Source organism: Papaver somniferum, chromosome 1, assembly GCF_003573695.1.
Source record: "Papaver somniferum cultivar HN1 chromosome 1, ASM357369v1, whole genome shotgun sequence".
NCBI lineage: Eukaryota > Viridiplantae > Streptophyta > Magnoliopsida > Ranunculales > Papaveraceae > Papaver > Papaver somniferum.
In genome coordinates, this window is record NC_039358.1 from 218129965 (window position 1) to 218202053 (window position 72089).

Below are 72089 nucleotides of genomic sequence, written 5' to 3' on the forward strand. Positions count from 1 at the left end.
TCCAAGAATTACACTCGCTTCACCCCAACTATAAAGCTAAAACATACTCTTAGTTCCATTAACTACAGGAAAGTTTGAACCAAAAATCAGCAAGTCATTCGCGTACAAACAAATGAAAATACATGTACTATTCTCAAACTTGTAATATATGCATTTGTCACTTTTATCAATTCTGAAACTATTTTCAATTATCAAACTTTTCATGCCATTTCTTAGGAGCTTGTTTCAGGCTCCATTATATTTATTTATTTATTTTCTATAAATGAAATTGACGTTTTCTAACTGTTGAGGATTTTAGGGAAATTAATCACCATAAATAAATTTCATTAATTACAATTGATTTTTTGAGTAATGTGAAAAGGTTATTTTGCTAGAGAGAAAAAAAACACAAATTCTTAACCTTAAGAATTTTGAGCAAGAAGTTGGCGAGTTGTAGTATTCAATCTTTTACAATACATGACTGGTAGGTTTCTAAAAAGACCTACAAACTAATACCGCAAGTGCACGGTGTCGATTGAAGCTAATGTGCAAATACGGGTCGATCCACAGAGACTTGGGGTGTTATGAAATCCTCCTAAGCTAATTCTCTAACAGTAACAGTGGTGCAAAACAGCAAGGTAGCTAAACAGAACAGTGAGTAAAAGAGTAATATAGTGACAAAGACAGTGGTGAGCAAGAGCAACAATAATAACTTAAAAGTAACTGAGACAGAGGCAATAAGTGACATGAAGATGTTGATAATGAGCTAAGGGTTAAAACAGTAAGGCATTAGGTCTTGAATCCATTTTATACCTAGCTAGATAATAGCACTTCAGGCTTAGGTTCTTGTCCCTAATGGAAAAAGGGGGAGGTTCATGCCTTCCTTAGTCCAGGGTATGCATTTGTGGACAGTTAATGAGCTAAGTTACTCAATCACCCCTAGCATTGAGTGTCTGTTTAAGGCACACTCAATCACAGGTGATATTACATACTAAGTTCATCACTTCCCTAGGCAACTGATCACTACAAGAATTCCTTCCTAATATTTTACCACCTAACAGGAATTAAATTTCATCTCAACCTTAGCACCAGTGATTTAGAACATACTTAACATGAAGATACAGATAAACATGGAATTAAACTAAACATGAGATTAAATTGAAACTGAACATGAACTTAACCCAATTAGTGGGTTTCTCGGATGACCCAAGAACACCTTTTAACATTCTACATCGTTTCCTATTTATAGATTTTACAAAACCCTAAATTTCTACAAACCCTAATTTGAAAATCCCCAAATCAGCAGGATTAGGGTTTCGAGAATAAATAAAATTAACTCACCCTCTGATGCAAATAGACTCGACCCATGCTTCTTCTGACCTTCCTGCTCCTCTCTCATGCTTCAATTTCTGTCTCTAACCTCACCTATTTCATCAACTTCTAAACTAGGGTTCTAGGGTTGAGAAGTTGATGTAATAAGTGGCTAGAGAGGTAGGGGGATGTGATGGTGGTGTCTGCGATGGTCGGGGAAGAGGTGATGGTGGCGCAGAAGGTGAGGTGGTGGCAGTTGCAGAGACAGGGTATGCTGATTTAGGTACTAGGATGTTAGGCGGGGACATCAAGTTTTGATGTTTCGCGACGGTGAGCCGTGGGATGTGGAGATGAAGGATTGATCTAACGGTGAGATGGAAGGAAGCGAGGAGCGACCGTTGGATGCGGAAGTACAACGAAACTGACGGCTCAAGATGGAGTTAAGTGTTGTAGTGTTAGACAGGAGCTTCAGACTTTGATGTACTGGCGATGTTGCGACCATTGGATTCAGATGTGATCCAATCTGACGGCTAACGATGGAGACGGGTATGGATATTGGAAATGGGTTTGGGTAAGGGTTTTGGTCCTTGGGTATGCCAAGCCCATATCTTCTTTAAGAACAATTCTTCCTCTTCAAGCCCACTTCTAGTTGATCCGGCTCTTGCAAACATCATTCTTCGCTTCCTCCTAGCGAGAGTCTTTGCCGTTCCTTTGCTCTTTTCGCTCCGTGAGATAACCAGGCTTTATTTAGTACCTAAAAATGCAAAATTAATTAAGAAAAATATTTATTCTTGAAAACAATGAAAATACAGAATATGGGATAAAATGTAGAATTAATGCACAAAAGATGAGTTAAATGCCAAGAAAAATATATAGAAATATGCACTTTTTAGCAATCATCAAATACCCCCAAACCTGAATTTTACTTGTCCTCAAGTAAAACAAAACTAAGGAAATCCTACCTATACCACTGTCGCTGGTCTCTCGAATGCATTTAGCGTATGCACTAAGCCTTTTAAACCACTAAGTGTCCCTAGTGGACGAGTGAAGTCTCGTGAAGGTTTGCTTAGAACGTACCTACAAAGTTCTAGGTCAAAATATAAGCTCAGATTCCATCAAATGTGACATGTGCAAGACAGTAGAAGCTCACAGCAAAATGGAGATGTCAATCTAGCTATCAAAGGCACAATCCTAGCACTGATAACAAATAAAGACATGTGATAAGAGTGTAAAGTGTATCTACACATGTGTAAAGAAAGATCGGATGTTATGACTACTAATCACCAAGAGATAGTTTCTCAGGCTAAGAACCAAGGTCGAAATCTAGCTAGCTGTCCGGACTTTACGAGAATTGTGAATGAGTTGGAGGTATTTCACAATTACTCGCGTTGTACATCAATGGCATACACCTTCCTTTCTTATTACAATGAAACAACAAAATGACTATTTACATGACTCTTATTTACATTGACTACTCTCTTTTTATTTTTGGAACAAAAGATGATGGAATTGATAAATACTTGATTTTTTTTTTTTTTTTTGATAAGGAGACACTTTTGATACATATACTAAAGGAAACAAAAGATTACATGACACTTTGCAAGAGGTAGCCCTTTTTGATGCACCCAGTTAAATTCGATGGTTGTCTTTCTTAATGTAACCTCCACCTTCTATCCCAACCAACCAAAGAACAAGCTAGTCAAGTTTCGTTCAGTATTCTAAAGTGATTGGCAATCTAACTTCCTATCAAACACCTTGAAGATCGAGGCTATACATGTATTGGTAGATCGTGCGCGTGCAAATTTCTTATCACTATGTGAATTGTGCTAGAATCAGGGTGCCTAAATATCTAGACTAAGACTCCTAATAATTACATATTTGCACAAGAGTCAACATTTCAAGGTAAATGAGCTCCATTTTTATGTTTTTTTCAATTTTTCATTTTTTATTTTCATTTTTCATTTTTTTCAAAAAGAAGGAGTTCTTGTTTTCAATTATGGCATATTATCAAAGTATCTACTTTTCACCCCCAAACCTAAACTAAACATTGTCCTCAATGTTTCAAAATATGAACAAAATTATAATACAACATATGAAGAGGATCATGTTGAGTAGAGAAAAAGGAAAGACAATACCCGATTTCGGCGAAAGCAATATTAGAACTCCGTTATTCAAGGCAAGAATCCAACATATGTCAGCCGAGATCATATTGGATTAGCAAAATATATACAAAAGGAACAAAAAGGTTTTTAAGAAATTTTATCTACTGGATTATATACAAAAAATTCACCATACACTAACAATCTAAAGAGTTGAGGATCAACCCAAAAGACAAAGTGTAGAGGTTTCAACAGCTTCACACAAATATAACAGGAAAGAAACGCAAGTGAAACTGTGAAACAAAATGAGCTACCCCCAAACCTGGATTTTTCAACGGATAAAATTTTGGAAACAAAATCTCGCAGTTTTGGGGGTTCATCATGCACAAGGTCTAGCTCGAAATGAACTTTGCTAGGGACGGGCAAACATGCTAATTCCAACTGTGGCTCCTCAAAGATATTATACTTAGAAGCAAAATAGTCCAAGAGGACTTGGGAAGCACACAGTTCCAAACCTAGATTAGGGACTCTCAGAAAAGTCGGTTTGACAATATGGGTACAAACCAAATCTAGGTTGGGTGGAAGGCCATCAGATTGTGACTTATGTAGGACGATAGGCACATCATTACTAATCACATCAACATCTCCTAAGTCTTCTACACGTGTCACAACATGCTCACAATCATCAAACAAATTGGCAAGATCACAATCAGAGTCATCAACATCATCAACAAATTTATTCTCATGCATCGGAAAATCAGGAGAAATATCACAATGTGACCTAGGTAGAGAATCAGACACATCAAATATATTTTCATGCATATTAGCATTAGTGTCTACAGAAGATTCAACTATTCCTATGTCATGCTCATCTTCACAGAATAATTGTACGAATCCCATGTCAATATCAAAATCATATGAATTACAATGAGTATTAGAAAAAACAACATTCATGAAGGTCAAGGGCGAGAAGCCATATGTTATTGAACCAATAGGTTCCACAATATTTTCATGTTCTTCTAACATATCATCATAATCATCATAATCATCATCATGGTAGCATGCATATTGGTCCTCATTAACAGTGGTGGTGTCATTAGTCGATTCATGTTCCTCTAAATTAGGTTCATATTCAACATCATTTACATGAATGGGACTAGACACTTCATTAGGGACAACATACATTTCCTCATGAATTTCCTCCTTTTGTAGGTGAAGCAAAATCTGATCTAAATATGCATGAATTCGTGATGTAGATTTATCAAAGTTTTGCTTACTGAGTCTTAAAGCTTCTGTGGTGGAGTCTAAATTCATGGGAGTACAAAATTCTTCATGTTCAAATTGTGGTGAATGGTACATGTGTGCATGGTCATTAGGGTTTACAAAATATTGATCGCAACCCTCAAAGGATTGATTATGGTCCCAATGACTACCATTCTCACAATTCATGGGCATTTCATACCTTGGATTTTCTCTAGATTGCCTAAAATTATGCAAAATATGACAATTCTCAACAGGGTGGTCTAAACTACCACATGCAGGACATGCATAGATTTTAGGTTGCCTAAGAAAATTAGATGTGACAGATTCCTCATGTGATTGCATTTCTAAAGCTGCGATTCGAGCTTCTAATTGATCGATCAGTGATGATTGTGTGAGTGAGGCACTAGCAAAATGTTCATTTTCACGTTGTGGCGAATGATGCATGTATGAATAGTCATTAGGGTTCATGTATTGCGGCTCGGGACTTTGAAAATGTCCATAATAATTCCTATGACTATTGACATCATGGTCTATGGGAGGTGCATAACGTGAAGTTTGTCCACACGCAAGTTCTCTAAGGGATTTGTTGTATTCCCCAACTGTAGAAAAAGATCTATACATGATTGGGCTCAAAACTAACATGACAACAAATGCAACTAAGGGTGAAAATGCAACTAACAGTTGAAACTGAAATTTAACAGGACAATTAACAGTGCAAGAACAATTGAAATTAGGCTAACCCAAATTGGGTGGAAACTTGGCTAGTCCAAGAACAGTTTTTACATCTCACATCACTTCCCTTTTATAGCTTACAAAATATCCAAATTTTCAGAAACCCTAAATTGGAAACCCTAATTTTTAAATTGGAAATTAAACTCACTCTCTGATGCAAATAGCCTCGACCCATGCTTGTACTTCTCCTCCTCTGCTAATCCTTTACTCGAACGCTGCTCCAATTTCCTTCTTCTCTCCACTGTGAAACCCTAGCTATGTTTGTCTTCTTGGTAGCATCAAAAATTAATGCTAAGAACAAGACAGACACGACTAGGGAAGAGGTAGGTGATGGTGGTGGTGTCCTTGTGGTCGTGGTGGAGATGGAGACGGCGGAGCAGACATGGCAGTGTCTGCCATGGTCGGGGGAAGAGGAGAAATTTGGGGGAAGTGTATTTGGGGAAGAAGAGAGTGGGTGTTTGTTTTGGGTCGATGGGTTTGATGTTTAGGTGTTGGTCAGGTGCAGCGGAGTTTGATGAACAACGAGTGGAAGGCGTTGGATCATCAACTTCAGATTGAATCTAACGGCAAGATAGAAGAAGGCTCTGAGCGACCGTTGGATTAAGTGATACAACGAAGCTGACGGCTCCAGATGGAGTTAGGTACTATGGTGTTTGACCGGAGCTTTGGATTTTGATGCACAATGATGAGGCGACCGTTGGATGACAAGATGGATCCAATCTGACGGCTCTCATGGAAATGGGTATGGATAATGGAAATGGATTTGGGTAAGGGTTTTGGGCCTTGGGTATGCCAAGCCCATATATTCTTTAAGAACAATTCTTCTTCTTCAAGCCCACTTCTAGTTGATCCGGCTCTTGCAAACATCATTCTTCGCTTCCTCCTAGCGAGAGTCTTTGCCGTTTCTTTGCTCTTTTTGCTCCCTGAGTTAACCAGGCTTTATTTAGTACCTAAAAATGCAAAATTAATTAAGAAAAGTATTTATTCTTGAAAACAACGAAAACACAGAATATGGGATAAAATGTAGAATTAATGCACAAAAGATGAGTTAAATGCCAAGAAAAATATATAGAAATATGCACTTTTTAGCACTCATCAAATACCCCCAAACCTGAATTTTACTTGTCCTCAAGTAAAACAAAACTAAGGAAATCCTACCTATACCACTGTCGCTGGTCTCTCGAATGCATTTAGCGTATGCACTAAGCCTTTTAAACCACTAAGTGTCCCTAGTGGACGAGTGAAGTCTCGTGAAGGTTTGCTTAGAACGTACCTACAAAGTTCTAGGTCAAAATATAAGCTCAGATTCCATCAAATGTGACATGTGCAAGTCAGTTTAAGCTCACAGCAAAATGGAGATGTCAATCTAGCTATCAAAGGCACAATCCTAGCACTGATAACAAAAAAAGACATGTGATAAGAGTGTAAAGTGTATCTACACATGTGTCTAGAATGACCTGAAGTTATGACTACTAATCACCAAGAGATATTTTTTAGGCTAAGAACCGAATTCTAAGCCAAGCTAGCTGTCCGGCTTTACGAGAATTGTGAATGTTCACCCAATGAGTTGGTGATATTTCAGTTTACCCGCGTTATACATCGATGGCTGCACCCTCCTTGCTTATTACAAGACTATTTACAACAAAAAGATGACTCTTTACATGACTCTTATTTACATTGATTACTCTCTTTTATTTTTGGAACAAGAGAGAACTATTGTCTTTAACATGACAAAACATGGAATAAATAAATACTTGATTTTTTTTTTTTTTTTTTTTAAGAAATAGCTTTGATCTTTACAACATAGTGACACTTTTGATACATGAACAAAAATAAAAACATAATTACATGACTCTTAGCAAGAGGTGGCCCTTATCGAATGCATCCGGTCAAATTCTATGGTTGCTTTTCTTAACGTATCCTCCAACTTCTATCCCAGCCAACCAAAGAACAAGCTAGTCAAGTCTCATTCAGTATTATAAAGTGATTGGCAATCTAACTTCCTATCAAACACCTTGAAGATCGAGGCTATACATGTATTGGTAGATCGTGCGCGTGCAAATTTCTTATCACTATGTGAATTGTGCTAGAATCAGGGTGCCTAAATATCTAGACTAAGACTCCTAATAATTACATATTTGCACAAGAGTCAACATTTCAAGGTAAATGAGCTCCATTTTTATGTTTTTTTCAATTTTTCATTTTTTATTTTCATTTTTCATTTTTTTCAAAAAGAAGGAGTTCTTGTTTTCAATTATGGCATATTATCAAAGTATCTACTTTTCACCCCCAAACCTAAACTAAACATTGTCCTCAATGTTTCAAAATATGAACAAAATTATAATACAACATATGAAGAGGATAATGTTGAGTAGAGAAAAAGGAAAGAGAATACCCGATTTCGGCGAAAGCAATATTAGAACTCCGTTATTCAAGGCAAGAATCCAACATATGTCAGCCGAGATCATATTGGATTAGCAAAATATATACAAAAGGAACAAAAAGGGTTTTAAGAAATTGTATCTACTGGATTATATACAAAAAATTCACCATACACTAACAATCTAAAGAGTTGAGGATCAACCCAAAAGACAAAGTGTAGCGGTTTCAACAACTTCACACATGAAAGAAAAGCACGTGAAGCTGTGAAATCAAATGAGCTACCCCCAAACCTGGATTTTACAGAAGATATAATTTTGATAACAAAATCGCGCAGCTTTGGGGGTTCATCATGCACAAGATCTAACTCAAAGTGTACTTTGCTATGGACGGGCAAACATGCAATTTCCAACTGTGGTTCCTCAAAGATATTATATTTAAATGCAAAATGGTCCAAGAGGACTTGGGAAGCACACAGTTCCAAACCTAGATTAGGGACTCTCAGAAAAGTTGGTTTGACAATATGGGTACAAACCAAATCTAGGTTGGGTGGAAGGCCAACAGATTGTGACTTATGTAGAAGAATAGGCACATCATTATTAATCACATCAACATCTCCTAAGTCTTCTACAAGTGTCATAACATGCTCACAATCATCAAACAAATTGGCAAGATCACAATCAGAGTCATCAACATCATCAACAAATTTATTCTCATGCATCGGCAAATCAGGAGAAATATCACAATGTGACCTAGGTAGAGAATCAGACACATCAAATATATTTTCATGCATATTAGTGTCTACAGAAGATTCAACTATTCCTATGTCATGCTCATCTTCACAGAATAATTGTACGAATCCCATGTCAATATCAAAATCATATGAATTACAATGAGTATTAGAAAAAACAACATTCATGAAGGTCGAGGGCGAGAAGCCATATGTTATTGAACCAACAGGTTCCACAATATTTTCATGTTCTTCTAACATATCATCATAATCATCATAATCATCATCATGGTAGCATGCATATTGGTCCTCATTAAAAGTGGTGGTGTCATTAGTCGAGGTGGTGGTGGTGGAGAAGGCGAGGTAGTGACAGTTTGCAGAGACAGGGCATGGAGGTGGTGGTGGTTCTGCAACTGATTTTGGGAGAAGGGGAAGAAGCTCGACTGTTTTGGGAGAAAGGAAGTGTTTGTTTGGGTATAGGGTATCGGGTTCTACGGTATGAAGCGGGTGTAGCGAGTTTTGATGAACAGCAAGTAAAGAGCGTTGGATGATCCCATATAGATTGAATCGAACGGCTACGATGGAGAGGTATGTGGAGACCGTTGGATTATGAGATACAACAAAATTGACGACACCAGATGGAGTTAGGTGTTGTAGTGTTAAGCGGAAGTATCGAGGTTTGATGCGCAGGCAAAGAAGCGACCGTAGGATCTAAATGTGATCTAATCCGAAGGCTTGGAATTTAGGTACTATGGTGTTTTGCAGGGACTTCAGATTTTGATGAACGATGAAGAAGCGACCATTGGATGATGAGATGGATCCGATCTAACGGCTGAGAATGGAGGCGGGTATGGATATAGAAAATGGGTTTGGGTAAGGGTTTTGGGCCTTGGGTATGCCAAGCCCATATCTTCTTTAAGAACAATTCTTCTTCTTCAAGCCCACTTCTAGCCTTTTGGTCTTGTGCACAACATTCTTCGCGGCTTCCTTGTGTAATTCCTCCCGGCTTTTCACTACTTTTCTGCTCTTTTCCGCTCTGCTATTCATCCAAACTTTATTTATTACCTAAAAATGCAAAATTAAGTAAGAAAAATATTTATTCTTGAAAACAATGAAAATACAAAATATGGGATAAAATGTAGAATTAATGCACAAAAGATGAGTTAAATGCCAAGAAAAATATATAGAAATATGCACTTTTTAGCACTCATCAAATACCCCCAAACCTGAATTTTACTTGTCCTCAAGTAAAACAAAACTAAGGAAATCCTAACTATACCACTGTCGCTGGTTTCTCGAATGCATTTAGCGTATGCACTAAGCCTTTTAAACCACTAAGTGTCCCTAGTGGACGAGTGAAGTCTCGTGAAGGTTTGCTTAGAACGTACCTACAAAGTTCTAGGTCAAAATATAAGCTCATATTCCATCAAATGTGACATGTGCAAGTCAGTTTAAGCTCACAGCAAAATGGAGATGTCAATCTAGCTATCCAAGGCACAATCCTAGCACTGATAACAAATAAAGACATGTGATAAGAGTGTAAAGTGTATCTACACATGTGTAAAGAAAGATCGGATGTTATGACTACTAATCACCAAGAGATAGTTTCTCAGGCTAAGAACCAAGGTCGAAATCTAGCTAGCTGTCCGGACTTTACGAGAATTGTGAATGAGTAGGAGGTATTTCACAATTACTCGCGTTGTACATCAATGGCATACACCCTTCCTTGCTTATTACAATAAAACACAAAAGATGACTCTTTACATGACTCTTATTTACATTGACTACTCTCTTTTATTTTTGGAACAAGAGAGGATGGAATTGATAAATACTTGATTGATTTTTTCATTTTTTTCATTTTTTTTTTTCTGAATATATACATCATTTTTTTATTTTTTATTTTTTTGATAAAGAAACACTTTTGATACATATACAAAAGGAAACAAAAGATTACATGACACTTTGCAAGAGGTAGCCCTTTTTGATGCACCCAGTTAAATTCGATGGTTGTCTTTCTTAATGTAACCTCCACCTTCTATCCCAACCAACCAAAGAACAAGCTAGTCAAGTTTCGTTCAGTATTCTAAAGTGATTGGCAACTAAAACTTCCGATAGAACACCTTGAAGATCGAGGCTATACATGTATTGGTAGATCGTGCGCGTGCAAATTTCTTATCACTATGTGAATTGTGCTAGAATCAGGGTGCCTAAATATCTAGGCTAAGACTCCTAATAATTACATATTTGCACAAGAGTCAACATTTCAAGGTAAATGAGCTCCATTTTTATGTTTTTTTCAATTTTTCATTTTTTATTTTCATTTTTCATTTTTTTCAAAAAGAAGGAGTTCTTGTTTTCAATTATGGCATATTATCAAAGTATCTACTTTTCACCCCCAAACCTAAACTAAACATTGTCCTCAATGTTTCAAAATATGAAAAAATTATAATACAACATATGAAGAGGATCATGTTGAGTAGAGAAAAAGGAAAGAGAATACCCGATTTCGGCGAAAGCAATATTAGAAATCCGTTATTCAAGGCAAGAATCCAACATATGTCAGCCGAGATTATATTGGATTAGCAAAATATATACAAAAGGAACAAAAAGGTTTTTAAGAAATTTTATCTACTGGATTATATACAAAAATTCACCATACATTAACAATCTAAAGAGTTGAGGATCAACCCAAAAGACAAAGTGTAGAGGTTTCAACAGCTTCACACAAATATAACAGGAAAGAAACGCAAGTGAAACTGTGAAACAAAATGAGCTACCCCCAAACCTGGATTTTTCAACAGATAAAATTTTGGAAACAAAATCTCGCAGTTTTGGGGGTTCATCATGTACAAGGTCTAACTCAAAGTGAACTTTGCTAGGGACGGGCAAACATGCTAATTCCAACTGTGGCTCCTCAAAGATATTATACTTAGATGCAAAATAGTCCAAAAGGACTTGGGAAGCACACAGTTCCAAACCTAGATTAGGGACTCTCAGAAAAGTCGGTTTGACAATATGGGTACAAACCAAATCTAGTTTGGGTGGAAGGCCATCATATTGTGACTTATGTAGGAAGATAGGAACATCATTACTAATCATATCAACATCTCCTAAGTCTTCTACACGTGTCACAACATGCTCACAATCATCAAACAAATTGGCAAGATCACAATCAGAGTCATCAACATCATCAACAAATTTATTCTCATGCATCGGAAAATCAGGAGAAATATCACAATGTGACCTAGGTAGAGAATCAGACACATCAAATATATTTTCATGCATATTAGCATTAGTGTCTACAGAAGATTCAACTATTCCTATTCCATGCTCATCTTCGCAGAATAATTGTACGAATCCCATGTCAATATCAAAATCATATGAATTACAATGAGTATTAGAAAAAACAACATTCATGAAGGTCGAGGGCGAGAAGACATATGTTATTGAACCAACAGGTTCCACAATATTTTCATGTTCTTCTAACATATCATCATAATCATCATCATGGTAGCATGCATATTGGTCCTCATTAACAGTGGTGGTGTCATTAGTCGATTCATGTTCCTCTAAATTAGGTTCATATTCAACATCATTTACATGAATGGGACTAGACACTTCATTAGGGACAACATACATTTCCTCATGAATTTCCTCCTTTTGTAGGTGGTAGGTTTCTAAAAAGACCTACAAACTAATACCTTAAGTGCACGGTGTCGATTGAAGCTAATGTGCAAATACGGGTCGATCCACAGAGAATTGGTGTGTGTTGAGATCCTTCTAAGCTAATTCTCTAACAGTAACAGTGGTGCAAAACAGCAAGGTAGCTAAACAGGACAGTGAGTAAAAGAGTAATATAGTGACAAAGACAGTGGTGAGCAAGAGCAACAATAATAACTTAAAAGTAACTGAGACAGAGGCAATAAGTGACAGTGGCAGTGAGCCAAAGAAGCAAAGGCAATGAATAACAGTGAGCAATGAGCAGTGAAATCTCTAAGTAAAACAGTGACAAAGAAGTAAAACACTAAGGTCTTGAATCCATCTTATACCTAGCTAGATAGTAGCAATTCTAGTTCATATTCTTGTCCCTAATGGAAAAAGGGGGAGGTTCATGCCTTCCTTAGTCCAGGGTATGCATTTGTGGAAAGTTAATGAGCTAAGTTACTCAATCACCCCTAGCATTGAGTGTCTGTTTAAGGCACACTCAATCACAGGTGATATTACATACTAAGTTCATCACTTCCCTAGGCAACTGATCACTACAAGAATTCCTTCCTAATATTTTACCACCTAACAGGAATTAAATTTCATCTCAACCTTAGCACCAGTGATTTAGAACATACTTAACATGAAGATACAGATAAACATGGAATTAAACTAAACATGAGATTAAATTGAAACTGAACATGAACTTAACCCAATTAGGGGGTTTCTCGGATGACCCAAGCCCTTTTAACATTCTACATCGTTTCCTATTTATAGCTTTTACAAAACCCTAAATTTCTACAAACCCTAATTTGAAAATCCCCAAATCAGCAGGATTAGGGTTTCGAGAATAAATAAAATTAACTCACCCTATGATGCAAATAGACTCGACCCATGCTTCTTCTGACCTTCCTGCTCCTCTCTCATGCTTCAATTTCTGTCTCTAACCTCACCTATTCAACTTCTAAACTAGGGATCCAGGGTTGAGAAGTTGATGTAATAAGTGGCTAGAGAGGTAGGGGGATGTGATGGTGGTGTCTGCGATGGTCGGGGAAGAGGTGATGGTGGCGCAGAAGGTGAGGTGGTGGCAGTTGCAGAGACAGGGTATGCTGGTGGTGGTTCTGCAACTGTCGGGGGTAGGGGAGAAAGATGGAGGTCGATGGATTTGAGGAGAGGGAGTGTTTGTTTTGGGTATACTGATTTAGGTACTAGGATGTTAGGCGGGGACATCAAGTTTTGATGTTTCGCGACGGTGAGCCGTGGGATGTGGAGATGAAGGATTGATCTAACGGTGAGATGGAAGGAAGCGAGGAGCGACCGTTGGATGCGGAAGTACAATGAAACTGACGGCTCAAAATGGAGTTAGGTGTTGTAGTGTTAGACAGGAGCTTTAGACTTTGATGTACTGGCGATGTTGCGACCATTGGATTCAGATGTGATCCAATCTGACGGCTAACGATGGAGACGGGTATGGATATTGGAAATGGGTTTGGGTAAGGGTTTTGGTCCTTGGGTATGCCAAGCCCATATCTTCTTTAAGAACAATTCTTCCTCTTCAAGACCACTTCTAGTTGATCCGGCTCTTGCAAACATCATTCTTCGCTTCCTCCTAGCGAGAGTCTTTGTCGTTCCTTTGCTCTTTTCGCTCCGTGAGATAACCAGGCTTTATTTAATACCTAAAAATGCAAAATTAATTAAGAAAAATATTTATTCTTGAAAACAATGAAAATACAGAATATGGGATAAAATGTAGAATTAATGCACAAAAGATGAGTTAAATGCCAAGAAAAATATATAGAAATATGCACTTTTTAGCACTCATCAAATACCCCCAAACCTGAATTTTACTTGTCCTCAAGTAAAACAAAACTAAGGAAATCCTACCTATACCACTGTCGCTGGTCTCTCGAATGCATTTAGCGTATGCACTAAGCCTTTTAAACCACTAAGTGTCCCTAGTGGACGAGTGAAGTCTCGTGAAGGTTTGCTTAGAACGTACCTACAAAGTTCTAGGTCAAAATATAAGCTCATATTCCATCAAATGTGACATGTGCAAGTCAGTTTAAGCTCACAGCAAAATGGAGATGTCAATCTAGCTATCCAAGGCACAATCCTAGCACTGATAACAAATAAAGACATGTGATAAGAGTGTAAAGTGTATCTACACATGTGTAAATAAAGATCGTATGTTATGACTACTAATCACCAAGAGATAGTTTCTCAGGCTAAGAACCAAGGTCGAAATCTAGCTAGCTGTCCGGACTTTACGAGAATTGTGAATGAGTAGGAGGTATTTCACAATTACTCGCGTTGTACATCAATGACATACACCCTTCCTTGCTTATTACAATAAAACACAAAAGATGACTCTTTACATGACTCTTATTTACATTGACTACTCTCTTTTATTTTTGGAACAAGAGAGGATGGAATTGATAAATACTTGATTGATTTTTTCATTTTTTTTTTTTCTGAATATATACATCATTTTTTTATTTATTTATTTTTTGATAAAGAAACACTTTTGATACATATACAAAAGGAAACAAAAGATTACATGACACTTTGCAAGAGGTAGCCCTTTTTGATGCACCCAGTTAAATTCGATGGTTGTCTTTCTTAATGTAACCTCCACCTTCTATCCCAACCAACCAAAGAACAAGCTAGTCAAGTTTCGTTCAGTATTCTAAAGTGATTGGAAACTAAAACTTCCGATAGAACACCTCGAAGATCGAGGCTATACATGTATTGGTAGATCGTGCGCGTGCAAATTTCTTATCACTATGTGAATTGTGCTAGAATCAGGGTGCCTAAATATCTAGACTAAGACTCCTAATAATTACATATTTGCACAAGAGTCAACATTTCAAGGTAAATGAGCTCCATTTTTATGTTTTTTTTCAATTTTTCATTTTTTATTTTCATTTTTCATTTTTTTCAAAAAGAAGGAGTTCTTGTTTTCAATTATGGCATATTATCAAAGTATCTACTTTTCACCCCCAAACCTAAACTAAACATTGTCCTCAATGTTTCAAAATATGAACAAAATTATAATACCACATATGAAGAGGATCATGTTGAGTAGAGAAAAAGGAAAGAGAATACCCGATTTCGGCGAAAGCAATATTAGAACTCCGTTATTCAAGGCAAGAATCCAACATATGTCAGCCGAGATCATATTGGATTAGCAAAATATATACAAAAGGAACAAAAAGGTTTTTAAGAAATTTTATCTACTGGATTATATACAAAAAATTCACCATACACTAACAATCTAAAGAGTTGAGGATCAACCCAAAAGACAAAGTTTAGATGTTTCAACAGCTTCACACAAATATAACAGGAAAGAAACGCAAGTGAAACTGTGAAACAAAATGAGCTACCCCCAAACCTGGATTTTTCAACGGATAAAATTTTGGAAACAAAATCTCGCAGTTTTGGGGGTTCATCATGCACAAGGTCTAGCTCGAAATGAACTTTGCTAGGGACGGGCAAACATGCTAATTTCAACTGTGGATCCTCAAAGATATTATACTTAGAAGCAAAATAGTCCAAGAGGACTTGGGAAGCACACAGTTCCAAACCTAGATTAGGGACTCTCAGAAAAGTCGGTTTGACAATATGGGTACAAACCAAATCTAGGTTGGGTGGAAGGCCATCAGATTGTGACTTATGTAGGACGATAGGCACATCATTACTAATCAGATCAACATATCCTAAGTCTTCTACACGTGTCACAACATGCTCACAATCATCAAACAAATTGGCAAGATCACAATCAGAGTCATCAACATCATCAACAAATTTATTCTCATGCATCGGCAAATCAGGAGAAATATCACAATGTGACCTAGGTAGAGAATCAGACACATCAAATATATTTTCATGCATATTAGCATTAGTGTCTACAGAAGATTCAACTATTCCTATGTCATGCTCATCTTCACAGAATAATTGTACGAATCCCATGTCAATATCAAAATCATATGAATTACAATGAGTATTAGAAAAAACAACATTCATGAAGGTCGAGGGCGAGAAGCCATATGTTATTGAACCAACAGGTTCCACAATATTTTCATGTTCTTCTAACATATCACCATAATCATCATAATCATCATCATGGTAGCATGCATATTGGTCCTCATTAACAGTGGTGGTGTCATTAGTCGATTCATGTTCCTCTAAATTAGGTTCATATTCAACATCATTTACATGAATGGGACTAGACACTTCATTAGGGACAACATACATTTCCTCATGAATTTCCTCATTTTGTAGGTGAAGCAAAATCTGATCTAAATATGCATGAATTCGTGATGTAGATCTATCAAAGTTTTGCTTACAGAGTCTTAAAGCTTATGTGGTGGAGTCTAGGCCTGTCAATATTTGTCCGATATCCGGTATCCGTTTCCGAGTATTCGAGATCCTATAGGATTTTATCCGTTTTATCGGATATCGGATATCGGATCGGATATTTTATCGGATATTTCTTCCTTAACATATCGGAAACGGATTAGACCCCATCCGAAATGTTAATATCCGATATCCGATAGTATAGGAACTTATTTATAATTTATCCTAATTTCGAGTCTAGTATCGGATATTATCGGATATTGTCGGATAAATATTCCATAAATGTCAATTATGAAAATGTTTTACAAGGGTTTTTAAGCTTTTTTATTATAACCGGATACTATCGGATATTTATCGGATATCCGACAGCTTAGCCTATCGGAATCGATATCTGATTTTGATATCCTATAGGATATTATCGGATATCGAATATCCGGTAGTGCTTAACATGTCGGATATCGGATTTCTAAATATCCGACGGATATTCTTCCATTGACAGGCCTAGTGGAGTCTAAATTCATGGGAGTACAAAATTCTTCATGTTCAAATTGTGGTGAATGGTACATGTGTGCATGGTCATTAGGGTTTAAAAAATATTGATCGCAACCCTCAAAGGATTGATTATGGTCCCAATGACTACCATTCTCACAATTTATGGGCATTTCATACCTTGGATTTTCTCTAGTTTGCCTAAAATTATGCAAAATATGACAATTCTCAACAGGGTGGTCTAAACTACCACATGCGGGACATGCATAGATTTCAGGTTGCCTAAGAAAATTAGACGTGACAGATTCCTCATGTGATTGCATTTCTAAAGCTGCGATTCGAGCTTCTAATTGATCGATCAGTGATGATTGTGTGATTGAGGCACTAGCAAAATGTTCATTTTCACGTTGTGGTGAATGATGCATGTGTGAATAGTTATTAGGGTTCATGTATTGAGGCTCGGGACTTTGAAAATGTCCATAATAATTCCTATAACTATTGACATCATGGTCTATGGGAGGTTCATAACGTGGAGTATGTCCATACGCAAGTTCTCTAAGGGATTTGTTGTATTCCCCAACTGTAGACCAAGATCCAGACATGATTTGGCTCAAAAGCTAAGTAACTATGTTACAAAGCCCAAAATTTGGTTTTTTAATGGGTTTGGATTTTTGGGAAAAATTTGGTTTTTATGGGTAACATTTGGTTTTGTCGGGTTTTGGAAAAAGAAATTTGGTTTTTAATGGGTTTTAAAAAATTTGGACCTAATGGGAAAAGAAAACACTTTGGTTTATTGGGTTTTGAAAACTTTGGTTTTAGACTTTGAAGACAAAGCCCATTTGGGAGCTTTTGGTTTTGATGGGAGCAAATTTGGTTTTAAAGAGGTAGAAAGTTTGGTTTTTAATTGGGAGCAAAAATTTTGGTTTTAGTGTTGGGAGAAAGCCCACATTGGTTGGAGAAATTGCTTTGCCAAGGGAAGGTGAACTAAGCCTACAATGTGTATGCAAACTGAAGCCCAATGTAGCTTTTGAAATAGCCCAACTGTTGCTTGTTTGGTCTGAGTCCCAGTTGGGCTTTCAAAAGTTCAGTTTTTCTAATTTAAAACTACAGGCCCAAATCAATCTAACACCACAAGCCCACAAGCAATTAAACAAACAAGCCCACAAGTAATTAAGATTACAAGCCCAACAGAAAAATGGAAAAAATTATTACAAGCCCACAAATTAAAAATGGAAGCCCACGGGTTGGGTTCTCTTAATGGGTTTAGGCTTACTTGCTTAAGCACAGCCCAGCTGTTCAGTTTGGTTGCAAAAGCCCAGTTGGGCTTTGGTTCACCTTCTGCAGCTTACAGCCCAGTTGGGCTTTAATGGCTCAGTTTAGCACCAGGCAGCAGGGGTTGCAGCAGACTTGGACTGGCACCAGCAGGAGCACCACAGCAGCACAAGTTCTAGCAACAATAGTGCAGCACCAGCTCCACAGCAGCAGCACCACAAGTTCAGAGGCACCACAAGGCACAGAGCAGGACTTCAGTTGTACCTGCAGCTCAAAGAAGAAAGTGAGGCACAGCAACAAAATAGTAAGAACAACAAGATGTAATGAATGCAAGTGAGTATGCAAAGACAAGAGATGAATATGCAAGTTATGATGCAATAATGCAAAAAATGTTACACTGAAACAGGGAAGATGCAAATGCAATGGTTATGCAAGTTACACTAAGATGCAGGAATGCAATGCAGATGCAAGATGCTGATGCAGACAGTGATGCAATGATGCAAATGGACTAGAATGAAATGCAAGATGTCTAAGAAATCTTCAAAACAGCACAGCCAAGTCCCCGGCAGCGGCGCCAAAAACTTGGTAGGTTTCTAAAAAGACCTACAAACTAATACCGCAAGTGCACGGTGTCGATTGAAGCTAATGTGCAAATACGGGTCGATCCACAGAGACTTGGTGTGTGTTGAGATCCTCCTAAGCTAATTCTCTAACAGTAGTGCAAAACAGCAAGGTAGCTAAACAGGACAGTGAGTAAAAGAGTAATATAGTGACAAAGACAGTGGTGAGCAAGAGCAACAATAATAACTTAAAAGTAACTGAGACAGAGGCAATAAGTGACAGTGGCAGTGAGCCAAAGAAGCAAAGGCAATGAATAACAGTGAGCAATGAGCAGTGAGTTCTCTAAGTAAAACAGTGACAAAGAAGTAAAACACTAAGGTCTTGAATCCATCTTATACCTAGCTAGATAGTAGCAATTCTAGTTCATATTCTTGTCCCTAATGGAAAAAGGGGGAGGTTCATGCCTTCCTTAGTCCAGGGTATGCATTTGTGGAAAGTTAATGAGCTAAGTTACTCAATCACCCCTAGCATTGAGTGTCTGTTTAAGGCACACTCAATCACAGGTGATATTACATACTAAGTTCATCACTTCCCTAGGAAACTGATCACTACAAGAATTCCTTCCTAATATTTTACCACCTAACAGGAATTAAATTTCATCTCAACCTTAGCACCAGTGATTTAGAACATACTTAACATGAAGATACAGATAAACATGGAATTAAACTAAACATGAGATTAAATTGAAACTGAACATGAACTTAACCCAATTAGGGGGTTTCTCGGATGACCCAAGAACCCTTTTAACATTCTACATCGTTTCCTATTTATAGCTTTTACAAAACCCTAAATTTCTACAAACCCTAATTTGAAAATCCCCAAATCAGCAGGATTAGGGTTTCGAGAATAAATAAAATTAACTCACCCTCTGATGCAAATAGACTCGACCCATGCTTCTTCTGTCCTTCCTGCTCCTCTCTCATGCTTCAATTTCTGTCTCTAACCTCACCTATTTCATCAACTTCTAAACTAGGGTTCTAGGGTTGAGAAGTTGATGTAATAAGTGGCTAGAGAGGTAGGGGATGTGTTGGTGGTGTCTGCGATGGTCGGGGAAGAGGTGATGGTGGCGCAGAAGGTGAGGTGGTGGCAGTTGCAGAGACAGGGTATGCTGGTGGTGGTTCTGCAACTGTCGGGGGTAGGGGAGAAAGATGGAGGTCGATGGGTTTGAGGAGAGGGAGTGTTTGTTTTGGGTATACTTATTTAGGTACTAGGATGTTAGGCGGGGACATCAAGTTTTGATGTTTCGCGACGGTGAGTCGTGGGATGTGGAGATGAAGGATTGATCTAACGGTGAGATGGAAGGAAGCGAGGAGCGACCGTTGGATGCGGAAGTACAACGAAACTGACGGCTCAAGATGGAGTTAGGTGTTGTAGTGTTAGACAGGAGCTTTAGACTTTGATGTACTGGAGATGTTGCGACCATTGGATTCAGATGTGATCCAATCTGACGGCTAACGATGGAGACGGGTATGGATATTGGAAATGGGTTTGGGTAAGGGTTTTGGGCCTTGGGTATGCCAAGCACATATCTTCTTTAAGAACAATTCTTCCTCTTCAAGCCCACTTCTAGTTGATCCGGCTCTTGCAAACATCATTCTTCGCTTCCTCCTAGCGAGAGTCTTTGCCGTTCCTTTGCTCTTTTCGCTCCGTGAGATAACCAGGCTTTATTTAGTACCTAAAAATGCAAAATTAATTAAGAAAAATATTTATTCTTGAAAACAATGAAAATACAGAATATGGGATAAAATGTAGAATTAATGCACAAAAGATGAGTTAAATGCCAAGAAAAATATATAGAAATATGCACTTTTTAGCACTCATCAGTAGGTGAAGCAAAATATGATCTAAATATGCATGAATTCGTGATGTAGATCTATCAAAGTTTTGCTTACTGAGTCTTAAAGCTTCTGTGGTGGAGTCTAAATTCATGGGAGTACAAAATTCTTCATGTTCAAATTGTGGTGAATGGTACATGTGTGCATGGTCATTAGGATTTACAAAATATTGATCGCAACCCTCAAAGAATTGATTATGGTCCCAATGACTACCATTCTCACAATTTATGGGCATTTCATACCTTGAATTTTCTCAAGATTGCCTAAAATTATACAAAATATGACAATTCTCAACAGGGTGGTCTAAACTACCACATGCGGGACATGCATAGATTTCAGGTTGCCTAAGAAAATTAGACGTGACAGATTCCTCATGTGATTGCATTTCTAAAGCTGTGATTCGAGCTTCTAATTGATCGATCAGTGATGATTGTGTGAGTGAGGCACTAGCAAAATGTTCATTTTCACGTTGTGGTGAATGATGCATGTGTGAATAGTTATTAGGGTTCATGTATTGAGGCTCAGGACTTTGAAAATGTCCATAATAATTCCTATAACTATTGACATCATGGTCTATGGAAGGTTCATAACGTGGAGTATGTCCATACGCAAGTTCTCTAAGGGATTTGTTGTATTCCCCAACTGTAGACCAAGATCCAGACATGATTTGGCTCAAAAGCTAAGTAACTATGTTACAAAGCCCAAAATTTGGTTTTTAATGGGTTTGGATTTTTGGGAAAAATTTGGTTTTTATGGGTAACATTTGGTTTTGTCGGGTTTTGGAAAAAGAAATTTGGTTTTTAATGGGTTTTAAAAATTTTGGACCTAATGGGAAAAGAAAACACTTTGGTTTATTGGGTTTTGAAAACTTTGGTTTTAGACTTTGAAGACAAAGCCCATTTGGGAGCTTTTGGTTTTGATGGGAGCAAATTTGGTTTTAAAGAGGTAGAAAGTTTGGTTTTTAATTGGGAGCAAAAATTTTGGTTTTAGTGTTGGGAGCAAGCCCACATTGGTTGGAGAAATTGCTTTGCCAAGGGAAGGTGAACTAAGCCTACAATGTGTATGCAAACTGAACCCCAAGGTAGCTTTTGAAATAGCCCAACTGTTGCTTGTTTGGTCTGAGGCCCAGTTGGGCTTTCAAAAGTTCAGTTTTTCTAATTTAAAACTACAGGCCCAAATCAATCTAACACCACAAGCCCACAAGCAATTAAACAAACAATCCCACAAGAAATTAATTACAAACCCAACAGAAAAATGGAAAAAATTATTACAAGCCCACAAATTAAAAATAGAAGCCCACAGGTTGGGTTCTCTTAATGGGTTTAGGCTTACTTGTTTAAGCACAGCCCAGCTGTTCAGTTTGGTTGCAAAAGCCCAGTTGGGCTTTGGTTCACCTTCTGCAGCTTACAGCCCAATTGGGCTTGGCTTATGAATGGCAGCAGCACCACTTCAGGCCTAGCAGCAGGAGCAGATCAGCAGCAGCAGCAACAGCACAACAGCAGGCTTTGGGTCAGGTCACACAGCAACAGGTGCAGAAGGCAGCAGTAGGCAGCAACATGGAAACTAATAGCCTCAGTTCCACCAGTTCACCAGCAACAGCAGAGGCAGCACAAGCAAGAGCACCACAACAGCTACAGCAGTAGTCTTGGCAGCAGAGGCTGGCAGCAGCAACAGGAAAGAGGAAGAAAGTAGCAGCAAGTGGCAGGCCCAGCTGCAACTCAATCAGCAGCAACAGCAATGGCTCAGCCAAGCAAAACAGAGTCACAACAGCACAGCAACAGGAGCACCTGGAAAGCTCAACAGAAGCTGTCAAGAACAGCAAGAACAGCAAGGGAAAATGATGCAAAGATGAAAAATTATGCAAAGATGAAAATGCAAGTTATGATGCACTAAATGCTTATACTAAGATGCAAAGACTTCACTACACGACACCAAGTCCCCGGCAACGGCGCCAAAAAACTTGGTAGGTTTCTAAAAAGACCTACAAACTAATACCGCAAGTGCACGGTGTCGATTGAAGCTAATGTGCAAATACGGGTCGATCCACAGAGACTTGGGGTGTTATGAAATCCTCCTAAGCTAATTCTCTAACAGTAACAGTGGTGCAAAACAACAAGGTAGCTAAACAGGACAGTGAGTAAAAGAGTAATATAGTGACAAAGACAGTGGTGAGCAAGAGCAACAATAATAACTTAAAAGTAACTGAGACAGAGGCAATAAGTGACATGAAGATGTTGATAATGAGCTAAGGGTTAAAACAGTAAGGCATTAGGTCTTGAATCCATTTTATACCTAGCTAGATAATAGCACTTCAGGCTTAGGTTCTTGTCCCTAATGGAAAAAGGGGGAGGTTCATGCCTTCCTTAGTCCAGGGTATGCATTTGTGGACAGTTAATGAGCTAAGTTACTCAATCACCCCTAGCATTGAGTGTCTGTTTAAGGCACACTCAATCACAGGTGATATTACATACTAAGTTCATCACTTCCCTAGGCAACTGATCACTACAAGAATTCCTTCCTAATATTTTACCACCTAACAGGAATTAAATTTCATCTCAACCTTAGCACCAGTGATTTAGAACATACTTAACATGAAGATACAGATAAACATGGAAATAAACTAAACATGAGATTAAATTGAAACTGAACATGAACTTAACCCAATTAGGGGGTTTCTCGGATGACCCAAGAACACCTTTTAACATTCTACATCGTTTCCTATTTATAGCTTTTACAAAACCCTAAATTTCTACAAACCCTAATTTGAAAATCCCCAAATCAGCAGGATTAGGGTTTCGAGAATAAATAAAATTAACTCACCCTCTGATGCAAATAGACTCGACCCATGCTTCTTCTGACCTTCCTGCTCCTCTCTCATGCTTCAATTTCTGTCTCTAACCTCACCTATTTCATCAACTTCTAAACTAGGGTTCTAGGGTTGAGAAGTTGATGTAATAAGTGGCTAGAGAGGTAGGGGGATGTGATGGTGGTGTCTGCGATGGTCGGGGAAGAGGTGATGGTGGCGCAGAAGGTGAGGTGGTGGCAGTTGCAGAGACAGGGTATGCTGGTGGTGGTTCTGCAACTGTCGGGGGTAGGGGAGAAAGATGGAGGTCGATGGATTTGAGGAGAGGGAGTGTTTGTTTTGGGTATACTGATTTAGGTACTAGGATGTTAGGCGGGGACATCAAGTTTTAATGTTTCGCGACGGTGAGCCGTGGGATGTGGAGATGAAGGATTGATCTAACGGTGAGATGGAAGGAAGCGAGGAGCGACCGTTGGATGCGGAAGTACAACGAAACTGACGGCTCAAGATGGAGTTAGGTGTTGTAGTGTTAGACAGGAGCTTCAGACTTTGATGTACTGGCGATGTTGCGACCATTGGATTCAGATGTGATCCAATCTGACGGCTAACGATGGAGACGGGTATGGATATTGGAAATGGGTTTGGGTAAGGGTTTTGGTCCTTGGGTATGCCAAGCCCATATCTTCTTTAAGAACAATTCTTCCTCTTCAAGCCCACTTCTAGTTGATCCGGCTCTTGCAAACATCATTCTTCGCTTCCTCCTAGCGAGAGTCTTTGCCGTTCCTTTGCTCTTTTCGCTCCGTGAGATAACCAGGCTTTATTTAGTACCTAAAAATGCAAAATTAATTAAGAAAAATATTTATTCTTGAAAACAATGAAAATACAAAATATGGGATAAAATGTAGAATTAATGCACAAAAGATGAGTTAAATGCCAAGAAAAATATATAGAAATATGCACTTTTTAGCACTCATCAATGACATATTGAGAAATCAACTTTTTTATTCTGAGGACGACGCTGCAACTTGAGGAATTTCCTGCATAGTTAGAGATGAGCCACGAATTCATATTAAAGAGAGCGATATAATATGCGACTCATCCTTCATCGATTTTTTTTTGGTTATGTTTGTTTGTTTTACAGGAATTATAATAATTGTTTATTTTTTTAACATATATCTTAATAACGATTTCTATGGAGATTAAATCTCAGATAAAGGATTGATCAAATTGTGCTTCTTTAGCGACCGAAGAAGATGGATAAGGAACTAAAGCTCCTGAGATTATAACGAGGCTGGTGGGATCAAATTTCTTTCATGTTCTGATATTGTTGATCTCTACTTTATTCCTTATTCAAACTTCATATATCTTGGGATTAGTCGTGTTTTGGTTGTATAAAATTTAACTGCTTGTGTGCAAGTTAGAGTGCAACATTACAACCATATGCAATCCAACCGAAATTCGTGTCTACCGTCTAAGAATATCTTACCAAAATTACTTATAATATCTTTCAATACTCGTCTTCATCAGAAAAGACTTTCACAATTTAAATTTTTGGATTTTCATCCTCTTCCTCAGTCTAACTGGCAGTTGGTTCATACACTTTAATTATTTTATTTTTTTGATATTATAATCTAAGGTAAGTGTATTTTATTTTTTTGATATTATAATCTAAGGTAAAAGCCCAAAACCAAGAAAAAATAAAATAAAACACAACAAAACAGAACAGAACAACAACACAAAACTATCTAAAATAAATCTCTCTAGTTTTATCCTCCATCAAAATCTGCTCAAACAAAATTGCCAGTTGACCATCTCATCTAGAAACTTATACATAGGATGCTCACTAACTAAAAAATAATAGCAACGCGATTAGTGCGTCTGAGACAGTGAGGATACTTGACATAATCGAACTTTTGCAGCAAATACTGAAAAAGCGGGGGTCTAACAACCACACCCAATATTTCGATTAGCAATCTGTATGGAATAACTCCAATATACTTTCTAGAGAATCAACTAGACAGTCAAACTCAATCTAGAGAAAAGTATATCGAGGAGTTAATATATCTCTCACTTGATTTGATCTTTACTCAAGCAAATAAGAATTTGCGAGTCTTTATCAAATACAAGAATAATAAACTTGGATGGTACCAAAGACCAATATCCAAGGATCAATCAATTTCCAATCAACAACCAAAGGTTGGATTTCACAATTGATCGATACACCGCACAACCTGTGATATTTCAATTATATAACAAAATATAATGCGGAATAGCAATAACACAGACACCAGAAATTTTGTTAACGAGGAAACCGCAAATGCAGAAAAACCCCGGGACCTAGTCCAGATTGAACACCACACTGTATTAAGCCGCTACAGACACTAGCCTACCACAAACTAACTTCGGTCTGGACTGTAGTTGAACCCTCATCAATATCACACTGATTCAAGATATAGTTGCGCTCCTTACGTCTCTGATCCCAGCAGGATACTACGCACTTGATTCCCTTAGCTGATCCCACCCACAACCAAGAGTTGCTATGACCCAAAGTCGGAGACTTTAATAAAAAAATCTGTACCACACATAAAAGTCTATGATGATAGATAAATCTATCTCCCACAGATAAACCTATGAGTTTTGTTCCGTCTTTTGATAAATCAAGGTGAACATGAACTAATTGATAAACCGGACTTATATTCCTGAAGAACAGCCTAGTATTATCAATCACCTCACAATAATCTAAATTGTATGGTAGCGAAACTAGATATTGTGGAATCACAAACGATGAGACGAAGATGTTTGTGATTTCTTTTTATCTTTCTCTATCAGAGATATAATCTCAAGTCAATTATTTCAATTGAACTCGTACGATAGAAAATGGCAAGATCAGATCGCTCAACTACAAGAGAAGTAGTTTCGTCTAGCTTCACAATCCCAATGAAGTCTTTAAGTCATTAACTGAAAGGGTCTCGAGAAGAAACCTACGGTTAAAGGAGAATCGACTCTAGCAAACCAACTAGTATCACACAGGAGGTGTGGGGATTAGATTTTCCAGTTGCTAGACATCTCTCTTATATATTTTTCAAATCAGGGTTTGCAATCTAAGTTACATTGGTAACAAAGCATCCAATATTCACCGTTAGAAGAAAAACCTGACTTATCCAAGCTAATATCTTTCAACCGTTAGATCGAAACTTAGCTTGTCTCACACACAAACGAAATGTATTCATTTAGGTTTGAGTAACCGTACCTAAACGTGTACATTGGGTTGGTTCACAAATAGTTAACCAATGGTTAGCCAAATGAGTACTTTCATATTAACCGTATTCATCTTTCTCATAACTAGTTCAAATGACTCATAAGAACTAGTTCAAGAGTTGTTCAATGGCTTAGGTCTTTATTCATAGACACAATTGAAACAAAATCGGTTTGATTCACTTGAATCAATTCATGAAAAATATAGCCACGGTTTGTAAAGATTGCATTCCTTATTGATTTATTTTTTAAGTTCATGAAACTACCGATTTGAGAATTAACCAGCTTGGGTACGCGTACGGGTATGCGTACCTTAGCTACCGGACTTGATTTTGGAAACTCAACAGAAATTTTCGGTTTGAAAACTTCCGTGGGTACGCGTACGGGTATGCGTACCTAAGGTGACTGATTTACTAGTTTCCAAGCTTACAAACTCAGCAAAAAATTTCGGAATGAAAACTTCCGCCAGTACGCGTAAGGGTAAGGGTGCATAGGAACCGAGCCGAAAAACCGGACCGTCCCGGAACCGGTGGAACTGTACATGTTTTTGTACCGAACCAAGGAAGAGAGTACAGGTATCGGTCCAAAAACTGAGAACCGACTTCTAGGGGTACAGGTACACGGTCATATTCATGTGTCGTACCGTCCCATCCCGTTTGTACCGACTAATACTGACTACTAGATTTAGAGATTTAATCTTCTACACTTCTCTGCTTCCATCTGGTTTTATTCTACACCTTCATAAACTCGTCTTCGCAGTCACAGCGGATAGCAGTAATCAATACTGGCAGTAACCCAGCTCTTTGTACGTATGTTTTTCTGACCTTCGTTTGCTGCTTCCCATTACTTCTTCCTCCACCGGCAGCCACAACAAGAACGAATTACTCCCACAACACTCTGTTCTTATCTCATCACCACTGAATTACTTCCCTTGCTCCATCTCGATCAAACATCACCATACTAGTTTGATACCACAGCTCCAGTTTCTCGCTATCTTCTTAAGAGTCTTGCAGTGCAACAACTGCAGGATTATTCTGTCCAAGTAGTTCATCTCTGTCCGTCTAAATCTGGTCACAACATCAACTCCTTGAATCTCATCACCCCCCGACGTCCATAGCACCTGAGCCTCTACAGTTCTTCTTCATATTGTTGAGTTCATGAAAGCTTGGGTGTTTGCCATCTCGTAAACATCTCTCCATGCACGAGTAAGAATTGAATCACGTTCACACAAGTTGCCTCTGTGAACCGGATAAAGAAATGATATTTTCCTTTCTATTTGCGAAAGAAAGCAACTTGGATGCTCCCCATATAGATGTAGTTATAATGAAGCCACGTCTCACTTGTTTCCCTTAACGACTTAGTGGACTCGCATGTTGGGAATGATAAAGAAATTGGTTCTTGCATTTGGTGATTTTCTGGCTTCGAAACTAACAGGAAAATCTTTCTGGAACTGTGACAGAAAGTACCGACTGGTACCGGAACCGTTCCTGGTACCGTATTTGTCCCGAATGGTACCGAAACCGAGGACAGAGGTACAGGTACCGGTATAAAATCTAAGAACCGAGACTGGGGAGGTACAAGTACTCGGCCTCGGCAAGAACCGAGCCGAACCATACCGTGTGCACCCTTACGTACGGGTATGCGTACCTAACCTGTGTCCTTCACCAATACCGCATGCACACATATGCACGCACTTGGTTTCCGGCACATGGATTTATACACTAATGTGCGAACACACTATATGCTTATATCCATAGTTGGTAATCTCAACTCTACATTTCAATCATTGAAACATTCTTCTATAATGTTATAATAGTCGTTAGACAAAAAGAATCGACTATCGTCATCAAAGCTATTTTCAAGATTGAAACATCATCATGACTTTCGTCATGGGTAAAGATAAAAATGGTTAAATAAAAAGTTTACCAACACATATTTCGAGAAAAAGATAGGCGAGTAAACTCGGATCGAAATAGAAAATGTGTATGTATGAAAACTGTCATACTTATACGACTTTTGTCTCAAGACTAGGAGATAGAGTAGATAGACTTTTAAGTGACAGATGAGTTCAAGTCTCCACATACCTTTTGGTCGGATGAAGTTCTTCCTTGAGTAGTTCTTCGTCTTCGTAAGATAATCGCCACGGAGTATGGAGCTTAACTATACCTAACTATCCTAAACCGAGACTTAGTCGTAAGTAAACTAGAAATAAGACATATAATTTTGATCACTAACATTGACAAACATGCTTGAGATATCAACGCATGCGAGTTCGACCGAGCAATGCTCTAACAATCTCCCCCTTTTTCAATTTTAGTGACAAAACTATCAATACATATGGATTACAAAATAGATAAAAACTTTGTAGCTTCACGTACACATGCTTGATCTCCTTGGTGCTTCAACATTACTCGAAAACTTCATCTTTTCCAAGTACTCCCATGATTCCATAGATGTTCATTCAGCATCATAGTTGTTGAAGTTCCATAGCCATAACAATGAGAAAACAAAAGCTCTCGATCATTGTTATACAGTGTCATAGTATTATTACACAACATCAAAGTTCTTATATCACAACTTCGACAACAATACTATGGTGATATGTATCACTCCCCCTTAGTCAATACTTTCGTCTCAACATGAAAACCACTCCCCCTTACATAATGACCCGTAAAACTCGTAAATCATATGTATTTGTACTGTGAACTACATATTAATTCTCCCCCTTTTTGTCAATAAAATTGGCAAAGGTACGAAAACGGGATCCTAATGAAATTTCCACGAAAACGCTTCAAGACCAAAGAAAAGTACATATCAACTTATTTAGATGCAATCATAAAGCCGAAGCTAAATGCATTCATCAAGGAGTTTATAAAGATACAAGATAACCCCTAAATAATTCCACAGCCGCACTCCCCACAAAGATATGGAAATTAAGCGCAAGTACAAAAGAATTCTCCCCCATTTGATGCCATTCCCGAAAGAACAACAAGAGCGACCTTACTTTTACAAGAAAAGAAGGATTTTATTGGACACCAAAAACCATAATCAAATGATTTTCTATATCCAAAATTCTCAATTAAACTAACCACAAGTAAACCCATGATTAATTTAATCGGAATACTCAATCAAATTAAACACAAGAGTGATCAATTTAATTGAACATGCTCGACATAAGAAAACTTACGTAGCCACGACTATGTTAACCATATAGGAATGATCAACTCAATCTTTTTTATGCTCAACACAAGAAATCCTTATGGAGCATTGAAGTATACACATAAAATATGGATCAGGGAAAGATCAATACTGCGGCATATACAAGGATTCATTCTATTTTCCATCACTATTTGCACAATGACATACAATAGACATAATCCTTGTAAACAAAATTTTTTAACCTATCTTCTATCAATAAATGACATAATAGGCTTAACTTTTGTTTGTCAAAAGTTCATCGATCTTGTATCAATACCTGCATATCGACATATAAAAGAGATAATTTTTGACATCGTATGGGACAATAATAGTTCACGGACGCAAACACACATATCCCATAACACATTTCAATATATAAAATCATAAATATTAATACTGCGAAAATCATCTTCCAAACCAAACTTTAGAATGTAAACAAATAAATCTAAAAACATGAAGATGAAAACTTTGGACATAGCTATGTGTACTCACAATAATGGCTATTCCAAACTCTAGTTATTCTTCTAAACAAAACACAAAAATAAAAGATTTACTAGACAAATAACTCTGTTTTCTTTGATTATTTCATACCTTTGAAAAGGTCCATCAAAATAGGAGTCAATGATATCCTTGATGTTTTTGACCGTAGAGACGCCATGTTCATGAGTTAGAACATTAGTTTTTCGGTCAACGATGCGAGAAAGATGCCCGTCTTTGACGCAATCAAGGATGACCTTCTTCTGGTTCCTGATTAAGATGTTTTGATTTTCAAGGATTTTTGCTTGTCCATCAATGAGTTGGTTTATCTGCAATCGAAGGTTAGCAAGCTCGTTCTTAACCTCAGTCTGAGCGAAGATTAAATCCTTGTCAGATTCTCTTATCCAAGAGTTATACTATTTTCTTTCGAGCATCTTTTTCAGAATCAGATCTTGAGCTGAATCACATCCTTTGAAGTCTTCTTCCATCTCAATGTTTACTTCTTTTTGAGGTTCAACAGAGGTTCCCATAGACATCTTTTTCTGGGAACAGGGTAAACACATACAAGGTATATATATGTTTTCAATCAAGGGAGACACTCTTGATAGAAACCCTAGATTTCCTTAGAGAAGACTTGGACGTTCGTGGACCTGGAGAATATATCAGAAACAAGAAGGACCCAAAAGGAAATACAAACTGTTTCTCAAAATGTCTCTTTTTAAACAAGGCTCAATATATGAAAAGTTAGAGAGAGCAAAAGAGATACATTAGATACAGAGAAGGTAGCAGAATAACTCAACTTGTAAAAAAAACATCAACAGAATGGATGATAATCGTCCTTAAGACTTGAGCATCTCATAAACAGACATCCTTGTGACTCTCAAGTTAGACACAAGGATGTGAATACCTATAGTTAGGTAACAGGATGAGACATAATCTCACCATGAGTGTTTAAAGATATAGGGATATCATCAGTGAGTCTGTTTTTTGTATTCCTTTTCTCTCTTTGACTATTTTTAACTCCATAGAAGTTTCTTACAGTCCTTTGATAGAATCCATTTAATGGAACCTTTTGATGACTAAGTCTAGGACCTATAGAAATTGGTTCTAGAGGATTAACTGAGATAGGTCTCCACCTTCTAGACTTAGATCTACCAGTTTATTCTCATAGACACTAGGAATCTGTGTTTTTGTGATGTAGTTTGCACCATGAGTAAAAACATGATTCTGGTAAAGATTTCGAAAAGAGTGATCTTTGAAATCTTTTTATGAGAATTCTGGTTTTCTATGGGAGTGAGATCCTTTGTTGATGCCGCCAGATGATTAACTCGGTTGACAGTAAATAGAAGAAGATTTTGAAGATCGGAGATCTGTTTCTTCCTAGCAAAACAATGTTTAGCACTATGATTCCTTTTCCTACAGAAGGAACAATTTCGTGGAAGAGAATTGTTGAAGGATATCTGATTCAAACCTATGTCCCGTTTGGAAGTTTGTCATTTATATTTTGCAGGGACTTCCTTTGGTGAGTTTTTCTTCATGTCAGGTAACTCAACATGTGACACAGAAGAATTTCTCATTACAGTGTGTTCCTTAGTTAAGGAGACAAATTGTTTTTGGGCTAGGTGAAGAGATGCAACAATATTCTCTGTTTCAACACGAAGTTTGTTCAGATCAGAGAAGTGTGTCTCAATCAAACGTTTTTCTCTAATTGTTCCCTCTCTAAAAATATTCTCAAGAATACTAATCTTTTATTGTTGTAGCATATTCTCCTGAGTGAGTTTTTTAATATTGTTAGAAAAGGACTCAATAATCTTATAGAGTTCACGTTCTCGACTACGAGACTTCTCAAATTCATCCAAGAGTTGAGAATGATCATGAAAATCAATTGTCTCAGTTGGATTTTCTTTAGTTCTGGTGATATTCCTTTCTTCCTCTGACACCTTGTCAATTGTCTTGGTTTTTTCTCTGGATTCGGAAGAATCAACTAAGGAATTATCCTTTGAGGAAAAACCAAGACACTTGACATATTCAAAAGTATGGGAAGACATAAACTATGCGTAGATAGGAGATACTACTTTGTCCACAGAATCAGATTGCTACAAACATAGACTGTTAAGGAATTTAAACATGTTTGCCTTCTCTGATACCAATTGAAAAAGCGGGGGTCTAACAACCACACCCAATATTTCGATTAGCAATCTGTATGGACTAACTCCAATATACTTTCTAGAGAATCAATTAGACAGTCAAACTTAATGTAAATAAAAGTATATCAAGGAGTTAATATATCTCTCACTTGATTTGATATTTACTCAAGCAAGTAAGAATTTGCGAGTCTTTATCAAATACAAGGATAATAAACTTGGATGGTACCAAAGACCAATATCCAAGGATCAATCAATTTCCAATCAACAACCAAAGGTTAGATTCCACAATTGATCGATACACCGCAGAACCTGTGATATTTCAATTATATAACAAAATATAATGCGGAATAGAAATAACACAGACACCAGAAAATTTTGTTAACGAGGAAACCACAAATGCAGAAAAACCCCGGGACCTAGTCCAGATTGAACACCACACTGTATTAAGCCGCTACAGACACTAGCCTACTACAAACTAACTTCGGTCTGGACTGTAGTTGAACCCTAATAAATATCACACTGATTCAAGGTACAATTGTGTTCTTTACGTCTCTGATCCCAGCAGGATACTACGCACTTGATTCCCTTAGCTGATCTCACCGACAACCAATAGTTGCTATGACCCAAAGTCGAAGACTTTAATAAACAAATCTGTATCACACAGAAAAGTCTATGATAATAGATAAATCTGTCTCCCACAGATAAACATATGAGTTTTGTTCTGTCTTTTGATAAATCAAGGTGAACAGGAACTAATTGGTAAACCGGACTTATATTCTCGAAGAACAGCCTAGTATTATCAATCACCTCACAATAATCTAAATCGTATGTTAGCAAAACTAGATATTGTGGAATCACAAACGATGAGACTAAGATGTTTCTGATTTCTTTTTGTCTTTCCCTATCGGATATATAATCTCAAGTCAATTATTTCAATTGAACTCGTACGATAGAAAATGGCAAGATCAGATCGCTCAACAACAAGAGAAGTAGTTTCGTCTGGCTTCACAATCCCAATGAAGTCTTTAAGTCGTTAACCGACAGGGTCTCGAGAATAAACCTACGATTAAAGGAGAATCGACTCTAGCAAACCAACTAGTATCACACAGGAGGTGTGGGGATTGGTTTTTCCAGTTGCTAGACGTCTCCCTTATATAGTTTTCAAATCAGGGTTTGCAATCTAAGTTACCTTGGTAACAAAGCATTCAATATTCACTGTTAGATGAAAAAGCTGACTTATCCAAGCTAATATCTTTCAACCGTTAGATCGAAACTTAGCTTGTCTCACACACAAATGAAACGTATTCATTTAGGTTTGAGTAACAGTACCTAAACGTGTATATTGGGTTGGTTCACAAAAAGTTAACCAATGGTTAGCCATATGAGTACTTTCATATTAACCGTATTCATCTTTCTCATAACTAGTTCAAATGACTCATAAAACTAATTCAAGAGTTGTTCAATTGCTTAGGTCTTTATTCATAGACACAATTGAAACAAAATCGGTTTGATTCACTTGAATCAATTCATGAACAATATAGCCAGCCACGGTTGCAAAGATTGCATTCCTTATTGATTTATTTTTTAAGTTCATGAAACTACCGATTTGAGAATGAACCAGCTTTGGTACGCGTACGGGTATGTGTACCTTAACTACCGGACTTGAGTTTGGAAACTCAACAGAAATTTTAGATTCGAAAACTTTCGTGGGTACGCGTACGAGTATGCATACCTAAGGTGACTGGTTTACTAGTTTGCAAGCTTACAAACTCAGCAGAAATTTTTGGTATGAAAACTTCCGCCAGTACGCGTACGGGTACGCGTACTTAACCTGTCTCCTTCACCAATAACGCATGCACTCCCTAGGTTTCCGGGACATGGATTTATACACTAATGTGAGAACGCACTATATGCTTATATCCATAGTTGGTAATCTCAATTCTACATTTCAATCACTGAAAAATTATTCTATAATGTTATAATAGTCGTTAGACAAAAAGAATCGACTATCGTCATCAAAGCTATTTTCAAGATTGATACGTTATCATGACTTTCGTCATGGGTAAAGATGAAAATGGTTAAAGAAAAAGTTTACCGACACATATTTCGAGAAAAAGGATAGGCGAATAAACTCGGCTCGAAATAGCAAATGTGTATGTATGAAAACTATCATACTTATACGACTTCTGTCTCAAGAATAGGAGATAGAGTAGATAGACTTTTAAGTGACAGATGAGTTCAAGTCTCCACATACCTTTTGGTCGGATGAAGTTCCACTGGTTCCTTGAGTAGTTCTTCGTCTTCGTAAGATAATCGCCATGGAGTCTGGAGCTCAACTATACCTAGCTATCCTAGACCGAGACTTAGTCATAAGTAAACTAGAAATCAAGACATATAGTTTTGATCACTAACATTGACAAACATGCTTGAGATAGCAACACATGCGAGTTCGACCAAGCAATGCTATAACAAATACTTCAATCTTCTTCAAATTCGCAGCACACTCCTTGGTGGTTTGATATTCTTAGATCAAGTCTCCTGATAGAAGAATTTCATCTTCCATGACACCTCAGCATTTGGAATTCATCATGGAAGCTTAAGTCTTATAATAGAAGAATGCAAAACACAAAAGAAAATGAATTTGGACACTGTTTGGATTCGTGTCAAACTTACTCATTTTTTAAGTTATTTTGGAATGTACCGTTTATATACGAAACCATCTTGAATCATTGGGCATTTCAAGATATATTACTCAAAACAATCGACACCATATGCCTAGTCGATTGGAATAGAGAAAATTATGTCCCTATTATTTTACACTGATTGGTTCACATGGTCAATATTAGTTATGTATTTTCCTTTTTAAGATATAATATGTTAGTTTGTGTATTTAGTCAAAGAATTCACAATTAAATCTGCCACGTGTACTTTTTTTCATCACTTTTACTCTACACAAGATGGTAATATGTCATCACTTTTTTTTTGCGCGATTTTCGAATAACACTAAACGCTATTATAAACAACATTTTTATCCTTTTGCACGTGATTTTCAATCACGTTGAATGCTAATCGGAATACCCTTTGCATATGGATTCCACCAACCACTCCACGAAACCATGGAATATAGCTTAAAAAATGTGGAATAACCCAATTTGGGAGCCATAAACTTGAAGTTTCATATTTTTCCCACATTTGGAATAGCTTGGATTCCACCATAAGAACTGATCTTACACTTGAATTAGAGAAAAATAATCATAGAATCCAAACTACCATGAATATTTTGCAAACATGTCTGATGGCAAGTCTAAGATCAATCTCAACACCTTGTGACTTTTTAGTTCATATGTTAAGTCTAAGGAAGTGTAAACAACGTAGTATCCATATAAAATTTGGAAACAAAGAATAACTCAGAGATTTCACCGAGTATTTCCCCATGATAACGTCGTCAATGTGTCAGGGTCCCGATCAACCACAACCCTACCCAGACGAGTCCAAAATCTGAAATTAGTAACATTGCTCCCATCTCCCATTTGGATGGAAAACGTTAGGTTAGGAAGTGGAAATTAACACCATGTTTTTTTGCATTTGACTCGTGATTTGGATCTAAGTTAACCCCTGATTTGCACCGATTCAGATGTTAGACCGTTTGTTTTCTGAAATGCGTCAGATCTGACTCGCACCGAGTCAGACGTCAGACTGTTTGATCTGACTTGGTGCCTACCTCAGACCTAGCCCCTTACTCGGACCCGTTTGGGTCAAGTAACACCCCTGACTCACAGGATCAAGCTACAGACTCATATATTTTTGAGTCAATTGATTTAAATCTGACTCAAAAAACAAACATATTGATTCAGATCCGAATGAGTCAGGTGATTTCACCCAAGTCTAAACGTGTCAGATTCAGGTGAGTCTGGTGATTTCAGTCAGATCTAGATGAGTCAGATCCAGTGACTTAGACGAGCCTCGAATAAACAAGTGGTAATTGAATATTTGTCCCTACTTTTGATGGCACATACAAATATCCTTATCACACAATAAATATGTCCCTCTCCATCTATAAGCCCATTAAGGGTCCATCAACGTTTTTCTTTTTTCCTTATTTACACTCCCCACATAATAAATCGTTTATATACTCTCCTCCCTTGTTTTTATCGGAAACATAAATCACTCCCACCACCACCTCGATCCCCTCCACCACAACCAGCACCACAACCTCTGTTACCTCCGCCACTCTATAAACAAATCTACTGTGATTTATATGTTCGTTTCTCTACCATTTTTGTTGCCGTAGTTGATGACGATGGTGGTGGTGGAGGAGCATATCAGATCTATGTTAGCCAATTCATCTAAATGATTTTTCTTACTAGATTCGTAATCTTTTGTTCCATTAATCGATGATTGTTGGTCGTGGTGGTGGTTGTAGCGGGGTAGAATATGAACTCTCCTCCTTATCGGTGATAATGGTAGTGGTGGTGGTGGCGGTGGTGGAGGAAAGATGTTGTAATCTATTTTTGATGTCTGTTACCGATTCAATGGGTTTTGTTTCTTAATTAGAAGTTCTTCTTCTCAGTAACAATCTCAATTAAATGTTATAAACTACAGCAACTAGTTTTGATAGATTAGGATTGAAAGATAATTTATTCTCTATATGCTTATATTGATATTTAAAAATCTGGATTTATAGTTGAAGATTGTTGATTTTAATGTATAAATTTTTGATTTTCTGGTGGTGGTGGAGGCCGCAGGTGTTATTGTTGATGGATGTTGCAGCAACGGTATTTTCATTTTTAAGGTGGATATTGTAGCAAAGGTGGGGCTGGCGGTTGTATTTTGTGGAGGTGGTGGCGGCGGTTTTTTGTTGTCGTTTGTGGAAAAGCAGATGAATGTTGGTGTTGAGTTGATGCTGGATGGTGGCAGTGTTGGTATGAGTTGTTGTTACAGAGATTGAAGCATGTTCCTGGATGAAATATGGTGGTTATCTGGGTTGAAGCAGGCAGTGATATAGCAGCTGCAGGTGATGATAAATTGTTGTTGTTTATATGTTTTTACGGGATCAATTGTTGTTGTTGACCAAATTTTTTATGGGATCAACTCTTGTTATTGACCCAATTTTTTATGGGATCAACAACTGTTGTTGATCCATTTATGGGATCAACTCCTGTTGTTGATCCAATTTTATAATGTATCAACTACTGTTGTTGATCCTTTCAACAACATTTTCTTGGATTAGTATAATCATTCTTGTAGTTTAAATCATGTAAATGTCTTCCAATGTTGAACTTATGGAGCAATGGTAGCATGACTGACTCTATGTCAGATGATGCGTGTTCGACTCATGCCAAGTTCACTCCATTTACATGGATCAACTTTCATTGTTGATCCAATTTTAGTGGATCAACAATGGTAGTTGATCCACTAAATTGGATCAACTTCTACCGTTGATCCCTTTTTTTTGGATCAACTACCATTGTTGATCCCTTAAATTGGATCAACTTCTACTGTTGGTTATATTTTTATTTGGATCAACTACTGTTGTTGATACAAAAATATCTGAATCAGTGATGGTGGGGCCGCGGCGGTGGCAATGGCGGTGGTGGCGGCGGATTAGTGGTGGTGGCGACGACGAACTAGTGGTGGTGGAGGACTGGTGGTGTAATGGTGGTGGTGAAGGAGTGGTGGTAGAATATTAGTGGCGGTGGTGGTTGGTAGGTGGTGGTTGTTGAACGGTGGTGGTGGAATGGTAGTTGAATGTTGGTGGTGGTGGTGCTAGCTAGTGGTGGTGGTGAAGTGATAGAGGATGAAATTTGTTGCATTTTGAAATAAAGAAAAATATTACATGAATGATGGTATTAAGGGAATCTAATTTTAAATGGATAAGATTATTAAAAAGTAAGGACATATTTATTGTTGTATAAGGATATATTTATTCGGTCCGCGAGTTATAACCCAAAGGTGTCACTACCCATCCATAAAAAACCCATCAAAACAAAAGTAACACAAAAACCCCATCAAAACAAAAGTAACACAAAAACCTCAAAGAATTTTGATGAAACCAATTTTGAAATTTGGGGTTTTTGTATCACTTTTTAAAAATTTGGGGGTTTGTATCAATTTTGTTTAAGATGGAGTTTTAATTGATCCCAACATTTGAATGGGTATTTGTACCACAAGTTTGATCACCTTGGGTTTTTATGACTAGTTTTGATATTTATTAGGTGTCAAAAGTAGGGACATATAAATAATGTCCCCAATAAACAAACAAGGTGTAACTTGTTTATACGCCGGCGGCAGGCCAGAATTTTGAGCTAAATTTCGGTGGCGTAGTATACGTGTAATATGCTTCGGAGAAGTCTAATAGTAGGTGTAATATACGCGGTGGCTGTAGGCTTTGGATCTTCTTTCTTCTTCCCTGAAATTGGTGGTTAGTAACTTCTTACTCCCTTTAATTTTTAAAGTTTGCTCAAATCTTCTACTAACCTTAGTTGGTATATAATCACGCTACTCTTTCATTGTTAAAATTTATTTTTCCTTAGGGGGATCGTAATTTTTCATGAAATCCCTAATTCACTAATGAGAATATGAGATCAGTAGTATGAAATTGAAACCCCTTGAATACCCAAACTTCGTATGATGATTTGAAACCTGTGGCATGAATTGTGGTCAAAAGAAATTGGGTTTTTGAGTTTTCTGAGACTTTGCACTTTCTCTTTTTGACTTTTTCATATCCATTGATTTAGAAATTTTCTGATGTTACTGAATGTGTTTGACAAGTACGAGTGTTGTAATTTGGGGTTACAATCTTTGATTTCTCATTCTTTCTATGTTTTTCCCCATTTTGCAGAAACAATATAGATAAAGATTCCAAGGTAAAATCAGTCAACAATGGAAAGAGCAGAGAAAGAGGAGGTGATGGAAAAATCAGAAGATATTAACAATATCGAAAGACTGCCAGAAGGATGTATATCTGACATCCTATCTCTAACAACACCTGCAGATGTGTGTAGGTCTAGTCTGGTTTCAACTCTTTTTAAATCTGCTGCCGATTCAGATGCTCTCTGGGAGAAATTTCTGCCGGACGATTATCAAGACATCATCTCTAGAGCATTTTATCATTTTTCGTCAGCTGTTGCCACATCTAAGAAAGAGTTATATTATCGACTAAGTGATGACCCACTTCTCATTGATGGTGGTTCTAAGAGCTTTCACCTGCAAAAATCTAGTGGAAAGAAATGCATCATGCTTGGAGCAAAGGAGCTTGCAATTGCTTGGGGAGACAATCGTAACCACTGGCGCTGGGAAGGTTACCCTGGCTCCAGGTTTCCTAAGGTGGCCGAACTTCAATGGGTATGCTGGCTTGAAATCCGTGGGAAGCTCGAAACTCGATTGCTATCGTCAAAGACCGTCTATGCAGCTTACATTGTGCTAAAGTTCAAGGAAGGTGATAATGGATTTGAGGATGAACCTATAAAGGCCAAAATCGAAGTTGTTGGTGGTAACGATAGTGTGTGTAGCGAAGAGAGACTTGTCTACTTTGATGCTAGTGGCGAACATTCTCCATCAGATCCAATGTTGGAGAGTCAGTATGTTGCACATGAGAGAGGAGACGGATGGATGGAGGTTGAGATGGGTCATTTCTATAACGAAGGAGGACGAGACAACCAGGGCGGGGAGGTGCATATGTCTGTGCTTGAGACTGAGAGGTTGTATGGTAAGTATTGCCTTATTGTCCAAGGTATGGAACTTAGACCCAAGCTGGACACATAAATATTGTACAACCCCTAAAATTTCTTTGTAATTTTGTTTTGAGGATTGATAATTGATACCACTATTTATACTTCTGTTGAATAAATATTACATACTATGGAATTGTTGTAAAATGTCTTGAAAAAAGGTTTGTTGTTTAACGCGGTGATTTATGATCTCTGTGAACTGTCTAGCGTGTGAATTTTGTAAGTGAAGCAGCTGCGAATATTTGTTGCAATGGAATTATGTCTATGCATTGTAATAACACTGCAAATTATGGAATTCATAATTCACAGGGTTATTGCGTCGCATATTCTGCATTGTCAAATCCTAGTTGAGCTTCAATTTGCCTAGAAATGATAAAAGTCTGTTCTGTTTGATTTCCTTGGAGTCGAGTGAAGCTGAGCTTCAATTTGCCCGCTTTAGACTATATCTGTTGATAAATCAAGAAAAAACAAAAAAACGCCGTTGCCGGGGATCGAACCCGGGTCACCCGCGTGACAGGCGGGAATACTTACCACTATACTACAACGACTTTGTTGTTCGTATCGTTCCACTTAGTGAATTATAATCTAAGAATATTCAAAGGTGGAATCCTAAAAAGAAATTTGGGTAGGGAGACTGATGTTGCTCTAGTCGGGATTTTCATTAATACTAGTATCTTGCCCGTGCGTTGCACGGGAAGGAATTGATCATTCCAAATCCCAGTAACTTGTTTTTGAGAGTTCATTCTAAACCTCCACACTGAAGGCAAGCGCCAGAATGTTAGCCAGTTGTGCATCTAGGCTACTAATGTTCGAACTTCAAACCTAATCTAGCGCAAGAAAACACCAATGAATTAGATAAAGTGCACAGAGAACATTGAGTCAGATTTTCCTTTAAATACAAACTAATATGCAAACTAACTTGGGGAGAAACGGAGCTCACCAATGTTAGTGCATTCAGTAATCCTGCTATTTGGACCTTTTTTTTTCCTTAAATCTTTTCTTCTTTTTTCCTTACATTTTTGTGCGTGAAATGTATGTAGTTCTATTAACCATGTGAAGCATCACTTCCCCTTATTGCATTGTATTCTCGATGACGATCCACAGTGGCATACATAAGGAGGAGCATTTGTCGTCATTGGCATAGTATGAGGTTCAAATGGTATAGTATAATGAGGTCTGTATTCTGGTAGTAAATGTTACTATCGTCCATCTTAATTGGGTCAGTTGTTGGAATTTACCGAAAGTCATACAGTTTACTGGCTTCATTTGCTTCCATCCTATACCCTGATCCAATGGAATCTTTATTCCCTTACAAAACAGTATGAAAAGGCCTTGAACCATTTCCAAGAGCTTATCATCTCCTCACAATTAAATGAGCATTTCCAGGGTTTAGGGTATTTTTTCCGCCATGCTACACAAATCCAATGAACCTATAAAAAGAAATCAATGCTCAAACATTAAACCCCAATTAGTATTTTCAACATTTCATAGAAACCAAACACACACGATGTCTCTATAGTTGAAAAGATAGTAAAACACTTGTTGTCGTTTTAATATACGACGACTTTGTTTTAATATATGACTCTCAAAGATTTAAAATATTAGCGTTCAGTTTGTTTTCGTTATAAGCTTAATTGCCCCATAAAGTTGAACTTCTTTATAGCTATTCATGTTCAAGGCTAAGAACTGTAGAAGAAATATATATTGGTAATGTAAACCAACAATCACCAAAAAAAGGTCCAAAAATGAGTTAGGCTACAATTTGAAGAAGTCTGACCTCATCAAGCTTTTTTACTATAACAGATCCTCCTGAGGTGAATTGTCGGTGTTCATCTAATGTTGTTGACATTTTTTCCGGTAGATGATAACTGCTGAAAAGACAACAAAAAAACTTCATGAGAAGTTTAAAATCATCTCATAAGACCCCTGTTTCACAAAACCAAAACCATATCATACTAACATTTTTTGTGCTACAAACTTTGAAGATGTCTAAAAGCAAGTATAATTTGTTGGTGCGAGACTCAACAGACCAAAGCTGTAGAAATGCCCAATGCAATACTATGTAATTCCACTTTACTTTCTGTTCTTCCTAAAACCTATTTCGATCTACATTTAATGGAACTAAAACAAAAACAACAACTACCGTAAATTCAACAAATTAGAGAACAACCTAGACAAAAATGGGAAAATTCCAGTAAATTATCCAAGCACCAAAAAATAAAAAAAATTAGGAATATAAAACAAATGGGAAAAAATCACCTTGAATTAAACTGAAAATTTACTTGGAATGAAAAATTAGAATTTACTGTAATCTTGCATATTCAACCAGAGAAAAATATTAAAGACGACACTTACCTTGTTTATTGATCAAGGCACGTATCAGTAACTCATTGTAGCCATCGTGAGAATTGAGAGCATTCGACGCCATTTAATCGGCATCAATACATTCTTGTAGTTCTGGCATCTTTTCCACCATCACTATAGACACTTATCAGCTGCAAGCTTCCTTGGGAAGCAACAGTAACTCCTTGTGTTTCCCTTATTTATAGGTTCTATTTTTAAGAAGCATTAACATGAGTATATACACTTTTACGTGACATCGGTTATATTTCAAGATAAATTAGGCGTTATACACCAAATATTCTAGTGTTAATGCAACATCACATACTTCCATTGCCAAATCATGTCTGTCCCTACGTCAAATAAAAAATATAAGAACTAATCTCCAACCACAACAATAGCATGAGTGCACAAATCAATATGAATACATATTATGCATGAGAAGCGGTGGGACAATCCAATAACTAAGTAAAATGCAGAAAGTTAGTAACAACAAACTATCTTAGACTTTGTTCTCCTTCAAATATTACTGGAAGTTCTCTCCAAATTGGGGAAAGAAAAATTAGCAAACATCCATTATTCGTAGCCGTATAAGTGTCTTAATTTATAAAATCTCTATATGTCTCATATTACAGACAATAGACATCCGTTTTTGTAAGCCAATTAACTTCTTAATCCAACTATGGAAGAAAATTCAAAGAAGAGAGTTAATAAATATAGACAATAGACAACCGTTTTTTTAAGACAATTAACTTTTTAATCCAACTCTGGAAGAAAATTCAAAGAAGAGAGCTAATAAAATGGGATATATTGGGATCTAGAATTTAGGAGGCTTACCGGATTCGTTTATGAACTGACAAAATGCCTGAAAGCTTTCCCCAGTTTTTCATTTTGCATTAATGATTTCACCTGAAACATGTGAAACATGGAAGCAGTCCAAGTTAAAGGTTGAAAGCACAACACCAAAGACATTTTCAATATGCTCATTCTAACCTTTTGAAGTCCAAAAGAAACTTTTGAAACTGTATCCAAGCCATGCATGAACATCTTCTTCAGAATTTGGATTCATTCAATACTGCATTAAAGTCTCATCGTCATGGTGTTGTGACATGACCTCCAAATAATTAAATAGATCATATTCTGTTGATATGGCCAGAAGAAAATAAACAAAGGACTAAAGGAGTAGCAGTAATTACTTCCAAAAGAACAAAAAATCACAAAACACAACATCATCTAAACAAAAAACCTTCATATTCTTACTTGTAAAATGCTCAACCTATGCACATGCTCAACCTATGCACACTTCAGTAGTTCATCTTCACTTGGAACTGCCATTAGAACCTAATTCCAATGTTATTTGATCTTTAAAACAACACTGAAAAACACAAATTAAAACAACAATTAATGATCATTAAAACATTAACAAACTATATCGTTTGTCAATGGAGATTATTCTTATGAAGCATAGAATTTTACCCAGTGTAAAACTTAGGATATCCTAAATAGCTTCTACTTCAATCTCAAATAGTTCCAAAAACAACCACGAATTGCTCCATTTTCGTTCCGTTATCAGTAGTACCTTCACGAAACAATTAAAAAAATATCAGACTCAAGAACAACCCCAAAAATACTGATTGGATTAACAACATGGTTTTACCGCATAACCAATACTATCACGTTTGTTATTGTAAACCCTTCAAGAGTTAAAACTGAAAAAGAGAGAGAAATGGGCGAAAGAGACTTATGAACAGAAGCGTCGGAAGAAGATGGTGGCGGCGAAGGAGGTGGAAGAAGAGAAGATGAAAAAGTTAGAGTTTTGTGTAAAAAGATGTTTTGTATCTTGAAAGTGATTCAGTTACCTACGTGCAACCCCAGTTTCCATTCATGAATATATTTCACGGTTCAGTGAATAAGAATATGATCTAAGGGTCACAAAGATTACATTGAAAATCAAACAAAAATAATTCAAAAGAGTAAGGAAAACTGGAAAAAACTGGAACCTCTATGATGAACTTTCATTATCCATCATGTATTGTCACCTGCGGCATTAAAAAGAGCACAAAATAACAATAAATTAAAAAGAACAGAGAGCGAGGAAGAGGATATAGAGGGTTCGGTGGGGAGAAACTCGGAAGTTAGGGTTTGAAAAGAAGAGTTTGAAGCCAGGCGAATACTACTTCGGGTAAGTTTGCTCTCGTGTGTGGCAAAAAGAAAAATGCCGAAAATATTTCAAAACCCTTGATTTCTATTGGCTGAGGGCAGAAGCTCTAGAATTCAAGCTTTTGGCCTAACTTTCAATGTGAGGCCAGCAATTTGTACTCAAATTATATATACATTATGGGAATCAATTCGTTCATTTGGGTAGGGAGATTGTTTGAAAGGTGGGAGTCATATAGCAATTCAGAAGCCAGCTCAAATGAGACCTAAACAGGCCAATTGACTGAGTCTACAAAAGTGAAGTATATATTGCCTCCAAAATCAGTTAAGACTGAGTTTACAAAAAAGACGTGCTTCTTGTAGACTCAGTCTATTTTATATATATATATATATATATATACGAGTCCTCCTATGTTAAAACAAATAATTTGGTTTTGCAGACGTTGTCAATCTCTCTGGTCTGACTTTGGAGCTTCTTCCCTGAAATTGGTAATTTCTACTTCCCTTTGATTTCTTGTGTTTGCTCAAATCTTGTTACCTTGGTATATGTAGATATAATCACACTACTCTTTATTGTTAGATTTCTTTTTTCTTGCTTAGGTAGATAATAATTTTCATGTAACAATCTAGATAAGGAATCTGAAGTGAAGTCAACGATGGAAAGAGCAGAGAAAGAAGAGGTGGTGGTGGAAATATCAGAAGATATTATTAACAATATCGAAAGACTACCAGAAGGATGCATATCTGACATCCTATCCCTAACATCACCTGCGGATGCCTGTAGGTCTAGTCTGGTTTCAACTCTTTTCAAATCTGCAGCTGATTCTGATGCTCTCTGGGAGAAATTTCTGCCGGCCGATTATCAAGACATCATTTCTCGAGCATTTTATCCTTTTCTTTCAGTTGCCTCATCTAAGAAAGAGTTATATTATCGACTATGCGATTACCCACTTCTGATTGATGGTGGTCTTAAGAGCTTTCAGTTGGAAAAATCTAGTGGAAAGAAATGTATCATGCTCGGAGCAAAGGAGCTTGGAATTGCTTGGGGAGACACTCCTCGGTACTGGTATTGGCGAGGTTACCCTGGCTCCAAGTTTCCTAAGGTAGCCGAACTGAAGTGGGTATGCTGGCTTGAAATCCGCGGGAAGCTGGATACGAGATTTCTATCACCAAAGACCTTCTACACAGCTTACCTTGTGCTAAAGTTCCACGAACGTGTTGTTTATGGATTAGATTACCAACCTATAAAGGCCAAAGTCGAAGTCGTTGGACGAGCTGGTGGTAACAGTAGTTTGTGTAACGAAGAGAGATGTATCTACTTAACTGCCAATCGCGAACATGCTTCACGGAATCCGAAGTTGGAAGGTCAATACTTTGCAAGGGAGAGAGGAGATGGGTGGATGGAGGTTGAGCTGGGTCATTTCTATAATGAAGAATCAGAAGACGACGAGGGCGGGGAGGTGCATATGTCTGTGCTTGAGACTGAGAGGTTAGGAGCCAAGTATGGCATTATTGTCCAAGGTATGGAACTTAGACCCAAGGCGGGCACACAAATACCGTAAAACCCCTAAAATTTCTTTGTGATTTTGTTTGAAATATTGGCAAAAGATGTTTGATACCACTGTCATTCCTGTATTTATATTCCTGTTGAGAAAATATTACACATACGCTATGGAGTTGTTATTGTGAATTGTCTTGAAAAAAGATGTATTATTTTCATTTCCCTTTTACTCGGTTACTAATGTTGAAAATTCTATATTTATCATGTTATTTGCTGAAAATCATAGTGGCAAATTCGTCATTGCAATGTAACTGTATTTCCTAAACAAACTTATGTCCACCAGTTTCAATCCAACCGTTTTTCCAAAAAAAAAAACAACTGGATTTGTATTTTTGTTTACCCTGAATCTGTACCTAAAATTAAGCTATCAACAATGGCGAGAGCAATCGAAGAAGATTCTGACGAAGAAAATGGTGCAACAGGTGTACAGAAGAACAAGAGATTTTCAAAATTAAGGAAAAAAGAACTTGGAATATCTTGCATGTTAAATACAGAAGTTGGAGCTGTTCTTGCTGTGATCAGACGAATACCAGATAGTAATTCACAATTCTTAACAGAAGACAATTATGATTCTACATTGCTGACATCTTTAAAAGCATTACGCGCATTAATATTCAATCCGCAACAAGAATGGCACAAAATAGATCCTTCAGTATATTTAGGTCCATTTCTAGATGTTATTCAAAGCGACGAAATCCCTGCATCTGCAACTGGTGTTGCATTATCCGCAATTCTCAAGATTCTAAAACTCGATATATTCAACGAAAAAACACCGGGTGTTCAAGACGCGATCAATTCGATTGTGACCGGTGTTACAAGTTGCCGGTTGGAGAAAACGGATTCTATAGCCGAAGAAGCTGTGTTAATGAAGGTGCTGCAGGTTTTGATTGGCATTATGAGGAATGGTGCATCTATATATTTGACGGATCATGCAGTTTGCACATTAGTGAATACTTGTTTCCAGGTAGTGCAACAATCTGCAAGCAAAGGTGATCTGCTGCAATGTAATGCTAGGCATACAATGCATGAATTAGTGCAAATAATATTTGCTCGCTTTCCTGAAATAGATAATGTTCGCGAGAATTCTGAATCTGACGATGATGAACAACTTGCAAATGCTCATGATAATAGATATGGTGCACGCTGTGCAATAGATATATTCCATTTCTTGTGTTCATTGTTGAATGTGGTGGAAGTTGTAGATACAGATGGATCCACATCAACGACTTCTGACGAAGACGTTCAGGTTTTCGCTCTTATTTTGATTAACTCAGCAATTGAGTTAAGTGGCGAAGAAATTCGAGCGCACCCGAGGCTTTTGAAGATGATTCAGAATGATCTCTTTCACCATTTGATTCATTATGGGAGTTGTTCTAGCCCACTTTTGTTATCCATGATCTGCAGTACTGTTCTCAACATCTACCATTTCCTACGTAGGTAATGTTCCAAATTTCTATGTTGTGTTAGGCGCTAGGCGAGGCGCCAAGGCGACAAAAACAATATCATGGCTCACTAATTTGCGCCTTAAGGAGCCTAGGCGAGGCCTAGCTCGCCTTTCACAACATAGGACTTCTAATTGTGCCTTAATTCATGAAACTAAGCTGAATTTCGACGATATTCACTGGATTATGTCTAAATGAAAAATCAACATTGATGTTTTGCAGGTATGTCAGACTCCAACTGGAAGCATTCTTCTCATTTGTATTGCTAAAAGTTGCAAATGGAGGCAGTTCACCTCAACTGCAGGAAGTGGCATTAGAAGGAGTTATAAGTTTTTGCAGGCAGCCTACATTTGTAATCGAAATGTACGTAAATTACGATTGCGATCCAGTGTTTCGGAATGTATTTGAAGAGATTGGGAAGTTGCTGTGCAAACTTGCTTTCCCTGTGCCATCGACCCCGTTAACCAGTTTGCAGATGCAAGCCTTCGAAGGTCTACTTATAGTGCTTAACAACATTGCGGATAACATCGATGAAGAAGCAAATCCAACCTCAGTTCCTAGTTATCCAGTTGTTGTTTCTGAATATAAGCCATTCTGGATTGGAGAGAGCAAAAGCAATGGGAATACGGAAGCGTGGATTGAATCGCTTCGATTCAGAAAAGGACAGAAGAGAAAACTATTGATAGCAGCTAATCATTTCAATAGAGATGAGAAGAAGGGTTTGGATTATCTGAGAATCACTCATTTGACTCCAGAACCACCGGAAGCGAAAGCACTGGCATTGTTTTTCAGATTCACACCTGGTCTGGATAAGAGCAAGATTGGTGATTTCCTTGGTGACCCTGACAAGTTTTACTTGCAAGTGCTTAAAGAGTTCACTGACACATTTAGTTTCAATGGAATGATTCTCGACACAGCGCTCCGAACTTATCTGGAAACATTTCGTTTGCCTGGAGAGTCTCAGAAGATTCAAAGAATTCTTGAAGCATTCTCTGAGAAATTCTATGATCAGCAGTCGTCAGAGATATTTGTAAGCAAAGATGCAGTGTTCATTCTGTGCTATTCACTCATTATGCTCAATACAGATCAACATAATCCGCAAGTGAAAAAGAAGATGACCGAAGACGAATTTATCAGGAACAATAGAGCTATTAATGGAGGCAAAGATCTTCCTAGGAAATATCTGTCAGAACTTTTTCAGTCCATTTCTAACAACGCCATTACGATATTCGGGCAGTCCGGTGCTCCAGTACTTATGAACCCAAATAGATGGATTGATATAATAAATAGATCTAAAGTCACTGAACCGTTCATCCTCTGCAGCTACACCAATTGTTTAGGCAGAGATATGTTTGCATCCATTGCAGGACCTTCTGTTGCGGCATTGTCTGCAATATTTGAACATGCAAGTGAAGATGAAACTCTGCATGAATGCATTGAAGGGTTATTTTCAGTATCCAGGATTGCGCGCTTCGGGCTAGAAGATACTCTTGATGAGCTAATTGCATCCTTCTGCAAGTTTACCATGCTTCTTAATCCGTACTCGACTGCAGAAGAAACCATTTATGCTTTCAGCAATGACATGAAGCCTAGAATGGCGACTCTCGGGGTGTTTTCTATCATTAATAAGTTCGGAGATTCCGTTCGAGGCGGTTGGAGAAATATAGTGGATTGTTTATTGAAACTCAAGAGACTTAAGTTACTTCCTCAATCTCTACTTGAGCCGGATTCAACATCATCAGCTGACATTCAGAGGGACTCCAAATCCGAATCCGGCGTAAGCTTCACGTCGTTTGATTTAGGCCATGGTTCTAGTAGGCAGGCATCTGGTCTAGGAGGTACTGGGAGATTCTCACACTTCCTGTCACTTGACTGCACTGAAGATGCATTACTCCAAGCGGCGTCTGGTAATGATTTCGAGCATAATTTGAAAATAATACAGCAATGTCACATTGATAGCATCTTCAGCAATAGTCCAACGTTACCCGAAGATTCGTTAGAAAGTCTAGGCCGATCCTTGATATTTGCAGCAGCTGGGAAAGGCCAGAAGTTCAGCACTCCAGTTGAAGAAGAAGAAACCGTTGGCTTCTGTTGGGATTTGATCGTTACGCTTACTTTAGCCAACCTTCACAGGTTCTCCAAGTTTTGGCCTCTTTTCAACGATTACCTGATTTTAGTAGCTCAGTTTCCTCTCTTTTCACCATGTCCATTTGCAGAGAAGGCCATTTTAAGTCTTTTCAAAATCTGCCTCAAGCTTCTCAATTCGTACCGAACCGAAAAAATGTCAGAAGAAAACATCTTCAAATCCATAAACTTAATGTGGAAGCTTGATAAAGAAATTCTAGATACATGCAGTGAAACCATTACCCAGGCAGTGAGTAAGATGCTTATCGAGTTCCCTGCAAATATCCAGACACAACTTGGCTGGAAATCAATCCTGCATTTGTTATCAATCTCTGGCAGACACCCTGAAACTTATGATCAAGGAGTTAAAGCATTGATTATGTTGATGTCAGATGGTATCCATGTTTCAAAGATCAATTACGCATACTGCATAGATTGTGCGTTCGGGTTCGCTGCACTCAAGATTAGTCCTCTGGAGAAGAGTTGGAAGATATTAGACTTAATGGCAGATTCAGTAAACCTGTTAATTCAGTGGTACAGAAATGATTACTCAGATCCAGGGAGCAATGCTAGTAACAATAGCGGTTCATCATTCGAGGACAAGAATCCGAACTCGTATAACTCGACGATGAATCTATTCATTAAACTAGTAGAATCACTTAGAAAAACTAGTTTAGTCAGAAGAGAAGATATAAGAAACCATGCAGTGTTAGCATTACAGAAGAGCTTCATATTAGCAGAACAACTCGGGTTCACATCGAATAACTGCATCAACTGTTTTAACTTAGTAATCTTCGCAATGGTTGATGATTTGCACGAGAAGCTAGTCGAGTATTCGAGAAGAGATAATGCAGCAAAGGAGATGAAAAGTATGGCAGCGACACTAAAGCTAGCAATGGAGCTACTGAAAGAAGTGTTTTTACAGTTCTTGACACCGTTATCTCAGAGTTCGGGGTTTCGTACATTTTGGTTAGGAGTGTTGAGAAGGATGGATACGTGTATGAAAACGGAGTTGGGCGATGACGATGAGACCGGGTTGCAGGCATTGATACCGGAATTGCTGAAGAAGATTATAACAGAAATGAAAGAGAAGGAAATTTTAGTGCACACTGAAGAAAATGAGTTGTGGGATATTACACATGTTCAGATACAATGGATAGCTCCTTCATTAAAAGAAGAACTATTTCCTGATGAATTTTAGTCAGAAAATTTTGGTTATTTTTTTGTATAAATAGAAAATTGTTGTAATTTTTTTGGTTTCTTAATTTTCGAGTATGCTTTTGAATACCACAATTATTCAGATGCAGCTTCCCGGCTGCGTTGTCAAAGACATCAATGTTGTGATTTTCTTCAAGAAGAATGATATTTTGAAACAGGCATGGGTGGGGAATATACCGTTTTATTAACAAAATATCTTTCGGACGGAAATACTGGTTTGTAAAAAACGGGTAAATGAAAGGTCTAATTGGCCCCTTCACTCTAGGTGCGGTACCGTAAATCTTCAATAAATTAATAGTTTTGGGACTGCCAAATTCTATCAATTTAGCGAAGTATTAATTTATTGATGAATTAATAAGTTATTAATATATCGAAGCATTATCAAATTAAAAAAAAAAGTATATGCACCATTTTCCTATAACAACAAATATCTAGAGATTTATATTCAATTTAAATAATTTTTTAATGGGGTGGGATCCGTTGACATGGTTATATTGACATAATCTTCACATTTTAGCGTCATTTTTCTTACTGAGCCCAACCGGCAATGAATTTGAAGCTAATTTTTTGGTGACATGTTCTTCTTATAAGTCTATACATTCCAACCAAAAATGAGAGCATTCCGAAATGTATAAAGCCACCATCTACAATTTTGAATATCAGCCGTTGAAGATTAACTGTTGAAATTAAAATTTGTGGAGGTGAAGTTTCGTATTTCGGAATACTTTCATTTTTGGTAGGAATGTAGAGTTTTATATGAGGAACATGCCACCAAAAAATTAGCTTCAAATTCATTACCGGTTGGGCTCAGTAAAAAAAATGGCGATAAAATGTGAAGATTATGGCAATATAACCATGTCAATGGATCCTACCAATAGTCTCATGGCGTATTATTAGACAATAGATTACGTATTATGTGTGTTGTATAAATTAAAACGAAAATAAAAACAAGACAACAAACTACTTTGGAATTTATCACAAGATTCAAATAATTAGAGATAAAAGTCCAATATTATATAAATGTGAATAATGAAAAAAAAACTTTGAATTTTTATTGGACCGACCGAGCGAAGAGAGGGAGGTCCTGGCTGAAAAACCAAAAAGCCCCTCTTACAACTGACATTTTTGTCAAAGTGACATAAAGGTTGGGGATCGAATCCCGACCACCTCCAAATTTTATTTTTTATTATTTTTTCCTTCTTCTTCTTTCTCCTTCGTTCTTCTTCCTTCTCCTCCATTACCAAGTTTATGTGAAAACGATAGGATAACACCCACTTCTTCTTTATCATCTCTATCTACACCAAAATTCAATTTCTTCTTCTCCCTCATATCCTTCATCAACATATGTCTGAAAAAACTGCAGAACTCAAACTAGAGTTTGGTTTCGAAAATAAATCAAATGTTTTCTCGATCGATTTTCAGATGATGATAATGGTTCCGAAATAATATTAATAAATTTGGTAAAGTGATTTTCACTTTATTCTTCTCCCTCACAGTAAGATTCTGACTAATTCACTCAAATATTAATAAATTTGTATTGACATTGTGAGTTTGATTTTGATTTAAAATTTCATACTGAAATTTGTATTGACAAATTAATTCGAGACATGATGGATCGTTTGGTAACCATTATTATGATGGATTATCAACCCATAATCCATTATAAGTTCATAATGGATTATATATGTGTTTGGTATAATAATTGATTATTTTAAATCATAATTGAAAAAATCCATTATTTTTCAGAAACAGAAAAAAGTTGTTTTTAAAAATTACTATAATCAATTATTTTTCTTAATAAAATTGAGTTGGGGTTTTTCTTCTTATTTTCTCCAAACTATCAAGAAAGAGCTAAAACAACAATAAGGGACTTGAAAAAAAAATCTTGGATCGTTGTTTTTTCCTCTTCTTTATGAGAGCATTTTTCAAAGATAATCAATTATTTGAGAAAGGTGTTTGTGAAAATTTATTATAAAAATGACTATTTTAAAATCATTTAATATATATTTTTGATTATCTATAATCATAAATTTTACCAAACATGGCCTATTTTCATTGTTTGGGGAATCAAAATAGAGTTTTTTTGGTCACTGATAGATTCAACATCATGTTTTATTAAATCAATGAGTTGAGATTAAAAAAGAGGTTTCTGAAATTTGTGATGATTTTGATTTGGGAATTGTTTATGAGAAGCATAAAAAGTAAAACTTCCAGCGATAGAAGGCGACATAGAAATGCTAGAATATATGTCATCTATGATGCTTCTTTTAAGTTAGTGATGCTTACTCTTTTAAGTTAGTGATTGATGGCTTCATATTGGTAATTGTGAGGTATTGCTAATGTGGATGTCAATTTAACAGCTGATGCATATGTGAATTTAACAATTTATGTGAATCCAAGTTTTTCTTCATATGACGGAAGTAAACATTGAGGAGGAAGAGGAGGAGAAAATTTGTTGAATTGTTTGATCCATGTAGGAAGGACTCCACGGGGCTAAGAATTTTTTGCAGAAGGTTGCGCATTTGGTTAGTAAGTTGAAAGGACTTCATAGGACTAAAAATTTTCTGCAGAATTTCTCAATACAATCTGCAATCGAACAGATAGAAATCTGTGAGCCCGATTGATATGAGAAATAACTTGGACGGTATCAACGCCCAAGTGCCAATCAATTCATATCCAACAATCAAGGTCGGATTTACCAATTGATTGAACTATGCACAACCTGTGATATTTCAATTATATAAATAAAGATAATGCAGAAAAGAAATAACACAGACACCAGAATTTTTGTTAACGAGAAAACCGCAAATGCAGAAAAACCCCGTGACATAGTCCATATTTGAACACCATACTGTATTAAGCCGCTACAGAAACTAGCATGCTACAAGTTAACTTCGGACTGGAATGTAGTTGAGCCCTAACCAAATCTCACACCGATTAAGGTACAGTCGCATTCCTTACGCCTCTTGAACCACGCCGGATTCTGCGCACTTGATTCCCTTAGATGATCTCACCCACAACTAAGAGTTGCTATGACCCAAAGTCGAATATTTATAAACAAATCTGTTTCCCACAGATAAGTCTATTCTGATAGATAAATTTGTCTCCCACAGAAGTACCTATGAAGTTTTTGTTCCGTCTTTTAATAAATCAAGATGAACAGGAACTAATTGATAATACGGTCTTATACTCCCGAAGAGCAGCTTAGAAATATTAATCACCTCACAATAACTTAACTATATGGTAGTAGAAGAAGTTATTGCCAAATCACAAAGAATGAGATGAAGAGCTTTGTGATTGCTTTTTATATCTTACCTATGAGATAAATCTCGAGAAAATCTTAGAGAAGATAATACTCAATACGATAGAACAAGTAAGATTAGAACATGAAACTACAGAGAAAATAGTTGGGTCTGGCTTCACAAATCCAAAATGAAGTCTTCAAGTATCTAACCTATAATGGTTTTAGAAAAACCTAGGTTAAAAGAGAATCGACTTTAGTCGCAACTAGGACACAGGAAAGTGTCGAGATTAGGTTTTCCAATTGCTAGAGTTCTCCCTTATATAGTCTTTCAAAATCAGGGTTTGCTTTCAATCAAAGCTAAGATAACTTAGTAACAAAGCATTCAATATTCATCGTTAGATGAAAACCTGATTTAAGATTCAAGCTAAGTCTGCTTAAAACCAAAGCAATATCTCTCCAACGTTAGATGGTCTTAGCTTGCTACACACAAATGAAATATACCTTCATTTAAATATGGGTAACCGTACCTAAACTTGTATATTGAGTTGGCCACATTCATCTAACACTTCTAGATTAACTATGATGATCAATCAATCATGAAATATAATCAAATGAATATAATTCTGTTCCATATAGAGTTTTTCAATTGTTCACTATCTTATAGAAATATATATGAACCAATTGAATCAAAATCGGATTGATTTGTAAGAATCAATTCATGAGCATTAAGCCATGGTTTGCAGAGATTGCATTCCTTAATTCATAAATGTATTTTTTCATGAGTATGAAAAACATACTTACCCAATTTTAGAACTTTAACCACTAATTTTGCAAACAGGTACGCAAACTATAGCTTCCGGACTTTGGTCTTGTCCAGCAGTTTGCAAACGGGTATGCATACTGTTGTCCCGGACCTTAACTCGGGTAGAACCGTTCCCATACTGGTATGAAGACTTGGTTCCCGGACTTTAACTGTTAAAACCGTTCGCATACTAGGTATGCAAACAAGGTTCCCGGAACTGAATCATACCAAAACAGTTTGCATAATAGGTATGCATACTGTGATGTATCCAGACAAAGGTTTTTGTTCTAAACTCCCATTTCAATCATTGAAACAACCTTAGAAGATGACAATAGCTCTCTCACACAAACTATTAGCTTCAAGTAATTTTCAAGTGATCGAATGATCAATACGAAACTTTCCGAGTCGACATCAAATGATTGTCTCACACAAATCATGTAAGATGTTTCAAGGCAATTTTCACATGATCATCTTTTGACTTATTAGTTAGTTTCCAACAAATAAATTGTCTCCAACTTATCTCGTCAAGAATATGATGAACGTAGCTAAAGAAAAAAGCTTCCAACACATATTTCGAGAAATAGATAACCGAGTTAAACTCAACTCGAAATATTGAATGAGTATAATATAAAAGTCTATATAGTTACACGATTTAGTCTCATTAGAAGATATAATAGAATAGACTTCTAAGTGATAGATAAGTTTTAGTCTCCACATACCTTTTGTTGATGAACTTCCTCCAAACTCTCCTCAGTAGATCTTCGTCTTTAATCGATGGACGCGGTGAAGTCTAAAGCTTAAATACACATTATATCGTAATCCGAGAATATCTATAAGTAGACTAGAAATCAAGACTTATAGTTTTGATCAACTAAACTTGACAAACAAGCTTGAGATAGCAACGCCTGCGAGTTCGAACGAGCAATGCTCTAACACATTGTGCTTAACAAACTTGGTTTTTCAATCTTTCGCAGATAACTTATTTATAATTTTATCAAACTCAACATCATTTATTTAATTCATCTCCATTAATTAATTTACTATCTGCAAGCACAAGTAATTAATAAATTTCAAATGAAGTGACGGATGAAATAAAATAAAAGTCATTATAGTGTTCACGGTTTCAACAAGATTGGAGGATTAAGAATTTATATCGGATGTACAATGGTAAATAAACCTAATATATGAAATAATCATACAACTTTTATCATTGATCATTTAAAAGTAGTTAACGCACTCAAAGGAGAGAATCTTAAGATGAAAAAGATCCAGCAACATTCATCAATGGCTTACAAAGTTCCACTACTTAACTACAACATCTTCGTAAAAAAGTCATAATTTATCTATATAATTTTTATGTACTTTTTATGTGTATTAAATATTCATATGTCTCATGTGTTAAAACTTATCAACAAAAGTATAAATAAGAAATGATAATTCACATAGTTTTAAGTCTTCTTAATGATATATTAAAATCTAAAGTTGTATTACAAAATTGTTGGAAAAATATTCTTTATGAATAAAAGAACTGAACCATACTTGTTACACCATACATACAATAGTGTAACTTCATATTTTATTAAAAATCTAACATTATACAATTAATATACAAATAAGTAAGAAATTATATTCACATAATTCTAAATAGTATATACAAATAAGTAAGAAATTTAGGGGGACAAATTATTTCCTTGCATTTCTCATGTTTTTAAGATAACAATTTTTAAGTATTATGCATAAGTACAAAAAAGTAGTCCTTTTTTCCCCTCTGAAATGGTGCTACTCTTTTTATTAATTATCTTATGACACTAAATATTTCTCAGTATGAGGTTGTTTTTTAAAATAAATAAAAAAAACAAATTGATCTTGTTCTTGAAAAAAATAATAACAAAAAAAATGATCGATTTGATCGGCTAGTACATATTGAGAAAGAGTTTATTTTGTGGTATATATATCTATATATTTAGGCACAAGTGTAAATGCATTGCGAATGGGGTGTACCAGTTTAATGAGGAAGTTTCCAATTTGCATATAGGATAAAGTAGTAACTAGTAATGGTACTTCCCATTAGCAGCATTGGTTATATAGTAATACCGTTTAATCAAGGGATGCCCTAGATAATTCCTATTTCTTAAACGCCCTCATCACCCTTTTCACTACTTTTATAGCCCATTTTCACTACTTTCCCAACCCTATATTGCAAACAAAAAATCAGAAGTTTGATTTTAGACCTGAGAAACTGAAGAAATGATGATACTCCTGAAGTTATCTCCAACAGCAAGGTATGGGATCTCTAGATCGTTCACTTCTAAATGTATGCAACAATACAAGGTTGGCAGAAATGGAGTTGAAGAAACTCGTTTTTGTGATTATAAGGTATTTTTGTCAAACATTTTGATGTTTTTCTGAGTTTGATATTTTACTTGTAATGGCCTTGTAATAGATAATTGCAGAACCCATTCTAGACGTGAATATTTGTATTGGATGATGATTAATATATGAACTCAACGTAAGATACATAAATGTAACCACCTTATTTCTTTTGATTTATGATTAGGTTCTTAGTTTTGTTGTGATGATTTAATTTTTTAATAGTTTTTTTTTTGTAACCATGGGCTACTTCGGGAACCCAAAATTTTATGGGTTATTCCTGAAATTCAAAATTTTGATAAATCACTTCTGGAATCTATTATATGGATTACTGCTGGAACCCATAAATTTTGGATTATTACAGGAAGACACAAAATATATATTGGACTGCTTCTGGAGTCGACAACGTCTCATGGATTGCTTTTTCAGGGTCAACGAAATATGGGAATTAGTCTTTAGTCTATTCTTTGCATTAGAAGCTTTTGTAACAGTTTCATAAAATTTTCAGTGTCCTCAAGGACTTCAACTCCATCAGATAAAACCGTTTTCCTATATAACCCTCATTTATTCAACAAAAGTACCATAACTAAAATTCAAAACTTTCCCGGAATGGTGGTAGTTCAACATCTTTCTAGAAATCCGGAAAGGATGTGTAACTTCTTTAGCTTCAGTACCATCTCTTTTTGAATATACTTGGTATATATCAATCGTGAATGTTATATTTATGATTCTTTGTCAAGCTACTTTTTTCTAGTGCAACCATTTTTCTTTGTTGTTACCATAGTTATGAAATAGTTCGTATGGACTGGTTTGTTTGGATTTATATGCACATATTTTTTATGAAATTATATTCACATAATTCTAAGTATATCAATATATTAAAAGGTAAAGCAGGTGCCACTGTAGTACAGTGGTAAAGTCACTGGGTGATGATACCAGTGACCTGAGTTCGAAACTCGCCAGCATCAAATTCTTTACCGATCAAAAAATATATATATATTAAAAGGTAAAATTAGTATTAAAGGGTTGATAAAAAGATAATCATCGATTTTTATTGAAGACTGTCTCACATCTCTTGAACTTTGAGTCATGAAACTTTTATTTATTTTATTATCCACAAATTAATACTCTCGCATTACTCTATAATACATTAGCAAAATATATTGTAATTTTAAGACCAATACTTACCTCAGAACTAACATAATTAAAATTATTGTGATCATATGTAATTATTCATGCAAGTGTTTAGAGCATCGCTCAGTCAAACGCATAAGTTTTAGTATGTCAATCTTTTTGAAAAATTTAGATGATCAAAACTACATCTTGATTTGTAGTATACTAATTAAGGTTAGTCTCAGACTTGGAATAGAGAATGATAGTTGAGTATCAGAATTCCCTGAACGACCTTGAAGATTGAAGACTCAAGAGGAACAACAGAGACGTCTAAGAAAACTTTATCAACAACTGAATATGAAGACTGGCGATCCTATTTACTCATATTATCTACCATTCGATCTATTGATACATGTTATATAACTTTAGTATTATGATGACCATTGCAAAGATGAAATCTCGAGTACAATCTCTTACTTGGTAAAACTCGAATCTTAGATTCAAGCAATATAGAACTTATCGCATAATAGGTTGAGAGAAAGTTATTGTTCGATATATCACAATTGTATATTAAGTTCATAGGAATTGTCAGGTTAGTTAGTTTTTAAATTCACGAACTTGGAATTTATAAATAGTAAGACTTGATCAATTATTATCTAATTAACTCGTTTACACGAACTGGTTGAATTTGGGATGTTATTGGAATAATTTTTAATTCTCAATAAATGAGTTGATTGATTTTAAGAGGTTCATGGACAATTTTTGTAATTGAGCATGTGAACTGTAAAAAAAAAGGTTCATAAACTCCGAGATGACAAAATGTTCACAAACTTTTTTGCTCTTGAGAGTTATTGAACTATAGTTTTTATGCTTGGATGTTCACGAACAACTTAACCATTTTTCTTGGACTAACCACTTGGTGCACAACGCCTATTTAGACTAATATGATGTTGCACATTCTTCTTTTTGATTCAAGAAAAAATTCTCACTGCTTATATGATCAATCTATATACAAAAGTTGAGCTTGCTTGGTAACATAGTAATTCACAAACATGGAAACAGGTTCACGAACTAAACTTTGTTTTTAAGCTGCCTATCCATATTCATCAGTATAAATAGATGACTCTCTACATTCTAGAATATCAATCCTGACGCTTATGTGTCCTGTTGCGGCTAGAGACATCCACTAAAGACCTAGGTTTCTTCATGAAACTAGAGTAGGTTACGAATTTTAAAGTCTTTACTAAGTGAATCGTGAAGCCCGGTCAAAATATATTTTACCTGATAGCTCTTGATATCCGGAGTAATTTAATAAAAATTAACAACAACCAATATTTAAACCTGGTTAATTTAGGGCATCCTCAAATAAAGTTGATATAATACAATAAAAGAATATACTAAATTACTGCTATAATAGTGGGGAGTCGACCGAAGAACAAGAAAAAGGAGTTAGACGAATTTTTTTATAAGCTCGCAGCATTTGTGTTTTTGCTATTATGTCGAAACTTAAATAGGAGAAAATGTGCAAGATTCCAAAACCTAGACGATACGCCTAGACCCGTGATTTGTAAAATAACTGTTTAAATTTAACTTAGATTCAACATTTTGCTAAGAGAGGGTGCATCTAGTTTGATGAACTAAATAGGATCTGGAATTAACACTTGGGATTCACCTATCATTGTACCACTCAAACCACGCTTATAACTTCTTATATTGTTTTTGGTTACATTTGTTAGGACACTGCTCGATCGAAATCGCAAGCGTTGCTATCTCAATCTTGTTGTCAAGTTTAGATGCCAAAACTATAAATCTTGATTTCTAGTCTACTTATAGCTAAATCTCGGATTAGAATAGTAAGTGTAGTTGATCATTAGACTTCACGACGTTCATCGATTGAAGACGAAGAACTACTAATGGGAGCTTGTGGAAATTCATCAACAAAAGGTATGTGGAGACTTGAACTCATCTATCACTCAAAAGTCTATCTACTCTACCTCCTATTTGAGAAAAAAGTCGTATAGCTATATAGACTTCGATTATACACATTTGATATTTCGAGCTGAGTTTAGCTCGCTTATATATTTCTCAAAATATGTGTTGGTAAGCTTTCGCTTTAACCAAGTTCATCTTATATTCTTGACGAAAGTCAAAATATGATCATGTGAAAATCACCTAGTAACATCTTACATGATTTGTGTGAGACAATCATTTGATGTATACTCGGAATGTTTCGTATTGATCTTTGGATCACTTGAAAATTTCTTTGAAGCTAATAGTTTGTATGAGACAGCTGTTGTCGTCTTCTAAGAATGTTTCAATGATAGAAATGGGAGTTAAGAACAATTAACCATGAGTAGATATAGCACAATATGCGTACTTGTATGCTAAACTGTTGCATGTTATTCCAAGCCCGGGAACCATAGTATGCATACACGCATGCGTACTGGTTGGTTAATTAATGAAAATCCGGGAACTTAGTATGCATACCCGTATGTGTATTGGCGTAAATTTCATGTCCAGAAATTCAACTGAGTTTGGAGGTATGCGTACCCGTTCTCATACTGGTGAACCCAAACTAAGTCCGGCCACTTAGGTATGCGTACCGGTTTGCATACTTGAGTAGGTTATGTTCTAAAATCGGTTTGCTCATGAACTAATACATTTATATATTAAGGAATGCAATCTTTTGCAAACCGTGGCTATAATGTTCATGAATTGATTTGAGTGAATAAAAATCGATTTTGCTTCAACTGTGTCTTGTATACTTCTATGAGAATATAAACAATTTAACAACTCTAGAACTAGTTTCATTTGAGTCATTTGAACTAGTTATGGTTAAGATGAATAAGGTTGATATGAAAGTGTTCATATGGCTAACTTCGGTTAACTATTGTTGAGCCAACAAGGTGCACACGTTTAGGTACTATTACTCATATCTAAATGAAGTCACTTTTCATTTGTGTGTAACAAGCTAAGTTCGATCTAACGGTTGAAAGATATTAGCTTGAGTCTAATCAGTTTTTCATCTAACGGTGAATATTTAATGCTTTGTTACCAAGGTGGCATTGATTGCAAACCCTGATTTGAAGACTATATAAGGGAGAACTATAACAACTGGGAAACCTAGTCCATACACCTCCTGTGTGATACTAATTGCGACTAGAGTCGATTCTCCTTTAACCTTAGGTTTTTCGAAAACCTTGTAGGTTAACGACTTGAAGACTTCATTGGGATTATGAAGCCAAACCCAACTATTTTCTCTGTAGTTGCGTGTGAAAATGCGGGGGTATAACAACCATACCCAACAATTCGTTTGGAAATCTGAGAAGACTTACTCCAATACACTTTTTAGAGAATCAACTAGACAGTCAGACTTAATCTAGAATAAAGTATATCAAAGAGTTTAATATCTTTAACTCTTAATTCAATCCACAATCAGCAAATAGAAATCTGCGAGCTCGATTGAATATAAGAGGAGTTACTTGAACGGTACCAAAGACCAATGTTCAAGTGTCAATCAATGTAAATCAACAACCAACTTAGATATTCTAATTGATTGATCTTAACGCACAACCTGTGATATTTTAATTATATACCAAAATATAATGCGGAAAAGAAATAACACAGATACCAGAAGTTTCTTAACGAGGAAACCGCAAATGCAGAGAAAAAACCCGGGACCTAGTCCAGTTTGAACACCACACTGTATTAAGTCGCTACAGACACTAGCCTACTACCAATGAACTTCGGACTGGACTGTAGTTGAACCTAATCAATCTCACACTGATTCAAGGTACAGTTGCGTTCTTTACGTCTCTGATCCCAGCAGGGTACTACGCACTTGATTCCCTTAGTTGATCTCACCCACAACCAAGAGTTGATACGACCCAAAGTCGAAGACTTGATAAACAAATCTGTCTCACACAGAAAAGTCTATAGGATCGAATAAATATGTCTCCCACAGAAATACCCAAGAGTTTTTATTCCGTCTTTTGATAAATCAAGGTGAACAGGAACCAATTGATAAACCAGACTTATATTCCCGAAGAACAGCTTAGTATTATCAATCACCTCACAATAATATAAATCGTATGATGGCGAAACTAGATATTGTGGAATCACAAACGATGAGACGAAAATGTTTGTGATCACGTTTTATCTTGCCTATCAGAGAAATTAATCTCGAGCAAATATGAGAGTAGATAGTACTCAAACGATAGAATCGGCCAAGATCAGAACACGCAAATACAAGAGAAATAGTTGGGTCTGGCTTCACAATCCCAATGAAGCCTTTCAAGTCGTTAACCTACAAGGTTTAGGAAAACCTAAGGTTAAAGGAGAATCGACTCTAGCTTATGCAACTAGTAACACACAGGAGGTATGGGGATTAAGTTTCCCAGTTGCTAGAGTTCTCCTTTATATAGTTTTCAAATCATGGTTTGCACTCTAAGTTACCTTGGTAACAAAGCATTCAATATTCACCGTTAGATGAACAACCTGATTCAACCAAGTTAATATCTTTCAACCGTTAGATCGAACTTAGTTTGTTACACACAAATGAAATGTACCCACATTTAGGTTTATGAACCGTACCCAAATGTGTACACCCATGTTGGCTCAAAAAAGGTCAACCGAAGTTAGCCATATGATAACTCTCATATCAACCATATTCATCTTATCCATAACTAGTTCAAATGACTCAAATGAAACTAGTTAAAGAGTCGTTCAATTGTTATATTCTCATAGAAGTATACAAGAACACAATTGAAACAAAATCGGTTTGATTCACTCGAATCAATTCTTGAATATTATAGCCACGGTTTGCAAAGATTGTATCCTTATTATATAAAAGTTTAAGTTCATGTACACAACCGAATTTATAAAGTAACCCACTCAAGTACGCAAACGGGTACGCATACTTGAGTTAGCCGGACTTGAGTTTGGTTACGCCAGTACGCGTACGGGTGCGCATACTTCAACACATTCCAAACTCCAGCAGATTTTCACGGACGTGAACTTTCCGCCGGTATGCGTACGGGTACGCATACTTGCCCAGACATCAGTAACCACCAGTACGCGTAGGGGTACGCGTACTTCATGTTCCCGGTTTTGGACTTGTACACTAATGTGATTAACACACTATGCTTATATCCAAACATGGTTACATGATTTTAAACTCTTTATTTCAATCATTGAAACTTTCTTAGAGGACGTTATATAGTTGTTGTTCGCAAACTATTTTTCGTCAAAGTGATTTTGAAGTTATTGAAATTATCATAATGAAACATTCCAAGACAACACCAAATGATTGAATCACACAAACCATGTAAGATGTGACTCGAAAATTTTCATATGATCTTATTCGGACTTTCGTCACGAATGTAAGATGAATTCGGCTGAAGCGAAAGCTTGCCAACACATATTCCGAGAAATATATAAGCGAGATAAACTCAGCTCGAAATCTCAAATATGTATAATAGTAAACTATATCGTAACACGACTTATGTCTCAATATAGGAGATAGAGTAGAAATAAACTTTCCAAGTGATAGATAAGTTTCAGTCTCCACATACCTTTTGTCGATGAAGTTCCACAAGCTCCCCTCAGTAGTTTTTCGTCTTCAAGAGATGAACGCCGTGAAGTCTAAAGTTCAACTACACAATCTATGTCCTAGTTTCGAGACATCTATATATGCTAGAAATCAAGACTCATATTTTTGATCACTAACATTGACAAACATGCTTGAGATAGCAACACATGCGAGTTCGACCGAGCAATGCTCTAACAACGTGTTCTGATCTGTTGTATTCTATCGTATTTAGTAATATCTTCTCTAAGATTTGCTCGACATTTAATCTCCGGTAGGCAAGATAAAAAGTAGTCACATATATTTTCGTCTCATCGTTTGTGATTCCATAATATCATGTTTCGCTACCATACGATTAAGATTATTGTGAGGTGATCGATATTACTAGGTTGTTCTTCGAGAATATAAGTCTGGTGTATCAGTTGGTTTTTGTTCACCTTGATTTATCAAAAAACGGAATAAAACTCATAGGTATTTCTATGGGAGACAGATTTATCTATTCGATAGACTTTTCTGTGTGAGACAAATTGGTTTATCAAGTCTTCGACTTTGGGTCGTAGCAACTCTTAGTTGTGGGTGAGATCAGCTAAGGGAATCAAGTGCGCAGAGTCCTGCTGTGATTCAGAGGCGTAAAGAACGCGACTGTACCTTGATCAGTGTGAGATTGGTTAGGGCTCAACTACATTCCAGTCCGAAGTTGTTAGAGCATAGCTCGGTTGAACACACCAAGCGTTGGTATGTCAAGTTTGGTTGTCATATTTTAGTGAATCAAAACTCATTTAAAGAGTCGCTTGATTATATACTAGAGTCAAATTCATATAGGTTAGCTTGAAAGTGTTAGGATATGAGACTTACAAGTATTACATGAAGACATGAAGAATATGAAGAAGTATGGAGATACAACGACAACATCATCCTTCCTCTCTTGAGGTTAGTAATATTTGACTTGAACTATTTCTTTACCTTACGTATCTTTCAAGTCGTGCATACTGAAAACATAACTGCGAAGCTATGTATGAAACTCTAGTTAGACATAGTATTAAGGAATACAATACGAGGTTTATTGCTTCACCATTAAACTTTGTATATAAGACATCGACATGATCATATGAATTCTATTGTGATTATGTATGGGTATGAGTGAAGATTTCATCCTAGGAAACAATGTTTTACATTCGTTTAAAGGACGTAAGTTCATAAACTTGTTTTGTGAATCGAAGGGGAAATCGCTAGGCTTATTGGTATTGTTATTCATTGCAAATCTATTTTGAATTACCAATATGTATGTTTAGTATAACCGCTCATAAACTTATTTATGTATCTTGGTAAAGCTATTCACAAGGCCTGACTTATGTATTGGTATGACTTTTATTAGTAAAACCAATCTTAGTAATCACTCAAGATGGTATAATCGATGCCTTGTAAATAACAACTTTTATCTAGTCATTGGGGAACCGATCCTAGTAAGAGGTGCAACAAATTTGCAAGAGGGAATCGATCCTTGTAAGAGGTGCAACACGTTTCTAGTAGATGGGGGAACCGATCCTATGAACATGTGCAACAAGTTTGTAGTTTTGGGGGAACCGTTCCTATGGACATGTGCAACTGAATACAGGTAGTTACCATAAATTGTGGGGAACCGATCCTAGTACCTAGTCAACCAAATTTTGGTAACTAGCGTGACTATGCACAGGAATCACATGGATGTATAACCGAACTTGTTTTGGTAGAACCGTGAAACCCATAATTGGTGATTTGATGGGATAATCAATCACATAGTTCTTGGAATTCAGACGAACCACTTCTAAACTTGTTTGGAAGTATGGAAAATCGTTTCCAAGATTGTATGTATGAAAAAGGACTTGCAAAGTAAAGATGTCGACATACTTTGAACATGTACAGTAACTCTTATCATTAATTGTTCAAAGATATTCCTTAATAGCTAAAGGAAAATCCCATGATCGAAATAAATTGAGAATATTTTAATTAAGGTTTCTTAATTTTTATATGTTATTTAATCTCCAGCAATTAAATGCATATCTTTAGAAAATAATAATTAGTAATGTGCATTTACTGATTATAGATTTTTCTATTGGGATTTCGGTCAATATTTGGACAGTGCATTTCCAGGAGTTATGAAAACCGATTTTTTGTTTATTGCATATCTTTGAGAATATTCGGTTTTGGAAACTTCCTTGTCTATAAATATTGAAGTTTGCATTTCTATTAAACTAATCCTCAAAGCCAGCAAAACTACCTAGTTGTGTTGTTACTGGTGGAGCCGCCTATTCGGAGAGGAAAGTAACCTAATTAGGCGAAATCTCTTATGGCCGCTCAGTTTAAAGACTTCTTTGGGATTGAGAAGATCTACTAGTACCGTTGGTGGGAAACTAGATAATTGCAGCTTTTTTTAGTTTTCGATTGATTTGATTGACTAACGGTTGTTTAACTTTGATTGCACCTAGTTTGTTTATGCTTGAGAATCTTCTCTTCTGATATAAGATTCACTCAAACTAGATCGAAGTTTCGACGGGGATCTTTAGACTGTTTGTAGATCTAAAGACGTCTTGTGATAATCCAACGCTAACAGACTCCGTTCTGTGTGTGATTGATCACAAGAGATTCAAGTTGATTGTGTGCAGTTGCTGATTGAAGATTAAAGAAGATTTGAAGACAAGAAGACTTTTTGGGTTCATAATCTTTGGTGTGCACAATACTTGTTTCGGCGAGAAAGGGATCAAAATATAATCGGTTTATCTTTGTGATAGATTGGATTAATTAGTTGAGTAGATCGGCATCAATAAACTTATTTGTGATTAATAGTATTGATTGCATAGTCTAGCAATTACTTCGGTAGTTGTTGAGGGACTGATCTAAGGACCCGACAATGGAGTTTATTGGTTAAACGGAAGAGCCTTTGTCAAACTCATATCACGTTGTTTGAAAAGAGTTGTTACCGAACATATTTGTTATTCATTTACTGTTTGGAATATGAACCAAAAGAATTATTCCAAGTGCGTGACTTATTTACAAGTTGGAGGCGCAGGGATACTGAGGAAACTAGGTGAACTATAGGTTTAGTTGCTTGGTCTCAACTATACGAAGTTTGTTTGATTTTGTATAGCGGATTAATTCCGAGAGTATTCAATTCTGGACTAGGTCCCGGGGTTTTCTGCATTTGCGGTGTCCTCGATAACAAAATCTTGCTGTGTCATTTACTTTTATTTTTCGCAATTATAATTGTAGTTATTATAATTTAAAGTAAATTACACAAACGTCAATTCCTATTTTACTTGATAGACAATCCTTAGAGTTTGTTTAAGTCCGAACCTATTATCAAGTAAACATACTTCGTTCTTGTATTGTCTCGATCTTGTATCCATAGTCAATCACACAAGTTATCTTGTCGTCGTATTGTCTCGATCTCGTATCTATAGACGATCACACGAAGTGTGAACCGATTAGTTGTATTGTCTCGACTCAGTCTATAGACAATCACTTTCAGAGATAAGACTTATATGTGGAAAAGTTTTAGATTGAGGTATATTTGGGTACCCTCGTCTTTTCAATTGGTATCATAGCAGGCAAACACGAAAATATCTAACAATCTGTGTTTGATGCGATCCAACCTATAAGCCATGAGTCAAAGTAAAGTTAAGCGAGAGAGAAAACTAAAGAAAGACTCAGTTAACGTATCGCAAGACGTTGAAATTTTTGATTTTAAGAAATGCTTAAAAGGAGCTTCTTCATCAAGTTCTATTGCTCTTCTGAGAATAAGTCTGAATGTTCTCTAGACGAGACTAAGTTAAGCCCTGTATTCGAAATCAATGATTCAGACTCTGAAAAATATCTCTTTGATAACGAGAATTTTTTGAGTTCTATGCTTGAGATTTCTGATGAAAGATCAAGTGTAAAAACATCTGAACTAAAGGAATTGAGCAAACAATTTCTTATTTGTTCTAAAGAACTTCTTTCAGCACTTGAAAGAGAACGATATTTAACCTTAAAGTTTCAAAATCTCATGAAGAGCATAACTTGCTGAAAGAAAAATTCTCACAACAAATACAGAGTCTTAAAGACAAAGTATGTGCTAGTCTTTCTCGAGCAGAACTTTTAGAGAAAGATCGTGATGCTACTCTTGAAAAAGTAGATTTCTTGGAAGAGAAACTTGTTGATTATGATGCAAGGATTAACTATCAACAAAAGAGATTTAAAGAGAAAAAAAATGAATATCTCTTACGGAAATACGCCTTGAAGCTGATCTAGCTAGTGCTCTTCATAAAATCAAGACGTTGGAAGAAGAAAATTTGGACCTTAAAAAGTTCGATGTTAGCTCAAACAATTTAACCTCAATGTTAGAAGCAAGTAGAAATCATCGTGATACACGAGGATTGGGCTATAAGGGAATAGATGCTTCAAATATTAGAAAAGAGGTAAAACTTGTTAAAGCTACTAATTCTTCTCAACCAGAGGCTTCCACTGATGTAAAAAATGCTCGTAAGTCTTGTAAAGAAGTAAAACCAGTCAAGCCTAAGAATTGTGTTCAACCAGCAACAATCAAAGAGAGCATTTCTGCTAATGTCAAGAAAGCAACAACGTTGAAGAAGAAGAATAAGAAGAATAAGAAGAAGATGAAGAAAACTCGTCGAGCTCCAATGCAAGAGGATCCACAAAAAGGTAACACTAAAACTTCATATGTTTATACTAAGCATTGTTATTATTGTGGTAATAAAGAGCACTTGCAATGGGGATGCAAAGTTCGTAAGATGCAAGATACACTTTCTTTTTTATCAAACGAATTGGCTAAGTTTGCTTCCCGAAAGAACTCAGATCGATATTGTCCAAAGTTTAGGCAAAAGAACTATTATAATGATAGTTTAAATTTTGCCTATCGCTCGACAAGGCCATCTCATAAAAGACCCGAATATAAAAAGAGATATGACTTTATAAATGCTTAGACAAGATCTGATGTTCCAAATTGGAGAAAAGATGTTTTGCAAAGTATTCAAAAGGACAATCGTCCTAATGAAGGAGAAAGCTTCTCCTACGAAGCCCAACTCTAAATGGATACCAAATTCCTCCATAGCCAAGAAGGGACCAAAAGTTAGTCACAAGAATGAATCTCAGCTGTTAATTGTTGGTAACAATAATTATAAGAGTTTTCTTGAAAGAATAAAGAAAGACATCATGTCTGAAATCTCTTGTACTAGTAAATGTTGTGATAATGACACTCTTCATCACAAGTCAAAGAAGAAAAACAAGTGATGGAACAAGATAAAACAAACCAAGCAAGAGGTCAATAATGATGATTCTGTCTTAGTCACTCGTGACTAACAAGACAAGGATCAACTTAACACAACCTAGTTGTGTTGGAATGTGCATTCTCACCTTTGTGCTCAATCTTATGAATAGTGAGGAAGCACATGAGGCTGAGCACATGATCTCTCGGTTATTATATGACTAATTAACATATTTAGGGAGATTTCTTGTCTTCTATTCTCATACCCTCTCTATCTATATTTGAACTTTTGATAGAAACGGTAGTTTTAACTTTATGATGTTGATATCTACTGATCATATATGTGTAGATCTTGTTTTTACGGTTAAAAAGAGCCAAAAATCACTAAATTCGGACATTGTATGCAAAAGTTATGTCAAAAACAGTTTAGTATTGTGATCCTTCACTAGCAACACAGGGGTACCGATCCTAGTGAGAGGTGCAACACATGGGTACCGATCCTAGTGAGAGGTGCAATACGAAGGGGTGTAAAATTGTTTTGCCTATAACTTCTTCGTCCGAACTCGGAATGACCTCATTATTTTTGCGTAGGTTTCATAATTCAATTTCCTACAAGATTGAGGTAATTGCAATAATTGATTTCATGTTTAATGTTTATGGTGTATTGCAAATTGATTTATGAGATGTATGTTTTCGGTCTTCATAACCTTAATCGATCTCATATGTTGTGAACCCTTATGGTTTGGGTGACTTTTTGATTTAGCGGGATTAAGTTCTAGCCCATGTTGGTAGGATTTATCAAAGGATCATGAGGGGTTCCTGTAGAAACAATATGTGAAAAAGTCACAATATGTTGAATCTTTGGTTTAGAATAAAAGCATATGTGTTTCGAGGTTTCAACTTTTGCATCGCATAGTTAAAACCGGTTTTCAACCTTTCTTTGGTAAAGGTTGGTCCTTGTTTTTGTTCTTTTGTTTTGGCGAGAGGATGACAACACAACGGGAGAGAGTTCTAAGTGAACATGCGCTTAATGACATATCGTAAGGGGATAAGAGGATGCGGAATTTGAGGTAACGAATTTGTTAGTTAATCGTTTTCCTGTTTAAGAAAAGCCTGATTTTATTGCATATATTTATTGCTTTTTCTTGACAAAATTTCAGTACAATTGATGTTTATTCCATTATTTGTATATGGATGTTTGATTATGCTTCGATTGCTTCCGGTTAAGAAAAACTATTGTTATCTTTCGTTATTGTTTGGTATCAATTGTTTAGGCTTACAAAATTTTCGGTTCAATTGCGGTGCTATAATGTCTATGTTTGTTTCAATTGCTTCCGGTTAAGATAAATGATCATGCAAGTTGATGTATTTGGTTTGTATGAATTGTTTATGGCTTAACAAAAGTGTTTCGGGATCATTTGTTTAGTCCAACTGATTTCCGGATAAGAGAAACTAAGTTTTTCAGATCTTAGTTAGACTTATCAAATGTGAAGGTTTTGGTTATTCAAGTCTAACTGAATGCCTTAACAAGAATTACTAGTTAACTAACCTAGTATTTGTCTTGTTTAAAAGTGAAAGGTCTAAGTTATTTTTGAGAATAATTAGAGCCTGATGAGAAAAATAAAGTTAATTCTGATCTTTATTTTGGTCTTATCGAACAAGCGATTGTATTTGTACAATCGGTTTAGAAAAAGAACTAAGGCGCTTAGTCAATTTTTGATGTGCTAAATTATTAGGGAAGATTTCTTCAGGCAATTGTTTCCTAGATAACATATTAAAACCAAATTCTTGTAGTTTCGATTTTGATATTGGTTATCTAAAATGGTGTGTAAAACCCTCGTGCTCAACTCTTATAGGTTTGCAAATTCTCTTTGTGAGATTTTTAAGATCTTTTCGGTTTGTCCTTTATTTTTTCGTTTCTTTGTCATTTTGTGACAAAAAGGGGGAGATATATATGGAGTAAACAAGTGATATTGACTTGTTGTGAGTTGGTATCACTAATGGAAAGGACGTTTATGCTAAAACGTTTATTCTAACGAAAAGAGTGAAAGCATAGACTAAGGGGGAGAGTCACATACCATATGATATGTAGTTATGAGGAACTACATGGAAATGACAAAGATGTGTGGATTGAAAATCTACATATCTTACCTTTAGGGGAGTATTAGCTTTGTTATTATAATGTCAGCAGCGGCATTTAAGGATTGAATTTAATGCAGGTTTTGTGATGTTGAACTTGGAATCAAGCGTATGTGTATAATGAATTTTTGTAATTTGTTTATCCATATGATGTAAGAGTTTTATCACTAAAATTGACAAAGGGGGAGATTGTTAGAGCATAGATCGGTTGAACCCACCAAGCGTTGGTATGCCAAGTTTGATTGTCATATTTTAGTGAATCAAAACTCATTTAAAGAGTCGCTTGATTATATACTAGAGTCAACTTCATATAGGTTAGCTTGAAAGTGTTAGGATATGAGACTTAAAAGTATTACATGAAGACTTGAAGAA

At 36.4% G+C, this 72089-nt stretch overlaps 3 protein-coding genes and 1 non-coding gene across 4 annotated transcripts; 3 read left to right on the forward strand and 1 right to left on the reverse strand.

The window, feature by feature from the left end:
* Positions 1 to 38944: 38944 nt before the first annotated feature.
* LOC113316133 (F-box protein PP2-B10-like) lies at positions 38945 to 40574 on the forward strand. Its single transcript, XM_026564355.1, has 2 exons — positions 38945 to 39072; positions 39493 to 40574. The coding sequence occupies exon 2, from the start codon at positions 39534 to 39536 to the stop codon at positions 40413 to 40415; it is 882 nt and encodes a 293-aa protein (XP_026420140.1). The 5' UTR covers positions 38945 to 39072; positions 39493 to 39533; the 3' UTR covers positions 40416 to 40574.
* A 283-nt stretch (positions 40575 to 40857) lies between these two features.
* On the reverse strand, positions 40858 to 40929 carry TRNAD-GUC. Its single transcript has one exon. It is a non-coding gene; the product is annotated as a tRNA-Asp (tRNA).
* A 4380-nt stretch (positions 40930 to 45309) lies between these two features.
* LOC113316142 (F-box protein PP2-B10-like) lies at positions 45310 to 46636 on the forward strand. The gene is made up of 2 exons (XM_026564365.1): positions 45310 to 45367; positions 45509 to 46636. The coding sequence occupies exon 2, from the start codon at positions 45535 to 45537 to the stop codon at positions 46438 to 46440; it is 906 nt and encodes a 301-aa protein (XP_026420150.1). The 5' UTR covers positions 45310 to 45367; positions 45509 to 45534; the 3' UTR covers positions 46441 to 46636.
* A 134-nt stretch (positions 46637 to 46770) lies between these two features.
* LOC113316139 (ARF guanine-nucleotide exchange factor GNL2-like) lies at positions 46771 to 51333 on the forward strand. The gene is made up of 2 exons (XM_026564361.1): positions 46771 to 47876; positions 48104 to 51333. Exons 1-2 carry the CDS (start codon positions 46813 to 46815, stop codon positions 51204 to 51206), a joined length of 4167 nt encoding a protein of 1388 aa, XP_026420146.1. The 5' UTR covers positions 46771 to 46812; the 3' UTR covers positions 51207 to 51333.
* Positions 51334 to 72089: the final 20756 nt, after the last annotated feature.

Excerpts from the sequence above, each read along its gene's own strand:
- LOC113316133 (XM_026564355.1), top strand. The coding sequence starts at position 39,534 with ATGGAAAGAGCAGAGAAAGAGGAGGTGATGGAAAAATCAGAAGATATT.
- LOC113316142 (XM_026564365.1), top strand. The coding sequence starts at position 45,535 with ATGGAAAGAGCAGAGAAAGAAGAGGTGGTGGTGGAAATATCAGAAGAT.
- LOC113316139 (XM_026564361.1), top strand. The coding sequence starts at position 46,813 with ATGGCGAGAGCAATCGAAGAAGATTCTGACGAAGAAAATGGTGCAACA. Across the intron at positions 47,877-48,103 it reads ATCTACCATTTCCTACGTAG|GTATGTCAGACTCCAACTGG; the intron begins GTAATGTTCCAA and ends GATGTTTTGCAG.